General features: G+C 42.0%; 1 protein-coding gene across 2 annotated transcripts; it reads right to left on the reverse strand.

Annotated features, from left to right (window-relative positions):
- Nucleotides 1-967: 967 nt before the first annotated feature.
- Nucleotides 968-45,989, reverse strand: LOC117263190 (hippocalcin-like protein 4). Of its 2 annotated transcripts, none has more exons than XM_033636380.2 (4): nucleotides 45,768-45,989; nucleotides 15,777-15,952; nucleotides 12,829-13,044; nucleotides 968-12,736 (listed from the first exon to the last, which is right to left on the reverse strand). In XM_033636380.2, the coding sequence occupies exons 2-4, from the start codon at nucleotides 15,936-15,938 to the stop codon at nucleotides 12,539-12,541; spliced, it is 576 nt and encodes a 191-aa protein (XP_033492271.1). In that variant the 5' UTR covers nucleotides 15,939-15,952; nucleotides 45,768-45,989; the 3' UTR covers nucleotides 968-12,538. The 2 variants fall into 2 exon arrangements, with proteins under 2 accessions (XP_033492271.1, XP_033492270.1); XM_033636379.2 differs by having other exon boundaries at nucleotides 45,637-45,986.
- Between the last annotated feature and the right edge of the window lie 9,495 nt (nucleotides 45,990-55,484).

The following is a 55,484-nucleotide window of genomic DNA, read 5'->3' on the forward strand; positions in this document are numbered from 1 at the left end:
CCCCAGATTGTGATGCAGTAAGAGAAAGCTCTTACACCTTTCCAGCCTTAGCTCAAGTGGAAATAACCCTGATGATGTCATCAAGGTTTTTTCTCAGACTTTAGAAAATACTCTCAGGACGTGTGCAAGAAATGAATGGACTGGTGGATGTGATCTTAGCATTGCATACAGGTCATTTCACTTGATATATCTGGGCCGATTAACAAACTCAGATTGTGTTTGATTCAGAAAGTTTGGGGCTTTTAAATAATTTGATACCTCTGACTCTCACAATGAGTAGGCAGCGGAGTAGAAGTAGTAGGACGAGGGTAATGCTAGCAGCACTAGCATTTGTGGTAATAGCTGTAGTGGGACTTTTTGTCTGTCCTCTGCCCATTCATTAGTCTCCACTCGTCTACACAGGGACAGCTGGACATTTGGAGATATTGCTGTCTGGTCATGGGCCAGTGTGATGTGACTCAGTGAGGGTACATGTGTTGTTTTGCAATCGAATGCCAGTGTCATTTAAGATTTTTCCACGTATGTCTTTTCCTTTCCTCTCTCTCTGCTGTCTTTCACTGGACACATGGTGTTGTAAGGGCACAAAACAGCTGACATGTTCACAGTCTTTGCAGAGCCTGTCAGTGACATGATGTTAGAGTGTGGCCGAGCTTACAGCCCCATCCTGTGGCCACTCTGTGAACTGCACCTTTTCTGCTTGACCTCTATTGCTGCAGTGTGATTCACTGTGCCTCTGCTGCTCAGTCTCTGTGTGCGCATTTGTGATGTTTGGTTTTCCACTGAGCTGAAGCCTGATGCAGCGAAGCTCAGAATAGGTTTATATTGATCCGTGATGGATGGACGGATGGATGGAGAGGGGGGAAACAATGGTATAGCCAGCACAGTTTAAACAGAGGAATGGACTGAAACTAGAAAGCAAAGACTCAAAATTGATTTGTAAATATAAAATATGGATTCATTCATATAATCTTTAATCGTGTCTTTATTCACATTGTCTTACTGTAATCTTTTGTCACACCAGGAAAACACATGAACTCAAACGATAGCTTAAATTGAGCAGTATTCTTCTTTAACATTTGAAAAACAGAAGATATATTTGATTTTTCAGAACAGAAAGTCTCTGTAAGTTTTTCCGGCTCTCGTGGGTGGTAAATGTCCATATTAATTCATAAAGCCAAAGCTTAATCTTCATGAGTCACTTCATTGTGTTCAATTATTTCTTCATTGCAGATACCAGAGGGAGGATTAATTTCCGCAGTCATTAAATTTCACTGTTAAATCACGACTCTATGTGTGTGTGTGTGCATGTTTCCGTATAAACATGTGTAGTGATACAGGCATGAGATTTTGTGTTTATGTGCTCGTCTCCCTGCCTCGTGGCCTCAGCATGGTTACCATGAGAACCGAATGGTGACATCATTGCAGCAGTGTGACATCATTGCTTGACGGTGACTCATACTCTTGGCTCAATGTTGTGTGTGTGTGTGTGTTTAAATGTGTGAAGATGCAATGGGAGGAAACACACAGGCCGAGGCAAGACGACAACAACTCTCGACATCCATGTGTTTTATTCTATGTAACAAAAATAATTACATTGTCTTTGTTCTAGGAGCCTAACAATATTGAAAACAAAAAGAAAAAAAGAAAATCATCAGACAGGACAGATTGACATTTACAGAAACATCATAGAGAAATGTTTAAGAATAGAATTATATTGCACAACCGAGCACAAATGATCCCCTGTCAAAGTAAAAGTAGAATATCCGCGTTCATTTTCACGTCACACAGCTCAGTGCATCCGTCCACAGCTCTCTGAGAACTGATGAGCTGCATCACATGTAGCATCACTTCATGTTAAACTCCACCTGATGCAACCACTATAATATTTCAGTTCCCTCTCGCAACATCATCCCCCTCTTTGGCACATAAAATCTACAGAGTAAATATTGAATTTTGTCAAAGTAGTTTTGATTCAGACGAACATCAGATGGCAATCAAAGCAGCAAAACAAAACTCATTTGTGTCTGCGATCTTAGGGGAGGAAAGTCAAAGTGTCTCTCTCGCTCTAACCCGCTGCTAATTAGGATGGACAGAATCTAATCAGCGGAGGAGTGCAGAGATCAACACATTGTGGAGCCACTTTGTTAGCCAATCTTCTAATCAAAGTGTTTTACTGCATACCGCTCAATGTAAAATAGGATGATTAATCAAGCCTTTGACGGTAATACAGTGAGTCAAAACAAGACACATGAGGCTGCATGGGTGACTGTCTGTACACTGCAAACAATTTGCAAGACCTTCATTCAGGTTATGTCGACCGTAAACTTGTTTTTCTTGAAATAGGCGCCCAACATCTGCCAGTGGAATGCAATAATCTAACGTGAACAAAGTGACAATGTAAGCAAAGCCCAAGCTGCATTAATACTTTTTTATTTTGGGGTCTGCAGAAAAAAACAAAAATAAGTTTTGGCTTTTATCACATTCTACATTTTTTTATGGTGAATAGAATTGTAGATTCACTTCTCACCCTTCAACAAATGTAATCAAATTTGACTCTCCTTTTACCTCTGTTTTGGTCTCCACCAAGTCTTGAGGGCATTCAGGGCTCTTCAGCTGCTAAATTCTCCACTACGTTGAGTACCTAGCTGCCACCATTGTGCATCTGGCAGGTAGTGGGTTTATTACAGCTTTCCCACTGACAGCAGTCTGTTGTGGCTGGAAGAAGAAGCTGAGAAGAACTGCAAGGTTGGGTGATAATTCTATGCAGCTTTCTCACATATAGTCATTTGATGAATTGTTACTATGAAAGATATTATTAGTGCAGCTTTAAATATCAGGATTCACCCAATAACATAGTAAAATCTGCACGAAACAGTTTGCTGTAAGTGACTAAGACCCCATTTACACCTTGGATTAAAATGTGTTTGGGTGATGTGGAAAGTGGAAATGCAACCGTAACACACAGAGGGCAGATTGTGATCCGATCAGAAACTACGTCTACAGGTGCTCAGAGACGCACTGTGACCAAATTGAACACAAGTGTAACTGCAGATGTAACTTATAACTTTGTGGGCTGGGGTGCGTAATCGTGCCAGACTGTTTCAAATCAACGAGCTAGAAGCAGCCATTATTAGTTTAGTCCAGTTTGGTCCTAGCAAAACTTGCCAATTCACACCGCATTTCCACTTACATATGTGACTGGTGTCCTTTGACCAGTAAATAAAAGGATAATGCCTCTAGTGTCCAACACAAGGAAGGGAATTTATTTACAGATGAATAGAAACCTGCTAGAAACTACCTGTAGCCATGGGAGAGAGGCTAATTAAAAAGACGTATGAGCGGCTGAACGAGTCATAATGACAATCAGATTGTGTATAATTTAAACCATATTTTAGCAGAGTAACGTTATTCAGATTCACAGTGTGTTCAATGAGTTCTTTTTAATCAAACAAACTCACTTCATGGTCAAAACAGGCAACTGAATTGAAAGAAATAGCCTGTTAGCTAGTTAGCAGCCTGTTAGCTAAGCTAGCACACTGTCATCTGGTCTCTCCAAAGTCCACCACAAAAGTAAAAATTTTTGAACGTGCTCGAGGCAAATTTCAGACTGAAATAGTACGGAGGGGAGGAGTTTCACAGATTCCCATAGGAATGAATGGACCTCTGGTTGACTCATCTCCCTGTTCACATATGTAAGTGGAAACGAGGCATCCGGCTGTTCTCATGCACTTAGTTAGTACATTTTCCTACCAACAGCAATGCACCCAAATTCGTAAATATCCCACATAATCACAAGCCAGTAATTTGTGTACATCCAAGTATTTGGGAAGGCTGGGATTACATGATCAATGCAGTGATGGAAGTGAAGAATGAAGTGCCCCCGTAAGGAGGCAGGTTGGGGTGGCAGATGGTCACAAAACATAGGACTTTGCCCAGGAGACAGGTGTTGGGAACCGTGTCAACCTTCTGTGAACTTTAAGTCATTCTAAACTGCGTCCTCGCCATGTTTCTTTCTCTAAATCTATGCTCCGTAACTTTGCGTTAAATACATAACTTTATTATATGGCTGTCACGTCATTCGCGGGGTGCTAATTCGTAGGATATCACACAAACTGTTGTATTAGGATACACTGGACAATTCATATCCCAACTGAGCCCTTTATAAAGTGATGGCTAAGCAAATAATGGAGAACAGCTTCAACCATTTGGTTGTTTGAGCTGGACAGAGTGATCAGATCTCAATGTGGACACTGGAGACACATATTAATACCATATGTAAACGGGTTAAATCATATGTGGGTGAAATGGATCTAGATCTGGATACTAACTGTATTTTAATGCTAGATGTAAAGGGGGTCCAAGATGTCAAACACACTGGTGCCTTTTGTTTTTTACTTCCACACTTTTCTTTGCTTAATTGTACTTTCACATAAGAGATCTTTATCACATAAATTCAATTAAATTTCTGAAAAGGCTAAGCCTCTTTCATTTATATTGGGTTATAATTTAAAAAATCCAATCAGATTTACCCTGAAAAAAGGTGACATTATCTAACTTCACCCACAGATGTGTGCACTTGTGACTGTAACACTGAACAAGGACTCATCAAGTTGTTTGCATCATATAATGTTGTCAGCTATAATGTCAGAATAAACAAAGCTGTACAGTTGCTGAGTTGTTGTGAGGCGTGACATTATACCTCCAACCACTGGGTGACACTGTGACACAGGACAGTTTTTTATTTATCACTGGCACCCCTCTCCGCACACCTCAGGCTTCCCCTGCCAACAGCCCCCCTCCCCTTCCTGTCATCTCAGTCATATGGTTAAACCTAATATCTATGAGAGTATTACTTGAACTGCAACAGTAGGCTACAGCAAACGAAACGACACGTCCCATATTGGAGACAGTACAAACCGTATACCAGCGGAGCACAAAAGCAAGTGTAGGTGTGGGCAATAATACTCAGTGCTTCAGTGTGGGGGTTTACACTCAGGTCTTTACAAAGTTCAACTAGACTGAGGCATCTCGTTACACAAATGATACAAATACAAAACACATGCAAACACTCGCAAAAGTGTCCCGACATACAGCGCACACTGAGCTTTCACAAGCACTCACGGTTATTACTCATACTCACTTTATCACACACTCTCTCTCATACACACAGACACACACACACTCACACACAGTAGCTGTGTCATATGAAATTAGGTCTAAGCTAGTGGTACATTTACATTTACATATTATACTTGTTTATATTCATAAATACGATTACAGTCGTATCTTAATGTACATGTAGTTTATCATTACATTATCGCACAAAGGAGGCTCACTCTTTAGCTTGAGGGAGGGAGCATGTTCATTGGCTGGGTGAGAAGGAGGAGATTAATCTGATTTGCTAACAAAAGGGAAGTCAATTTTTTTTTGCTGCAATGCAGAGATGTCAGAAAGTCAAGATATTTTTAACTGATCCACAAGAAAAAAATGACCCAAGAGTCAGAGTTGTTAATACGGGACTTGTGATATACATGAAAAAGTGTTTTTTAAAGTTGAGTAGTTCTTTACTGAGTTAACTCACCTTAAAGTATGAAATAATCTATTGACTTCTCTAAATGCTGACAGAGGTGCTAAATGCTTATGCACAAGAAAGGTGCTTCACTGCCTCATTCCAGTTTCCAACACAGTCACCATAAGAAATGTTGGCATTGTAAAAGTTATCTGCAAACCACACATACGTTACATTTGTACGTTTGGGGGTTGAGGGGATGGTGGATGGCATGACACCTCAGCGAGATGCCTGCCAAGGTGCAGACCACTGTTCCAGCCCAACAACAAAACTGGCTGTTGTACTATGAGACACTGCTGCATTTCAAACAGAAATTGTGCGACCAAAACCAGCTATTTCTTAGCCAGACACCACTGCATTTAAAAAAGAAATTGTGACTCCAAACCAGCTGTTTTTATTAAGACACCACCGCCTTTCAGGTGGCGACTTTGCCACCAAAATCAGTTTTCTTTTTAGCGAGATACCACTGCATTTCAAGCAGTGATCATGCCACAAAAAAATTGCTTTTTAACCTGACATTAGCAGCATTTCCAGCAGCGACTGTGCCACTAAAACAGCCTTTTATTTTTAGCAAAACATGGTTGCATTTCAAGCCGCATTTGTCCCATAACACAGGCTGTTTTTAATGAGTCTTTGCCGCATTTCCAGCTGCGTTAGTGCCACCAAAATTGGTTGTTTTGTAGTGAGACATCGCTGCATTTCCAGCGTGACTGTGGCAACAAAACCAGCTGTTTTCAGTGAGACACCGCTGCATTTCACGCTGTGATTGTGTCACAAAAAAAAAACAGCTTTTTAGCCAGATATCAGCAGCATTTCCAGCAGCGACTATGCCACTGAAGCAGCCTTTTATTTTTAGCATGGTTGCATTTCAAGCCATGTTGGTCCCACCACAATCAGGTGTTTTATCAGTAAGTCGCTGCATTTCAAGGCATTTGTCCCACAACACAGGCTGTTTTTAATGAGTCATTGCCGCATTTCCAGCCGAAAGTGGGTGCATTTCCAGCGTGACTGTGGCAACAAAACCGGGTATTTCAAGTCAAAACATGATCTTTTCCCAAACATAACCAAGTGTTTTTTTTATGCCTAAACACAACCATGTAACCACTGCATAACATCATACAAATGTTACATATCCATGATTTGGAGAAATGTACAATACCAGTATTCATTCTGGTGAATGGGTTGTAGTGTCCCTGCTTGCATGTTGCCCTCTTTCAGTCTTTGTGCTAAGCTAACAGTCTCCTGGCTGGAGCTCCATATTCAACAGACGGATACCAGAGTGGTCTCTCATCCAACTCTAAAGATGACATAAAATTAGCATCTAAACAAAGGGCAATATTTTAATAATCCGTTTAGAGAAATCCTGTGGCTGACCCCATGTTTGCCCCGATGTTTTAAAATAATCCAATGGAATACATGATTACAAACTGCAAGCTGGTAATTACTGACAGCATTACATTTTCCAGTTATCTGCCATCATTAACATTCACAAACAGGTAAGCACGTGTACACACACACACAATCACGTGCACACACACACAGCATCCAGGCCTCCTCGTCAACCTTTTGCTCTTTTTCAAATTGATTTTAGATCTGAGCTGAGTTCAGCAAAGTTCCTCTCCCTCCACCTATAATCAAAGCACTTCCTCTCTGACATTTAGGGAGGAAGAAGACAAAAAGGGGGGAGAGCAGGACAGTGGGAGAGGAAGAGGAGAGATGGCTATTTCAGCTTTTCATGTGAAACAACAATGAATCACAGAGGCAGGTTTGGCCTTTCTGAGAAATACCGTTTGTGTCATACGGTCTGCAATTACTGTCCTGATTATGCCCACTCCACACTGTTCTAGTGGCTCCTTCTGGAGCTCAAATTGCTGGTCTTAGAGGAGCGAGATCATGTTTAAAATTATTCTGCATGTTTTCCCTATTTCTGGTTCTGTGTAAAGTGTTAGACTGTTGACATGATTTCCAGAGTTAGCTGGTAAACACAAAGCTGATTATTCTTTTTTAGGTGCAGACACAGTTTAAATTTATCCAATGCACAAATAGCAACTGTAATAACGTAGCAATGTAAGATCTTAAAGTCTCCACTATAATTAAACCTGTTAATGAAATAATTACTTAAAATAGCATAAGTGTTTTTTTTTATTAATTACCTATGATCTATTACAGCTAATGAACTTAATCTAATAATTACTACTGATCAAACAACTCCTAAGAATAAGTTACTGCATTGTTATCAAATCATATTGGTGATATTTAATTACACAGGTTACTTCTCTAAAACATTGAAGGCATTGAAAACCTACCAAGTTACAAAAGTTTGTTATTTCTACTGAGAGATTTCTGTCTGTGCTGTTTTCATAATGCTCTCCTCAGTGTTTTGGAGTGGGCAGCTCACTGTTTGAAAAAGGTGAAGTCTCTTCTGTACGCCAATAACAGATTAGCAACATTTGAATCAGAATATGGTGACAGTTGTGGGTGTTGTTTTCTTATCTTGCCAGGTCACTGTCTGTCAAATTTGATCAAATCACACCCACACACTCCTGATGAAGCAGGATGTTTCAGAGTTTGGATGCTAAAGTCTTCAGAAAACGTAAGGATGTTATTTTCTAAACTTCAACACTGGCTTATTTTGTCATGAAAATCAACTGAGCTTATATAAAGAAGTTCTTAAATGTCCCCTCAAGACACGTTTTAAAACATATAAACTCAAATGTTAGGGTAATATAACAATGGCTTGGTTTTACATGGGACGTAGGTTAGTAAGTACATAAGTCATAGGTGGCGTAATTTAAGGTCCCGTTTATACGATTTCAACTGAAAATGGTAAACTTTAGTTGCATTTTGGCCGATCGTTTACACGGCAGCAGCGTTTTGGGCAACGCAACGTTTTGAAAACGGGTTCCAGAGTGAAATTCTTTTGGAAATGGCACCGTCTCCGTTGTCATGTAAACTTGCAATATGCAGTTCCTCTGAAAACGGAGATTTTTTGCACGTGCGCATTACGCTTCCAGTCACCAAAGTCGACCATCACAACAACAATGGCGGACTCTGGAGCTCTGCTTGTGCTGCTCACCCTATTGAATTTATCAACACTTCCCATCATAGTGTAGATTTACTGTAGCAACTCCATCTCGTCGTCCGTCCAGACAAACGTTCCTGCGGTTGCCATTTTGTTTGTTTATACATCACCGCTCTGTAGATGAAAGTGTAAGTGCCACACCACCAACTACTGGCCTGGCATGTGTACTGCAGCATTTTTGCAGACCCATGTGCACGGCGATTGTTATCAAAATGTTGTCGTCTAAACGCGGAACTTTTTTCAAAACGAAAATGCAAAACGATTCTGTTTCCCGTGGATCGTTTTCGTGTAAACATGGCCTAAGTTAGAACATTGTGGAATTGTGGTCTCTGAGTGTAAAGTGTTGCCACGTGTCTGGTGGCCTGGTGTGTCTCTTAAAAATGCTAAAGGTTGCCTTTGGCGTCAATATCACACACCGATGTCGATGGGTGTGACAAAGAGCGGGCATTTGACACCCTAGAAATAAGAACAGGCTTTCCATTCACAATGGCTAGCGTTAGTGTTGGGGAAACATCAGACAGATTCAACCATACATGTTCAAGCCTCAGTCAGACCCAGATGAAGAGTCTGCTGTGCAAGAAAATCTACGATGAGCAGATGCACTAGATTGGGAAGTATAGTTAGCAACTTTTACCTGTTTGTTGTTTGTTAGCTTGTAGGCTAACTGGCAGTGTTCACATTGATCCGGTTAGCATCCAGAAACTGCACCCTCTATAATGTTTGCTGTCAAAACAAACTTGCCGGTGTTGTGTCAAAGTCTGTTCCCCATCGATATATGTTTCTCGTATTAGGCAGCGACTGGCTTTTGTATTAGTGAGGTACCTAATCTAGTTAGCATATGTGTGAATCTTAGATTTTTGGGAAGTGCACAGACAGTAGAGGAATGTGGATCTAACTAACTTTGCACAGATCAGGCTGTTCTCATAAACTGTTTGAAAGTTCTCCTATGATAAGTAATGCACCCACATTAGTACAGTCCGACGTTATCATGAGCCAGTTATTCGTGCATAACTGCTGTATTTTGGAAGGCTGTGATCACGTGACCAACGCACTGACAGGAGTTAAGGAGGAAGATGTTGCTTGTAAGACAATAGGTTGGGGTGGTGGATGGGTCACAAAACACAGGACTTTCCCCAGGAGATGGGTGTTCAGAACTCTGAGTCATTTTAAGGTACGTCCTTAGTATGTTTATTCCATAACTTTATGTTAAGAATGTAAAGTCATTCATGGGGCGCTGATTTATAGGATGTCAGACGAACCGTTCTATGAGGATACGCTGCACAGATAAAGGTCAACATAGGCAAGATCAGGCATTTTAGGGGACATTAACGTCTGAAAAACACGTTTGAGAGCGGGGGGACTTTTAGATTTGAAACCAAGTTTCAACCACAGTGTGTTAAATTTAACACAAATTTTCAACTTTTGTGCCCTCAGGTGTTACAAAAGAAACACAGGGAGAGCACTGCATTGCACTGAAAACAACACAGATCAGAAGATACTGTAATTACATAAAGAAAATTACTCACAGTGACTTTAATCATAACAAGCTGACGTCAAGCTGATATTTTATAAGTAAAGTGAAGTTGAATGTCAAATGTTAATTTCCTGTTGCCTCAGCACACTGGAACTATAGCTGACATTCAAATAAAGAGAACACGTTCACTGCTGGACAAAGCCCAGATTAGATTATGTGGAGGACAAGGCTTAATTCTAACCTAATTACATGTCCTTTTAATAAAACACATGTAATCATTTTGATAAAATATTGATTTTGTCGGTGCGTGTGGAAAAGCTTTAGGCGCAGCCAGAAGTCACTGAGCAGCACATCAGTATGCCTCGCCATGCTGCTGGAGGCAGCCGTCTGAGACATTCATCACCTGTCTGCCTCACACTCAGAGGGCAAAGCGTGCGGACACCATGCTGTAATCTATCGGGAAATACTTTTCTTCAAGTGCCATCCAACTGGCTGTGGATTTGGCTGCTGAAGAACAAATGAATGCAACAGCACACACACACAAACACAAGCGGAGGGGGCAGTTTGATCTGGGCTCGTGAAGTGTACTTTGCTCCTAAAATATCCACACACACACATTCTCACTTGTTTACACACATATGAACACCATAACACAAACTCATGCACAGCTCACGGTATTGTTCATTTACATAATTCTCCCTCTATCAGCAGAACGTTTGCTTTTGTCTTGTGGCTCTTGATGGGCCGAACAACAGGCCCTTTGTTGTTCTAATGCCATTCCTTTCTTTCAAACTATTCCATGGTGCACAGCACCCAACACTGGCTGTGCAGTGTGACACTGGCATTATGAGTGCTGGAATTCACACTTGTCTGACATTTCAGGAAATATGTTTGTTTGCTTTCCTGACAAGAATTAGATGAGTAGTTCACTCTCATGTCTGTGTGGTAAGTATAAAGCTGGAACCAGGAGATGATTAGCTTAGCATAGCATCAAGACTGGAAAAGAGGAAACCGCCAGCCTAGCTCTGTCCAGAAGTTAAGCAAAAATCTGAAGCGTAAAAGCAACAAGTTGCAGCTATACCAGGGGCTAAACAACTCGTTCTCATTCCCAGAATGTCAAATTAAGATGGTTTGCCCCTCAGCGTCTCATACGGACGCACAGCGAAAACACATTGTTAACACGTGGTTAATGTGAAACAGTCGTATTTAGGCTCAGGCAAAAACTATTTTTTGATAGATTTAGAAGAAAGATCATGTCTTGGCTTGAATAAGTATGTTTGTTACATAAAGCAACACCTTAAAAAATACTTAACATCGACTTTCCTCCCTCTTGCCTGACACTGACTTTCTCGTTCTTTATACTACATCAGTTTCTCTCTGTCTCAGGTATCATCACAGATGGGTTTACATTGGAGTTAGTTAAAAGCCCAGTGAGTCTCATAAAGACGCTAAAGGGTGCTTAAATGGTCAACGTTATCACACACAGAGGGGTGTGACAAAGTGTCCGTATTTGACCGCCTGGGGAAGAGAACGAACTGGTTGTAAGTCAGACTGTTTCTTGGCCGTAAGCACTGACTTTCCAAAGTCCAGATGTCATCGTGGCTTTGCCGGAAACCAGCAAGGACTCCACAAAACCTCCAGGAACAATATATAACACGTTAGTGGCGTTTCAAGATGTTTATGGGCAGACTTCTTTACTCCTGAACAGAACTGGGATAACTGGCTTCCCTGTTTTCTTAATGCTAAGCCAAGCTAATCGTCTCGTGACTGTAGCTTTGCATTTTACAAATATGATAGCGGTATTAATCGTCTTATCTAACCCAGACAGAAAACAAATGAGCATATTTTTTCATGGCCATTTAAATCCATGTTCATTTACATAATTCGAAAACAAACTGCTTTGTTATTATATCTTTGGCGTTTAAGACTTTGATAAGGTTGGGCAAGCTATTCACTATCATACAAAGGAAAAAGTTGGTAGAAATAGGACAAAGGTGCAAGCTAACCTCTGCACTTAAATCACCCCGCAGTATATCAGGCTGCAGGGTGCTGGGGGAATTTCCTCTTTTCAAAAATCATCAGAGTGGATTTGTAAGGACACCCAGCTAGACTGAGGCACAAGTGCTGCAGGAGTGCACTGCACAGCAGGACAGCCTGGAAGAAGAGAATGGCATCAATCAGGGGTCCACTGTGTTCCAAACATGGCTCCCTGCCCGTCATCACTGCCTCAAAAAAAGGAATAAAGCTACCCTACCTCCTCCTCCTCCTCCTCCTCCTCCTCCCCCCCAAACTGCATCCCTCCCTGTCTCCCCCAGCCTCTCTCTTCTCTCATCCTCCTTCCCTCTCTTGTTTCAGTTCAGCTCTTCTCCCATCCCTCCCCTCCCTCCCTCTGTTTCTCCACTCATCCCTCTCTCTACTTCTGCATGTCACACTGCAGCAGTAGCACGATGGAGGGGTCAGACTTGGCGGCCTCTTTAAACTCTTCCAGGGTGATCTCGTCATTGTGGTCCTTGTCCATCTTGGAGAAGATCTTGTCCACGCGCTGCTGCGGGGTCAGCCCGTCCTCATTCATACGCATCATGATTACAGTGCCGACCATCTTGTAGATGGCCTGAAAGGAGGAGAGGAAGACAATCAGACATTTTGTCAAGAAATGATTTCTTGTACAGGAACCAGTAAACCCTCCCCCTCACAAACACATACCTCAATGATCTCCAACATCTCCATGCGTGTGATCTTTCCATCCCCGTCCAGATCATACATGTTGAAGGCCCAGTTGAGTTTCTGCTCGAAGCTGCCCCTGGAGGTGATGGACAGGGCGCAGATGAACTCCCTGAAGTCGATGGTCCCGTCACCATTCTTATCAAACGTCCGAAATGCGTGCTGAGCAAACTTTGAGGCATCACCGTAAGGGAAGAACTAGGGAGGGAAAAGTAAGACAAACAAGGTGACAGTTACATTGTGCAATGCTTCAGGACAAACCCTGCTGAGGTGCATTATGGGCAATGTAGGATCCAGTGTTTCTGGAGCTTGACCTCTGCAAGGGACTAAAGGTCAGGATAGCTCAACCTCTGTTTCATCGATCTTAATCCGTCTCCTGTGACTTTACTAAAGGGCAATACTACAGGATTGACCCAAGTCCCAAGTTAAGTCCCAGATCAAGAGTGACAAGTCCCAAGTCCTAAACTTTCATTTTCAAGTCCTAAACCAGTCACAATGTGCTCTTCACCAAATGTAATGCCATTTTAACAACAGAGTAGTTATATATTAAATTCACAAAAACCATGAATGCTTTCTAAAATTTGTATTTATTTGTTAGAACAAACTCACATGTTTTGTATACTCTACATGTTTTTTGTATGTGAATGAAATCATACTTACATACCTGCCAACACTCCCGATTTATGCCGGAGTCTCCCTATTTTTAACCCTTTCTCCTCCCCTGCTACCGATCGGTAATTTCTCCTGCTTTCTCCCGATTTCATAGTGGTATGAGTCAACTGGTGTTTTATATGTCGTTTTATATGACAACCCAACCCTAACGGCCCCGCCCGAAGTGCTGTGCGTGACTTCGCACGTTAAAGCTCACGTCCATGCCCCAGCTTGAGGCGGAACATTACTAAACTGAAAATGAATGAAACAGCTCCCACTAATGAAGAAGTATGCGTCGAAATTTCCTTCCCTTTTCTAGTCACTAGCCATGTCAGCAAGTACTACGCGTTTTGCAAGCTATGTCAGGCAGACCTTAGTGTGGAACACGGCGGGAAAAACGACGTTAGCAAACACGCTAACTGCAGCAAACACACACAGACAGTGGAGGCACAGAGAGGAACTGCTAACATCGGCTCGTTCTTGCTGAGAGGTGTGTCGGAGGCTGATAAAGTTATGAAGGCAGAGGTACAAATGGCAATGCTGGTCGCGAAGAGCAACATCTCATTTTCATTGTGTGATGACTTCAGCAAAAGTGTTGCAGACATGTTTCCTGACTCTGCAATTGCTTGGAAATATGCGTCAGGGAGAACCAAGACTACAGAGCTCGTGAAAGGTAAGATCTGTGATTTTTTATTTTGACTTCATCATTGAGGGGGTACCTATATTGATTAAACGCAATTGCTTTACAGGGTGGAAATGGCTAGTTTGAATTTTTAAAAAATATCTCAGAAAATCTCCCTTTTTTTTACAGCCCAGTGTTGGCAGGTATGTCCTTGGTAAAAAAAAAATCCAACTGGTGCTCAGTAACATGCCTTAGGTTTCATGGTTTCTCCTGTAACTTGATTGGATGCTGTGAGATCAGTTCAAACTACATGGATTTGGGGAATTAACTGTTGAGTTGCTGGGAATGAAAAGTGGTGACACTAGGTGAGTCAGGAAATAAAGTGATTTGTGGCATACATTTTAAATGGGCTAATAATTTTTTAATCTTTGGGCTTGAGAAAAGGTATCAAGTATTTTCAAGTCAAAAGGCTCAAGTCCAAGTGAAGTCACAAGTCAGTAGCTATGTTTCCAACCAAAAGTGATTTGAATCATTGGGATATAAGCATTAATGCAGACTTTGGTGAAAACTACGAACTCGCGCGAGATTTCCGCAGAACCAGAAACAAAACAAGTCTCACAAGTCATTCTTCTTCTTCTTCTTCTTCTACGTTTTCTGGCGCTTGTAAATGCATTACCTCCTTCCCGACCCGGAGTGTGGATATCACCATGGAGAGAGGTGCGCTACATCAGACTTAATTTGAACATAACTGTTTCCATCCCCCGTTTTGCGAATCAACATTTTTTCAAATCAACCAAAACCCGGCTAAATTGTATTTTAGTTTGTGTGAATCAGGGGATTTTAATTCCAATTTTGGCGTTTCCATCATAATTTTCCGATGCGATACTTCTAGATGCGCATCTAAACAGGCTGATGGAAACATGGCTATTGGTGTTTAAGTCCAACTCAAGTTGCAAGTGATTTTTGATTTTGTCAAGTCGAGTTTAAAGTCATCAAATTTGATAGTGTGAGTCCAACTCATCTTAATCAAGTCCACACGTTGTTTGTTGAAAGACACATTTTAGAGTTAAAGTTTGATAATTCTTGTTTAAAACATGCAACTGACTCCTAATGCAGGTGGAATTTTAATCCTTTTTCTACCACGTATCTGTGGCCAGGTACGTTTACAGCCTGATACTAGGATACAAAATCGCATCTTTTAGTTCCTCGTTCACAGTGACAGATTGCTTCCTGCAGTCGGTTTCTTTGCAAGTGAATAAGAGGATAAGGAAAACTGATTTAAAAATATCTTTAACCCCTGTGCATCTATGAAAAACAGTCAGCGTCTATATGGTGCTGTGTCATCTCAGATGCGCCAGAATGTTCTGAGAATGTTTAAGGCATCAACAGAGTCACAGGCTGTATTAGAGGCTCCGCCCCCTCTCTATGCCCCAAACACAGGACGATTAGTCAGGCATGGTAATGTAAGCTTTCTATGTAACAAGCCAACGATGCTCCGAGTAACTTTTTTCATTTTATATAACTATGGGGACAATTTTAACTGCAGGCTATAACTTTGAAAAAAGACCCTAACCCTATTTATTGCTACATGATCAACTGCCATGATGTAAACGTCTTTTGCTTCATGCTTCTTTTCATGCGTCCCCTTCACCCTCACCTTAACATAGAGCTGCTGAAACTCCTCCAGGTTGAGGATGCCAGAGGGACAGTCTTTGAGGAAGCCTTTGTACCACTGCTTGAGCTCTGCCTCGTTGAATTCGGTGTTCTTGGTCAGGTCATCCAGAACCTCCGGAGCCAGCTTACTGTTGTGTTTCCCCATGATGCTTCACCTCTCTGGAGGGAGGGGGGGTCACAGAGACAGAGAGAGAGAGAGACAGGGTGAGCACGCAGGTGAGGAGGTGCTAGACAGAGCACAGCAACAGCAGTAATGCTCCTGTTGTTGCAACAGCACAGGTCTCAGAGGACGGATGCATCAGCTGTCTCATGCTCCGAGTCCCACAGGTTTATTCTGAACGTGGAAAATCTGCCTTTAGTCTTTGTGCGGCAAACACTTGGAATTATCTGTGACGCACTCTCACTACCCCGGGACAACTCAAGATAATATCTCAAACCCCTCCACCTCTGTGTGCAATTGTTTTCACTCGGGATTGTCCTCTGTGATTTGTTTAACTGCGTATTTTTCTGTATCTTTGCATCATTCCAAATGAGAGGGACCTCAATGATTTTGGAAGCTTAAATAAAAGCTGAAATGTATATACGAATGGAAAACAAGGGATTGCAGACGAGTGACAAATTAAAGGACAACCTGAATAAATAGACAGAGAAACATATTAGTTGCAGATGCTTCCACACCGGTGCACTGCATGGGAAAATGAAGCGATTAAAATCTAATCATGCTCTGTGACATCTATAACAATGATTTGTCGCCAGATCTCAAGACAACTGAACACCTACGGTAGATTTTGAATTGAAATAATTTGTGTGAATTAATTGCATGTCAGTTTGAAGATAAGAATCCATTTATCTCTATGAGCCTATCCACACTAAATCCAAATCTAGTCTCTCCAAAGCAAGAGAGACTACTATAGCATATAGCATGTAGCATACTCACTTGGGATTTTAAGGGCTGCAACAATTTCTCATTTTTGAACCCAACAATCTTGCAAATAGTGAGCTCACATCCCCAGTCTTTGAGAAATCTTATAGTCAGCATTGTTTTTAGATGTGAGAAGGGGTCAAACTTTAAAAACCCTTTCAAAGTATTTTAGTGTATGGGGGCATTACATAATAATCCCTTATGATGCAGCATAGATTTTTTTGAATTAAATTTTACTCACGACAGGTGAGACCAACTCATTGTTTTGCAAGTCACTAGTAAGTTTCAAGACTTTGCGCTTAAGCCCCAACATAAGACAGGTACATGCCAAGTTTCAAGTCCTAAACTTTGGGTTTTGAGTCTGTGACGCCTCCACTCCACTAGGTTTGCCTGTTCCCTGGCTGTTCTTTCTCTTACAGGATACAAGTCAAGGCAGAGGCTCATCATCACCCTCATGAGCAACACCTGGGCCAGAGTGCTTCATGATATAAAGCTCACTACCTTCCAGCTGCTGTTCTTTTGGTTTTTCCACAGACATTTCCACACACTCATACACGCAGACACAACTGATTAATGGCTTTCACTTTTATTTGGGTTATTTATTGTTATTTTGTAAATGTCATCTCATCTCCTCACATTCTTGCAGCCTAAAAGCCGAGTTGTAACAAGTCATAACAAATCATACGCTCTTCACCAAATGTACTGCCATTTTAGCAAGAGTAAGACTAATATGACACATTTACAAAAATCAAGAACATTATTTTTTAACATTTGTAAAAAAAAAAAAAAAAAAAATTGTTAAAAGAAGTTTGTTGTAAGTTGCTGCTTCTCTGTCTGTAAATTTTTACATTTAACGTTCTGCAATTTTTTTTTTTTTTTTCTCAACGAAAATATCTTTGGGATCATTTTTTCCAACTGGCGCTCGGTAACGTATCATCAGCTCTTTGATGTTCTCTTTCGCAACTTAATTGGATGCTGTCAGATTGACTCATTCAAAGTGGATCTGGAGAATTAAGTGTCGACTTGCTGGGAATTAGGTTTCAGTAGCTTTGTTTCAATCCAAAAGTGATTCGAATCACTGGGAAATGCGCATTAAAAGAAATACGAATCCTGTGTGTTTCCATTAAATGTACAGACTTTGGCGAAAACTACGAACTCGCGCGAGTTTTCCGCAGAACTGGAAACAAAACAAGTCTCGCATTCTTCTTCTTCTACGTTTTCTGGCAACCAGCTTGTAAATGCATTACTGCCTTCCTGGCCCGGAGTGTGGATATCACCATGAAGAGAGGTGCGCTACGTCAGACTTAATTCAAACATAACTGTTTCCATCCCCCGTTTTGCGAATCAACATTTTTTCGAATCAACCAAAACCCAGCTAAAGTGAGCGTGTTTTAGTTTGTGCGAATCAGGGGATTTTAATTCGAATTTTGGCGTTTCCATCATAATTTTCCGATGCGATACTTCTAGATGCGCATCTAAACAGGCTGATGGAAACATGGCTAATGTTAGCTGATTCTGGAAATAAAGAGAAATTAATTGATTTGTGGCAAGTCACATACTTAGAACATACATAGAAGGGGTAGGATTAAATAAGCTTAAGCTTCTTCAGTGAAGGAGGATTTATGCCTGGTACACACTACACAACTTTTCTGTCCACTCTGAAAGTCACTATGTCACATTACACGATTGTGGAGTCATAAAATCATGCCGTGATTTGGCGGCAGACATGACACACTACGCGATGGTCCACACCAATTATCCTGGGTCGTCTTTCACGACGTGTGTGATGTTATCAGGTTATTCTTGTCTTATTTTTATTACTTTTACTATTATTTCAGTCACTGTGTCTGTTCATGTGCCAGCTGAAATGCTGTTGTAGTAAAGTAAAAAGCGGCAGCAGATGGCAGGAGCCACATTTGAAGTACTGTACGCAAACATACAAGCTACTGAATCCTCCACAACAAGTTTCTACAAATGTTTCACAATAAAAGCCTATTTAGAAAATGGAGGGATTCTCTGCCGAGGTTATAAGGGGCTTTTAATTTGAAATAAATTCAGGAAGTGTTGAGTTTGAAATGACGGCATGATGCATTAACTTTATGAAGCCAACGGGAGCGGATATAAAGTAAAAATATAAAGATACAGAGGGATTAATAAATAACGGACCATCTATAATGTAGTCTGTTTCAAATGAAGCTGAATGAATTTGTATTGTGAAGTCAAAATGGAACTATTATTTCTTGTTGAACAAATGTTTATTACTAGGGGTACTGGTAAGGGTAAAAACTCCCCCTTTTGTAAGTCAGTAAAAAAAAAGGTGAGCTTCTCTGTCCAGCTGCATTTTTTTTTTTTAATATCGTCAATAAGTAAATCATAGTGAATGCATTACGATGTACTATAAATGCCCTCATAATGCTTTATAGATGTGGTCTTCATAGTAAGTGTTTGGGCTGTGTGCTGCTGTCCCTTTTCCCTCCACTGCAGATCTGCCCAGGTGTGCTGCATTAGTTAACGAGGTGCAGCACACCTGGCTTGGAGGAGGTGCTTCAGAGGAGAGATGCTGCCTCTCAGACTGGGACTTCTGTTGTCTTGTTTGCTTGTTTTCAATCTAATAAATCCCATGGGTTTGAGTCTTTTAAAGGTGTTCATGAGGTTATTTTGGGTCAGTGTTGGAGTAAGTATTACCACAAACACCTTTAACAAGTAAATCTGTGTTGGACAGTTTAATATCATGTGTTTAAATGATTTGTTGAAATCATTTTAGCAGTTCACGTACAAAACAGGAAAAAAAGGTCTTCATATTTCCAGACAGGACCGCTGCTATTTTAGCCATAAAATGGCCCATTACCCCGGCTCCTCACCACACACTTCTACACATAGCTGAGGCTCACTGCAGTGCTGTCATGACGCCATCTCTGACTCATGGCCCTGTCTGATGGTTTTCGCACTTTGACACCAGGACGCAGCCGAGCCAAGCTGCCACAAATCCTCCTCTAAATTGCAGAAAGAGTGCGGGGACAGTTTATAGGCTGAAATATCATCCTGTTGTGCTTTATGCCGAGTGAGTCATGTAGACACAGGCAACTAAACCCCACAGTCACCCAACACAGGCGCACAAATATTTTGGACTTTGTATTCCTGTGACAAGTGGGAGGCACTGCAGGATAGAGAGGAGCTTAGAGGGAGAGCAATAAAGGATATCAATAGGAGACAGGACGCTCTGGCTTTAACTTGTTTTGAAAAGGTCACCTGTGATCTTATCAAATTGAAACAGGGAAAAAGGATGTTTCTTTCTTCTCTAGTCCTGTCTACACTTGTACATATTCTTTTACAGGGACTCTACGTTTTGGCCTCTTGTCCATACAAAGGTCACTAAAACTGCCATTTTTGAAAACGCCTTCTAAGTTGTAGATTTTTCCAAACACCAGTTAGTGTTTATCTGTGTGGACGTGTGAAACGGAGCATTTGGGAAACAATGACATCAATGTGAGCATACACTAGAAACAACAACTACTGGTATGCAAACATTACTAGCACTGCTTGGTCCAATGACTACTTTACACATAGACTCTATTTTGCTGCACCACTTTACCGATGGCATCTGCTCCACCCAGTGTGTGCAGTTTCAGGTCTGCCAGAAATGTTTTGCATCAGAGCCAGTTGAAGCAGCAGATGGTGGGACACTTTTCAGAGTGGGATTGCTGTCGATGAGGAATGGGAGGGAAACTTAAAGCATATCCAGAGCATCACTTTTATATGTGATTAAGCCCCTTCATCCTTATATTGAATGGGAGTCTATGGTGATGATGTCTCCAGTAAGTGTTTTTAAAAAGTTAATGTTAGCCTGCACACTGTACTAACTTGGAGGATCTCTGAAGACACAGTGAAAACAGACAAAAACATAGCAAACTTTGCATTCTTGTGTGGACGGAGATATTTTGTAAAATGAAGGCTGGGTGGGCAAAATTATTTTTGAATACAGAGGGAGAAAATATTAGTTTTCAAAAATATCTGTAAATGTGCAGACAGGGCCGCAGAGAATCCTCTTACAGTTGTTAAATTGTACATTATGCAGAAATTGTTGGTGACTGTTTGCAAACATCTCAGTCGAAAGTGAAAGCCAACCCCAGACTCACTCTTGTTTTGGACTGAGCTCTGTCTTCTTGGCGTTTTGCCTCACTACATTTGTATTTTTCAGGCGCTGTGTCTGCGATTTTCCCAGCTTCCTCTTGAACACTTGTTGCTTGTGGTCTGGCACCTGGTTGCTACCTTTTTATAAAGTCCTGACCTCACCTGTGTGCTATGTCCAGAACCGTCCTAGCCACAGCAAAATACAAAGAAAACTAGAATTATTTATTTTTATTGTGCGCCTCCACAGACCAGTAAGTTGCACTTACAGTTTACGAACATGTCTGTGTCCCAGCATGTCCCAGCAGCACAGTTTCAAAATGGACACCCAAGATTTGTGTCACCAAATCAGAATCACCAATCATGTCTCCCCTTCTGTTCCTGAGATATAACGTTGATAAATGGCCAGGAAAAAGTTTTTGCAGAATATTATGACGTCACAGTGAAGTTGACCTTTGACCTTTTGGACATAAAGTGTAATCACATATCCTATCAGACATTTGTGTGAAATTTTGCCATAATTACCATATGAAATCTTGACTACCAGATTCTAAACAGTTCATTGATGAGTCCAAGTGGACATTTGTGCCAAATTTGAGGACACTCCCTCAAGGCACTCTAGAGATACGCAATCACAAGAATGAGACTCACGCAAGGTCAAAGTGACTTTGACCTTTGCCCACCAAATTCTAATCAGTTCATAGCTGAATCCAAATTTAGGCAACATTTGAAGAAATTCCCCAAAGGGATATCACGTTCAAGAAAATGGGACAGACGGACAACCCACAAACATAAAGCCACGACTATCGCAGGTGCAGAGGGCAGAGTGTCTGCAGATAAACACACTGCCACACAATTCTAGTTGCTCATAAGTGATGATTGAGAGAAATTACTTTTGTTTTTTGGAAAACACTGATTATATACCTTTAAGAAACGGACAGAAAAGACTGCAGCTTAAAAAGCAAATGAAAAGAAAATGTGCCTATAAACTGGATGATAAAAATAAAAGCAGGTGCAATCAAAGCCTGATCACTGCGTGGGTCAGCTGGGTATCCATCTGTTCGCTGCAGCCCTGCACATTTCAAGCATCTTCAACTTTTTCAGTCACTGCCAGAAGACAGCTTCCACTTTTAGTGTGTTTATAACAGAGCCCAGCGTGTCAGCCATTAAAGAGCAATTGTAAGAGTTGCGCTCTCACAAAGGACTCTGTGTTTAAATTGTGCACTGACACAAATGAATCCTGTCAGAGATGACTCAGGATTTTTTTAGGTGCGGAAAATTTCAGCAGCCATTTTCCTTAAATGAACAAGCATTCGTCTTTGATCAGACACATGCACACACACAGTTTGACAAGGTTAACTGCTGCAGGACGGATGCTGACAGATGTTTCTGCAGCAGGAGAAGGGTCACATAAAGGTGTTGATGTTGTGGCAGCATCACCTGTAGTGCCATTTTCCCCTAAGAGACAAGAGGTCACTTTGGATAGGCCGTCTTTAAACTCCAGGCATTCAACTCCTCTCACTCTCTGACATGTGTATGACTCTCTGCCTCAAGCAGCAGACACTCAGAATGAAAGTTTAACTCTCCCTAAATCATTGATGGGGTCCTGTCAAGTAGTTCTGTAAATCACTGACTGCATCAACAACACACACACACACACACACCACAAGGATACCGACCTGTGCCACAAGCGGTGGGTTCATTTTGGCTTGTACCCTCCTGGGCACACACACACACACACACACACACACACACGCGCGCACACACACACACACACACACACACACACACACACACACACACACACACACACACACACACACACGCTCCACACAGTTGCCACGTTGTGTCTTGCCTCTGACTGAGGCAGATGAGATTTTATCCCTCTGTTAGGGAAGCAAATGTAGCAGATAATGGAGTTTCCTGTGGAAGCTAGCGAGAGGCGTGACCAGCCAGGCGAGCAAACACATTGCAAACTTATCCCATCTGAAAGAATCAAAATAAACACTGCTCACGCCAGCAAAACAGGCAACCCGTAGGTTCATTCTAATCATTCCCAGGTCGGACGCTGTCTTCCAGTCAGGCGCTCGGGTCTCTGCCAGCTCATCTTACCGAGGCAGAAATCTATTGTGGGAGACTGCCGAGGTGTTGGAGGTTGTCTGGAGATAACCTTGGGTGTTTCTTTTTCTTGGTTTAGCAAATAACTCAAATCTCTGGGGCGTCAACGAGATGCAGTCAGAATACAGATGAACTGCTTTCTGTGCCTTTTGCTCTTTTTCCTGCTCTGGACAGAGTGAGTGCATTAACTTATGCATATAGGGGTGCACATGCCCGTTAAAGTAGGGTAGGCGTGTGTTGCAATAAAGATGTGCTTATTGTGCTGAGAGAAACAAAGAAAGGTGAACACATAAAATATGGACACTTGCTCCTGTTCATGTAGCCTGGCTCCAGGACTCTGAATTGCTGCTCGTATCTCAGGTCTGGGTGATAAAATGACAACAGTAATTATCTCAATATAATTTCCCTTGATAGAGATATAATAAATGTTGGTTGATATTTTAAATCCCCCCTACGTCCCCCTGGAGAGGGACAGTAATGCACCTTGCTACCCGCCATTTAAGAGAAGAAGAAGGAGAAATAGTAGAAGACGACACGAAGTGTCATTTTCCATAACCGCTTATCCTGTTGGAGGTTGTGGGGGGTGGAGCCTATCCCAGCTGACACTGGGCGAGAGGCAGGGTACACCTTGGACAGGTCACCAGACTACATTAACCTGCATGTTAGTACCTGACCCGGGGAGAACATGCAAACACCATACAGGAGGGCTCCCCCACCCCGGATTTGAACCAGGAACCCTCTTGCTGTGAGGCAACAATGTAAGTTAGTCAGTTAACTTGAGTGACTGCCAGCTATTTTAACAGAATGAAATGACATAACATCACTAAACCACAGACTGTATAAAATACTGGGCATAGCTACTGTGATGTCACCCATTGGTTTGTGGACTCCTGTTTTAAAGCCTCGAGTTCGGCATTACAGCCGTCGCCATCTTTGGTTTTTTGAAGCCAGAAGTGATCACATTTGGGTGACAGGCTGAGAGGTGGATCTGACTGAGAAGTCGAGGCCACTATCAGCAGACAGCCTGTCTCTCAAAGTGTCACAGTGTCACCCTAATTATGCGTAACTTTAAGCCTTAATAAAATGTAAATTGGTGAGTTATACAAAAATTCACTTCCTGTACAGTTGTCAAAATGTTGAAATTAGCTACAGAGCCAAAAAACATTTTTGTACCAGGCTGTTAACATGTTTATTTCTGCTGTAAAGTTGGGCATTCAATTTTGGGGGTTGATGGGAATTACACAGCTTCTGGAGCCAGCCTCAAGTGGCCATTAGAGGAACTGCAGTTTTTGGTACTTCCATGTTGGTTTCATTTTTCAGCTTCAGAGGTTTAAACTTGAAAAAAAGTAATGATTATCAGTATTTATGGATATAAAAATTATTATTGTGATAACATTTTTAGCCATATCACCCAGCCCCACAACATCTACAGTATTTTTAAAGGTGCTGTATGCAACATTCAGAGCATCACTGGTATCGGCTGATGTTGGCTTTAAAATGACCTACTAGAATCGGCCAACATGCTTTTTCTTACTTTGCACAATAAATAAATATTACATACAGTTAAAAGTATTGTATTTCATGTCCCCATCTGCTGCTGGGCCGTCACAATAAGAGCATGCATGTTTAATATGATGTTAATTCCACTACAGAAGAGATCTGATGATCGGTAAACTTAGGAGGAGGGAAAAGGGGATACATATTGGCTATATTGGTTATCAGCCAAATGAGCTGTTATATATTGACATATCGGATATCGGCAAAAAATCCAATATGGTATTAATTAATATAGCAGCAAACCACTATTTGCTATATAAAGATATAGTTGAGTAATGGCGTCCAAGCAGAGAATATAGTAACACTTACTCTGTGTGTGTGTGTGTGTGTGTGTGTGTGTTGTAACCAGAGCTCCTCTGTGGTTTGCTGTGGTAAACTTGTCTCCACACAAGTGCATGTTAGTGCGTGTGTGCATCCCACTGGCTAGCTCATTGCCACCACTTTGCACTGAGCTTATTCGACATTTATTATTATGCTGATAATGTTTAAAGAGTAAGCACCGTAGGCTGCTAGCCAGCTAAGCTACCTGTGGAGAACCGCTTCAAGGCAACTCTTACTCTCTGGATCTCACATAAAGCCTCTTTAATCATCTTACTACATAATGACGAAAACTCTGTCTGTGTGTGTGTCTGTTCCACGTTTTTCTCCTCACTGACTTGGTCAATCCATGTGAAATTTGGCACAGTGGTAGAGGGTCATGGGAGGATGCCAATGAAGCAATATTACATCAATTGGCCAAAGGGGGGCGCTATAGCAACCCATTGAAATGTCAAACTTTGAATGGGCATATCTCATGCCCCGTATGTGGTAGAGACATGAAACTTTGCACAGAGATGCCTCTCCTCATGAGGAACACATTTGCCTCAAGAACCCATAACTTCCGCTTATATAGATTTTCTGCCATTTTGAATTTTTTGAAAAACACTTCAAATGGATCTCTTCCTAGGAAGTTTGAGCGATCTGCATGAAACTGGGTGAACATAATCTAGGGACCAATATCTAAAGTTCCCTCTTGGCAAAAGTTGGAAAACTTACTAAAACTGAGCTTCTATAAGGCAATGAATATTGCGGAGGGCGTGGCTCATCACATAAAGGTGTATAACATCTCAAGGGTTTCACCCATCACCACGCAACTTTGTAGGCATATGACCACACATAATCTGAGGGGACCCCTCCATTATTGACCCCATCAAACAAAATGGGGGCGCTAGAGAGCTCATTTCTTATCTAGGCCTAACCGCCATATGGATTTTTACTAAACTTGGTAGATATGTATAACAGGACGCCTCAAGGTGACTGGAGAAATTTAACTCTAATTGGCAACTGGGTGGCGCTATAACAACAGAAAAATGCTTCAAAATGGCTAAAATGCGACCGATCGCTGTGGCTCCCCCTGTGGACCAATGTTTTTACCTCAACTACTAATGTACAGTTTTAGCCCACTAACTATCCCACTATTGGCAATGGTACTACTGTACTTTCAATAAAGCAATCGTACTATCAAATTCACAACAACTCTGTCTGAATACATTGCTCTTCTTAATGGGTTCAGTTGACTATTTAATCTGCAATTTCCTATGACCTGTATCCCAAACACACACCATGTGAAACTGTACGTGGGCAACTGTGCACTCAATGGGTATGGACTAGTTATTATCATCATTATTATCATTATTATCAGGCTACCTGTTTTTGCAGATCTCAGGATGAACTCTGGCGCCCACAGGAAATCAGTTTGGAATAAAAAGAAGAATCAGGAGGTTAAGCATAAGCAGTAATCATCTGGCATCTTTCAACTATCAACAGCTTTAGTGCAAAATTACCACTTCAGTTTTGGCTCTGATAAAGCTATAACAAATCCCAGGGGAAATTTGTTTATGCTCTCTCATGCCAGTGCATTCAAAGTCACTTGCTTTGCTGCAAATAAAAAATAGCTTTATCCCCTAAATGCTGCCATTTCCCCAAACATATCGCTCAGCCTTGAGCGTCTGCTCTGCACACCCCACCAAATGGATCAATTGGCCTGGCGACGTGCTGTTGTTATGCACGATGACGTCTTTGACAATCCATTCACGTCAGCACACAAGGGAGGCCTGGGCACACACACACGCACACACACACACACACACACACACACACACACACACACACAAACATGCCAGCTTCAACCAGGACATCAGTTCCATCACACACAGGCAACCTCTTAAATTCTCACACATGTACAAACTCATACAGTAACATATAGAAAATAGAATGACACAGGAGGAGAGAGCAAGACAAGATGAAGAGGCTGTGTGTGGAAAAAAAAATATGACAGGGAGGATGACTCAATCTGGATTCACACCTCTGAGGGAGAAGACAAATCGACAGACAGGGAGAGAGACAGGGAGTGAAAGGCGATGAAGATGGAAGGACGGAGAAAGATGGGAGGCGGCAGGCAGATAAGCAAAGCTGGTAGAAAATTGTCCCAACAGGCGTTTGATGGAGAAAGACATGTATCTCATTGAGTCTGAAGGGGCCTTAACGCATGTTCATTGCAGCTGTCAGACTGAGAGTAAACACAAAGTCTAATCTGAGTTGTAAATGCATGGAAGACTGTGTGTGTGTGTGTGTGTGTGTGTGTGTGCTTGGTGGCCATCTAGCCGATTGCTAGTTAAACATGTTTGTGTGCCAGAGTCAGCAGTAATAAACATTCTGATGGCAGCTTTCTCAAACCTAAGGTACTTGATGTTAGGCTGATGTATGCCATGAGTGCTACACACTGGCAACTGAGGAATACCAAGCTGAGAGGAGGAATCACTGATTTCACTCTTGAAATTAACAGATTATTAGAGGTGGGAATCACCAGTGGACTCACGATATATTATCACAATACTTGCCGTATCAGTTTTACCCCATAAGATAAAGTTCTCTGTCTGTTCATCTGACTTTATTCATCTTTATTGCAGCAAAATGTGATGCAAAGCCGACAGGCAGACCAACGCCGTCATAAAACCTGTAAGAAATGCTGCATGTACCTGACAGCGGTCGCCCATTCTTGTGCTGCATTCTGCAGGAGGTCTGCAGTGTTTGCTCCTGAGTGACTTCCGTGTACTGCTTTAGTTTGAAACACATGACACAGCAGTCGCCAGTTCTCTGTGAGATAATGTGCCGTTATAGTCACATATGAATCCACTGAAGTTAACGCCACCCTTCCTGCTGTACTCAAAGATTCCTCAGCTTTATGCTTCACTTCTCTGTAGAGCTTGGGTACAGCTGTGTCAGTGGAAAACTGTCTGGACAGAGTCACATGCCTGGGTTCACGTGTTTTTAGCATGTAACAAAAGCCTTCATTTCAACAGCGCTGTATGGACGCAGATCTTTGCACATGAAGTATGTGATGGACTGTGTCACTTTCCTTTAAAGATCCTAGAAAAACTGTATTCAAACAATTAATAACTCATCTATCAGTCAATAACTTATTTGAAAAATTCCAATCCGGTTTTCGATCACTTCATAGCACAGAATCAGCTTTCCTTAAAGTTTGCACTGATCTCCTGTTGGCTGAAGATGCCGGCGAGTGTTCCATTTTAGTTCTCTTGGACCTTATCACTGACGTGGCCCTGAATTGGTTCAGGTCCTACCTTTTTAACAGATACTCGTCCGTATCTATAGCTGGCTGTGTTTCTTCCCCCACTAACGTCTCCTATGGTGTCCCCCAGGGGTCAATCCTGGGCCCTATTCTCTTTTCCATTTACATGCTCCCTCTAGGTTACATCATTCGTAAATACAACATCCATTTTCACTGGATGTCAGACAATTTTCTCCAACTCAGTCGGTCAAAATCCAATGTCATTGTTCAGGTCCATCCACAAAACGATGTCTCTGGATGGTGGCGTGTGACACTGCTTGCACATTACTAATTAATTATGTATCATATTTAAGTCCTCCTTCCCTTCTGTTTTAAAAAAGTACAGATGTTTGATTTAAATGCCAGTAGTGCATTTCTGATTTCTTTCTCTGGTGCCTCCTTCTTCGTTTTGACGAACTTCCTGCCAAATGCTGCTGACTGAGACCTCTGCTGAGCTCACCAGGAAAAACATTTTATTTCAAATTCATTATTCTAGCACCAAAAGTTGTATTTAAATGTGTATTTGCAAACATTGATAATGTGAATACTAAAAGATTGATACTTAGTGTCTGTGTATTGATTGCCTGTGTATTGATGCTGTATGGATTTTTTCCCCGACCCCTACAGGATATGTTTATGTATATGACAGAGCAGTCATTCTGTATAGTTATTAATGGTAGATTTGTTAGTTAAACTTTATGTGCTCAGCTCTCACTGAGATGAAAATCACTTTCACAACAAAGACCTACACATAAACATCACAAGAAGATAATTTAGTCACACACTTCAAACAAACCGACACACTAATTAAAACCATCACAAGGATCAGTGAGAGTAACTGAAGGCCCCCTGAATGCCTCGTCTTTGCTGACTTCCTTTTGCAGTGACAATAAACCATATATTGAAACCTTAGTTCGATCGTAAAGCTGTGTCAGTGTGTGGTTGCACCATGGAGACGTGAGGTTCATCTTAGCTACCCTGGTGTAAATTCCACACTAACCAAAATATTGCTGCAGAAAATGAAAATGTCTCCTGTCCCAATTTTCTTTAAACACTTTGCTATGACCTTAACTCAGATCACACTGGAATTATTCTACATTTCTCCTGACGGGACATTCACAGGAAGAAACACAAGGAACAAAACAAGGTTGAAAAGCAGTGGGCTTACACTGTCATTATTATGAGGCTCAGCCACTCTTTAACTGAACCAAGCCTGGAGGGGAAAATGTGTTGGTGTCCCTGTGACTGAAAATGATTAGCTGGCAAAAGCTGTAATTGAGTTGGAAAGAGAGCAAAAAAGGGGAGCTGGGCCATACAATAGTCATTTCCTGTATGTGTGTGTTGGGGTGTGTGTGTGGATGGATGTGTGTGTGTTGTGTGTCTGCAGTGGCAATAACCTTTGTGAGAATGGAAAAAGTACAATGGACTGTAGCAGCAATAGGAGAACAATCAATAGGATACCAGTCCAATACCAGCCCTGGCCATGAGCTACACTAGGAAGCACGTGTGTGTGTGTGTGTGTGTGTGTGTGTGTGTGTGCGTGTAGAGCGAGTGTGCGTATGAGAAAGAAAAATAATCGAGTATAGAAATCTGATGAGAGGTGGATGGACAGCGCGCTGATATGTGGATGATGAAACATGCTCTGGATGGTCTTCGTGGCAGCTCACCAAACCATCGAAAGTGAAACAGAACAATTTGTTGTCTTGACAACAGTTGCCAGGCTCACTGCCAAACAGCCGTCCGGCAGCGGATGATGCCTATGGCCAATCGAAACAGTCCATCTGCCAACTGGACCTGACTGGCTCACTGATATCTGAGCTTGATGTGGGGGTTTATTGAAAATCTAAGTATTGGCCAGTGTCTTCCACATCCCACATGATGCCCTGTCTTTGATATTTATTGTGAAATTGAACAGTATAGTTGTTTACTAGAAGCAACCTGATTTAATTCAGATGCAGTTCATGTATACATAATTATAGATACATGTCTTTAATCAGTGCTATAGCAGCAAGACGATATGATCATATTGTGCAGACATTTCAGATAAGCCTACTGTCCAAGTTTAAGATTCAAATTAAAGATAAGAAATACGACAATTAGTTTTTAGAAGTTAATTATCTTTTAAATCTTCCACAATATATAATCCTGATTTTGCCACACCTTGTCTACCTCAGTTACATTTCTCTGTATTACCAAAGCTTCTCTTCAGTCTCTTTAAAGACGTCAGTGGAGTGACGCCACAACCAGGAAACAAGACAGGACTCCTGTTGAGGCTATGCTTACTTCTTGTTTTGCTTTTTTGATGAAAGTCAAATGTCAAACCCTTGTTTGTAACCTGCTGAAACACAGTGTAGGCTAACAGTGGGACAACAGAGCAGATGTAAAGTCAGTGAATAGAATCAGTAATATGTGTTATCAGTGTCTACGGAGGCTGAGTAGCTACAGCAGCATGTGTGCAGAGCAGCAGCAGCCTGTCTCTGTTAACAGAGGATGCATTGCAGGCTCAGTAGTGAGTGTAGGTCACCCAAGTTTTGACCGTGCTCAGAGTCCAACACAAAATCACTGTGCTTGTGCATCAAAAAAAGAATAAAATAGACCAGAGTCAAGTGTGGGCCTGTGCGTGACCTGTGTGGACAGTTGGGTTGATAAAGTAAGAGTGTATATGTTTCATCAGACATGCAAGACAGACTGAAAAAGTAGACAAGGGTTGGGTCCAGGTCTCTGCATTTCTAAGACTGTGTCCCTCCAAGTTGCTGTGAGCTGTAAATTCACCACTTCCAAGCAGAAGAGAGAAGATAATGTTATTTGGAGCCTCGCAGTACAAAGTCTCTCCCCCTCTGTGCTGCGGCATCTTGTCTGCAGCTGACTGTACCAAAGAATGGCATGAAAGTGAAGAGTGCCCACTCTGCAGCAAAACCTGAGGACCAAAACGTCCCCAGAAGCACTGACTGGCAAAAAAACCCACTGTTGGACAATCTCAGTCAACTGAGGGGTCTCAGACTGACAATTTGAATCTCCAACTTTCAAGGGGCAGCCCTAGAAGCGCGACCCCTGGCTTGGCACACCACTCAAAATTGCCACTAAGCTCAAACTCTGATCTCGATTGCCACTGACCTTTCAAAGTACAACCAATAAGACTATAGTTGCATGTGGCAGAGGGAGAAAAACATATGCAAGCATGGGAAGTAGAGAAAAACTCGCACTCTTTGATTCAGAGCTCCAACACAACACACAGCAGTAAACACATATACGAACGCATGGTGAAATGTCAGCACTCAGATGGGGCTACCAGGGTTTGCCTGCACTATGCTCCGTGCCCTGCTTTGCCTGCAGCTTGTTCAAGTCACAGAGTCGGGGCAACAGCAAGATGAAAGTGGTCACAAGTGTGGTTACACCTTTCAAAACTCAGCAACACTTGCTGCAATATTTGTGATGTGAAATGCAAAGCTGTCCAAGGTAACATGTCCCGAGTCGAGACCATAAGTGTGTCAGGTGAGGTTTTACTCAACACCTCACTAAACAGATATGCTCTCAGCTAAATCAGCTGTCTGCCCCAGCTCCTTACAGGCTCACCTCTCAGCTGCATCTCACTGCAGTCTGAGGCATTTATAGTCGCTTCAAGTCTATTTTTTTCTTTTTTAATTCACGCATAAGCACAAGGTTGGTCCCCAATGAAATGCTACTACTTACTACATTGCTATAGTTAACTGTGACAAAACACAACAGTGTTTTCACACTACGCCCTGGTGTCAGACTGACAGAGAGAGATAAAGAGGGCCTCTATTTTTTGTGGCGTGTAAAATGTTCTTAATAAAAAACAAAATGTCGCAAAAAAAATGACAATGACATAGAGAAGTTTGGACTTATTTTTTCAACTGAAATTACATTTTCATTCTTGCAGAAAGAGTAAAGTACCAAAACAAGTTCTGTTGGGTACCTGTACTGATGTTCAGATGTGAACAGCACCCAACACTTGTGTGGTAACAATGGCCACCATACGCTACTTGAGACAAGGGATGTCCTGGTCAAGTTTTTTTTGCTTCTGATTTATTATGTCATTTAATATTGAGTATCTGCTGATTCCAAGTACCCATAATAATACTCATTGACAAAACAGCAGCACAGTGCACACTTCAAATATGTTCAATATCAAAATTAATCCAATGTATGTGTGTGTTGACAACTGAGTAGCTCTGCAATGTGTTTGAGTGTTTAAGTTTGTCATCTGTGCACCTTTTCTGTGGATAACATTAACAGATTAGCCTACTCTCATTGGTCGTTTGCTCACAGGTATTTTGCTGCACTTGCAGTCATCATGAGTGTCCACTGTGAAACACCTCGCACCATAGATGACAAACAAGCAACACACAAGATACTCTCTCACACTAAGTCTCATGACGAGTCAGACAGACAGCAGAGAGTTGGAGAGTTGACAGCAGCTGCACTGGTTGCACTGCTGTGCATGAAAGCTTCAAGAAAAAAACACCTGTGTGACAGCTGACGTAAAACACAGGACTGGATCAGGCTCTGTAGCTTCATATAGCTGATCCCTATCAGATGAAAAGGCCTTGATCAGCTCCAATACCCCAAAAATACTCAGAAACTTCGTCTAGTTGTATTTGGGGCCATGTCCACCAGAGCTTTTTTGTCTGCGGCTATCATAGTTTCAATTCTTTCCGATGGGAGCGCCTCATATTTACGCTGCCCTACAAATGCCTGCAATGTGATGAGGTCCTGGGCTTGAATTCTGTGCTGACAGTTGGGCGTATTTTTTCTGAACGTCCAGAGTTGAGCAGGGGACGGGCAAATACTGCAAAGACAAACCATTGTTACGTGTAGAAGTGCTGAACAATGACAACAGTGGAGGAGAAATCTCATAATATACCGTATATGTATATGTGTTTCCTCTCATGAACCCACACAGCACAGCGGGTCCATCCTCTCTCCCTGCATGCTTCAGCCTTCCTCTCATTCAAAAGCAAGTACTCTCCCTCGTGTCGACGTGTTTACTTCATATCATAGCAACCAGATACAACCAAAGCGTCTCAGCTGAAGAAAACGCAACATCTCCGAAGCGCTCTCGAACACTCCCAGCTGAGTGTTTCCTGAGGAGCGCCTGCCATTTTTAGCTGGCACAAGCGGCCTTGAGCCTTCAGGGGGCAAAACTAAAAATCAGTGAGCAGTTCTGCTTCACAGCAATTTTTGGATTTCATTCACTGGATTGACCAAAAACTGTCAATCTCACCTGTTGGTTTATCTAAAAACTGTTTCTTCAGTAGATTTTCAGGAAATGTCGGCTACTAAATCACAATATATACCAATGCCACAATTTAAAGCTACATTTACTGTCATAAAACATAGCAATATATATTTAATATCTTGATACTGATTTCCGTTCTTCCAAAAAGCAATGCCAGTGTGCATCTTTCTTTTTATCGCCAAGCCCTCAGTGAAAGCCTTGTTAATATCGATTGGAAATGGATGGTTATATACGATGATTTCAGAGCTATGACAGCACATGTTGGCACCGAGGTGTTGCTTCCTATCAGGGTGATCTCCATATTATTCTCATCTACATACACCTCTCTGGTGACTGGAGCAGGAAGGATGCATCGCTATAGAAACGCAGCTCACCTCAGTGCAGTTCAAACTCTAATTTAAGACCAGGCAGCATGTCGAGCCTGGGGAGAAACACGGGGGACAAAACGGCTGTGTGTGTGTGTGCCCTTATGAGTCAGCCTCTCATCTAACCTTTATCTCCCATATCTCCAAAACATCATTTATTCACCTCAGTATGTATTCATTGCCACAACGGTTACACATTTACTGCAGTCTGGGTGACTCATGTCTGAGTGCTGCTCTAATTGTCACCTATTGTTTCTGTCTGTGTTCTATCCAACCTGCGCAGCCTTGTAAAATGTGGACATTAATATTCCAGCTACACCTTTAAACTTATGAGGAAGTGGAAAGATGGCATTATGTGCACACACACACACACACACACACACACACACACACACACGCTCATATGTGCAAACACACAAACAGACACTTTCCTATATTACATAAGCCCTGGTGGAGAGTTGTTTGGTTGTAAGGCTCAGGTGTTCCAGCGCCAGACACAAACAGGCTGCAGAACAAATGTCCCATAAGCACACACACACTTGCACACACACACACACACACACACACACACACACGTGCATACAGTAGCACCGTGTTTACTGTGTAGTGTTGTTGACAGCATTGTAAGAGACCAGGGGAGCATGGGACAAACGCCTGCAGCTCTTAGCCCTGCTCCTGTGCCGAACACTTTCCTCTCATCATCTCTATCTCCTGCTGACATGAACATTGAATGTGTCCTCAAACAAAAACTTGTGAAAGTTGGCCAATCAACATCTGACATCCTACAGGAGAATGTCAGAACACTGCATTCAAAGCTGCCATGTGTGACGCATCTTAACTTAAATGAACCACTTGGATTTCAGACGCTCTGCAGTACGTGCAAAATATACATTGGGATTGTATATGGAATACAAAGCACTAAAGGACATGGTTTCATACTCTAGTAGAAAGATTCAGTACATTGCTGTAGACCTATTAATATGTAGAGTAAACTATGTCCTGAAGAGAGACTCTTTATTACACAAAAAAGCCTAAAGTAAACTGTGTATGCTGAACAGATTGGCCTTAAGTGGTTGAATGTTACTTTCATAAGGAGAAAAGTGCAACATCAACAGCTTTCCAGGATTAATCCATTATTTCCTGCGGTGGGGGGACAGGCTAAGTTACCTGTGAAAATGTTGACAGAAAGTTGAACTCGCCCACCCTCATGGTCAGTGTCACAGTGACGCAGACTTCCTGTCTGTCTCTGTAAGCTGAAACCATTTCCCTCAGTGGAAACGAAGCTTGTATTTACTTGTATTTCACAGATAAGAAACAATAAATTGTGAAGACAATAAAGCCTCCACTAAAATAGCATTTTAAGTCTTGTGTGTGATTTATCCTGGCTTCATATGAGCAGAGGAAATGTCAGCTCGTCGCAAGGCTAATTTATACAATGTAAAATGCCATAGGCTGGTGCTAATAACGTTAGCATGTTGTATTTGTTTGGAAAGTGTGTTTAGTATAACACAGTTGTTTTGTCAGTGAACCTTGTGAGCTGTAATGAAGCCAAATTGTGTGCCGTTACCTTTGTTACATGTTGCTGTTGTCCCTGGTTTTATATGAGACAAGGGAATGATTGCTAGTTGCTAGGCTAATTCATACATTGTAAAATGCCATAGACGGGCGCTAATAACATTAGCATGTTGTATTTGTGGGGAAAATGTGTCCAGATAAAGACAAGTGTTTGTCTGTGAATGCTGCGAGTAATAGTGAAGCTGATTTGTGTACTTGTGTTTGAAATTGTCTCTATTAATGTGTGTTTAATGTGTGTTTTGAATCTAAACTTTACAGCACTTAACAGAGTCCTCCACCACCAACTAGTGTTTTGGAGGTGTAACTGCAGAGTGACACAGACACCACCGCAGAAGTAAAAATAATGTGCAGATTTTTTTTACGACCAATCGATTAGTTGAAGATTATGTGCGACTTCAGTCGACCAAGATTGTCTTTGGTTGACTACAGCCCTAGAAAAAACTTTGGCCCTGAGTCATTCGAATTTCTTTCTTTAGTACAAAAAATTCCATCAGAAACACCGATTAGCACAATTCCAAACATATGTTAAAACCCTCAGTTAAGTGCACAGTGTCTACCTCTGTTAAATACTAGAAAGCTGTGTCTGTGAAGCAGCTGTTCAGTTTACATTAGGAACAGACAAACTTTGCAAACACACTAGTGTGCAGGCGCCTGCTTTCAGACAACTGCTTATTCGTCATGTTTATGTTCCTTTAGTTTTTACCCCCCTTCAGCTGTGGCATTCAGACAAACACCGAGAAACATCTACTGAATTACATATTGCAAGTGCAACAATCCCTGTTCAATTTATTCCGACTGCATATCTGTGTAAGTGACTGTATGAAGGCGTTATATCGTCCATTGATCCAACAATTCTTCCAAAGTGCTCACCCTGCTCAGAGGAGACTGCAGTCTATCCCAGCATGCATCAGGCTGAAGGCAGGGTGTACCGTGACAGCTTGTCAGTCTATCACAAGGCTGACTCATACAGTATAGACAGACTGATGCATTCACACCCACACTCACACCTACAGGCAATTTTAGTATCATCAGTTCACTTTAGACTGTGGGAGGAAACCAGAGCACTCAGACACAGATTTGAACCCATGACCGTCTCGCTGTAAGGCAACACTTTTAACCACTGTGCGGTATTTTAATGTATTAAGGTAAAAAAAAAAGTGCTGCATAATTCGGCTTGATGTGTTTCTCCATCCAGTCTTCCTTATAAATGTCTCATGAAGCCGAAATAGGGCTTGGCGATGCGGCGAAATCACCTACCTTGATATTTTTGACCAAATACCTCAATATTGATAATGCTAAAAAGCAGGGCTCAAGACTAATGGCCAAAAACCTACATTAATGAGCAGGTACAAGATGAATAAAATGACTGTTTGGCAAATGGGTTCTATGATCTCACTGTTGTGTGACAACATGGCTAATATCAGCTGGCGTCCTGTCATCCTGGGGGCAATAAAAAATGAACAGAGATCTTCCCCAGGACGCCTTTGGGATGAAAAGATGCAGAAACTCAGTATCATCACGTCAGAGGAAGCAGGACTGATCATGCTACAATGTGAGCAACCAATCCGTGTTAAAATCTGCAGGAGGAGAGCTAGTTAATGTTAGCTCTAAGTAGCTGCTGCTCTTTTCAGTAAAAATGAGTATTGGGCGAAGGTAACGTTCTCCTGATGTGTTCAATGTAATCTTGAAAAATCTAGCTATTGGGAAGAAACTTGACAAAATACAGCTGTTTAAACGACACATTTGTTGATGTTTTCACAGCAATTTAAATTAGACACTAGAAAAGGAATTATGATACATTGTATATAGTAAAAAAAATTTTGAAGCTGTTTCTTAAAGACTTTTTTCATGTAAAAGGTATATTAAAGGTTGTTTCATGAATGAGTATGACTAAATTTGTGTTCATACAAAGTTAGTGTAATAAGGGGTTTAATTACTTTACAACAGTTCAGTTTTTGTACTGTAGATTTCTTTGTTTCCCTGGCACAACAGGGAGAATGAATAACAACAAAAACAAAATAAAAAAAACATTATAAAAACACTGGTATCACTGATAGGCCAGTTGTTATTTTAAACATTGGTATCAATATGGACCCAGAATTTCAAAATCTGTAGCCCTTTTTAAACAGGAATTGTGCAAATTTGCAGAAAAGCCCAATCAGTCTTCTTTCAGCATTGGCAGTATAAAAACAAAATCGGGGAGTGCAGCAAAATGCCGCCTACCTACTTTTGTTTATACAGAATGTGCCTTTTTCGGGGCAATGGGGGGCGTGAGCAAGTAACAAAACATGTAGCTCAGCGTGTGACGTAAACAGTGACGTGGGAGGGAAGCCGCAGCTGGTCAGTCCTTCGGCGATTCTCTCGTAAGTCGGCCTGTTCTTCATCGTCCCCGTCATCTGACGGTTAATGGCCTCTTCGTTTGCGAGGGCAAAGAGGGCGCACAATTCCTTGTCTCCCCAGTTGCTCATCTTTACAGTGTCTGTCAGGTTTGTGTTTCCCTCTTGCTATTAGCTGCTCGCTAATTCCTGCTATCAGCTGTTTCCTGTTTATCCACCGCCAGTGGGTCGCACGTACAGCGTCATCAACAGCTCCTCCCACAAGTCTTCAACAGCCGCCTCGGTCTGTTTAAACTAAAAGGGTTCCGCCAATATGTCTACCCTACGAGGCGGAAAATTGGGCACCTCGGATGAACTCGCCAATCCGGCTCTGTTTGTCTAAACGCTTGCAGCTTGCTGGCAAAACGGCCAAACATTCGTGGAAAATCTGGCAGTGTAAAAGGGGCTAGTGTATTCCTAATTGAAACATAAGTTTACAAACTCTCACAAAACTCATGCAGTATAATCCAAGTCTCATTTATCCAGTCAAATGCTGAGAACTTCCCAGACACGTGCATTTTCACTCAAATGTTATGATTTATAACACATCAGTACGGTCTAATGCTTGGACAAGTAGAGTGCCTGGGCACACTCAGGTGTGCTACTTGTAGGTGGAAGGGTTTAAAACTGTAATGTTTTAATGAAAACGCAAATGTTTGGAAAGTACTGAGCATACGACTGGATAAGTGAGACTTGGATTGTACTGCAAGAGTTGTTTAAGAGTTTAGTTGTTTGTAAATGGATTTTCTTAATATATTTTTGCTGATGGCACGTGAGAGACGTTTTCATCACCAATTCACAGTAATACGCAAACCAGTCTCACTCCGAAGCTGTCGAAATCTGGCGCTTGGGCAGTGACTTCCAGCATTAGACACCAACAAACAAAGCCGTCCTTTATCATCAGCTGATATACGGCTGTTTACCAGTGTATCATTGGTGATGACCGGTTTAACAGTTCATCGCCAAGCCTACACAGACCACCTCCAACAGTACAAAGCCGCCTTCAATACTGCCCGCTCTACCTACTACTCCAACCTCATTCACACCGGCTCCAATAACCAAAAGGCTCTTTTTTCCACCGTAAACAAACTCCTTAATCCCAGTGACAATATTTCAAACTCATTCACCGTTGGAAAATGCAATTCCTTCTTCTCATTTTTCCAAACCAAAATTGACACCATCCACAGTTCTCTAACCACCCCCCACACCCCCCATCTTATCAACCTGCCCCTCTCCAAATTCACACCTGTCTCCCCAGCTGAGCTGTCTAAAATCATTTCAACCATGAAAACTTCCTCCTGCATGCTAGATCCCATCCCATCCGCCATTGTTAAGCACTGCTTCCGCACCATCTCCCCGCTTGTCTCCAAAATTGTCAACTCCTCCCTCAGCTCTGCCTCTGCCCCTCCTTCTCTCAAACTGGCTGCAGTCACCCCCATCATTAAAAAACCTGGTCTCAACCCTGACATCATGAGCAATTTCCGGCCCATTTCCAACCTCCCATTCGTCTCAAAAATCCTTGAACGTGTCGTCGCCTCACAAATCAAATCCCACCTCAACAATAATGACCTCTTCGAACAATTTCAATCTGGATTCCGCACACAACACAGCACAGAAACTGCCCTCCTTAAAGTCACAAACGACCTCCTCCTCTCCTCAGACTCCGGCCTACTCTCCATCCTTATCCTCCTTGATCTCATCGCCACCTTTGACACCATCAACCACTCCATCCTACTCTCCCGCCTGCAAACCCTCCTCAACATCACTGACAATGTCCTCACCTGGGTACATTCCTATCTCACTGACAGAAAACAATTCATCTTCATCAACAACTGCTCCTCCTCAACTGCCCCTCTGTCCCAAGGCGTCCCCCAGGGTTCGGTGCTTGGTCCTCTCCTCTTCATCCTCTACCTCCTCCCCCTTGGTCAAATCATCCGTCGTCATGGTCTTCACTGCTACGCTGACGATATCCAGCTATACATCTCCACTAAATCCATCACCCATTCAACCCACTCCACCCTGTCAAACTGTCTCTCCAAAATTAAATCCTGGATGCAAGCAAACTTTCTTAAACTCAACTGTGACAAATCAGACATGATCCTAATTGGTCCAAATTCCCTCACCCAAACAGCCAAAGACTTCCACCTCACCATTGACAACTCCACCCTGTCCCCCTCCCCTCACCGCAACCTTGGTATCATCTTCGACAGCAACCTCTCCTTCGACCAACACATCAAACAAGTCACTAAAACAGCCTTCTTTCACCTTAAAAACATTTCTCGCCTCCGCCCCTCACTCTCTCGCAATGCTGCCGAAGTCCTGATCCACGCCTTCATTACATCCCGCCTTGACTACTGCAATAGCATCCTTTATGGCACAACCTCCAAACTCCTCAATAAACTCCAATATATCCAAAACTCTGCTGCCCGCCTCCTCACTCACACCCACTCCCACGACCACATCACCCCTGTCCTTCAGAACCTCCACTGGCTCCCTGTTCCACAACGCATCCACTTCAAACTCCTCCTACTCACCCATAAAGCTCTCCACAACCAGGCCCCCTCTTACCTCACAGACCTGCTCCACCCTTACACCCCTTCCTGCAGCCTCCGCTCTTCCAATGCCAACCTTCTCACCGTCCCCAAGACCAAGCACAGAACCTGGGGGACAGAGCCTTCTCCGTTGCTGCCCCCACCCTCTGGAACTCCCTCCCAAAACACATCCGTGACTGCACTGACCTCCCATCATTCAAATCACTACTCAAAACTCACCTGTTCCGTTCTGCTTTTAATGTTTAGCTACTTTTATTCATTTACTTATTTACTTGTTTTTTCACTCCCATTACTATTCCTCTTTGTATTCGATGTCTTTGCTGAAAATTGTTGTTTTATTTGATGTGTTTGAACTGTTTCTGTAAAGTGACTTTGAGAACTTTGAAAAGCACTTTTTAAATAAAATGTATTATTATTATTATTATCATTATTATTATTATTATTATTATTAAAGGCAGCCAGTGTTATGAGGAAGAAATACAGCAGGACATGAACAAAACTTAAGGTGGCGTATTCGTTAAATATTTTTCTTAGATCAGCTCCTCTCCACAGTTCCTGGCGTGCGTTACCTTTCCATTTCTATACATTGTTTCTGTGAAGCGACTGGAGGACACTCTGTCAATGGTGTCCGCTGATAACTGTGGGTGTTCATTAGTTATCCGCCACTGATGCCAAACTCCTTCACTCAACATTCCTTTGTTGTTGCTCAACAACCACTATCAGCTGGTCCATGGGCTCACAGGAGCACACACAACCACACACACACATACACACACACACATCCTTATATTCCAACATCTGTCTCCCTGGGTAATAAAAGCATGTGGCAGGAATGGATGAATCAATCAGTCAAGGGACACACACACATGCAGCAGCTCACACACAATGAGCCGGTGATGCATGAGACAGATGCATAGTACACCTGGACACAGGCTTACGACAAAATGGAAGTGATACAAAGGGAGGGAAAGAAAGAGATGCTGGCCGCGGGTGTCATTGCATCATTCATCTCCTGCTGTGAACAGAAAACAGAGACTGGAAAAACAAACGACACACACATGCACGGACACACACATCGAACTGTAGAATAACATGTTGCTCCAAGCTGATATCAGTGTACTCTACAAAATATGGATCAATAGGTCTTTCGAGAGCAGAGGAAGTGCTATAATCATGTGTTTCCTCATCCAGTGATGTGTCAGTCAGCTGTTATGTGTACCTGTAGCTTCTCCCCCCCTCTGATTGTTAATAACAGTTACTGCAAAGACCAGACAATCAACTTCATCTTCACAATATACTTCAGCAAATAGCCTGTTGCTCATCTTGTGTGTCGAGAGCACAGACACCAAAATGGTCCGTGTGTCTCTGTGTTGCATTGCTGTAGAGGCTCTAAAGCTAAACAATATACACGACTGTAGCGCTTTGTAAATCCTGGTCGGATTAATTGAGAATGTACAATAACAATTTATTGTTTTGAGATACCATGAAGGAGAAAATAGCAATGGAAGCTTTTGTTTACGTGAAGTATATGTGAATAAGGAACGTATTAGTGAAAGCTGTGTGCTCTTTATTTGGATTATCGCTCAGCGGAGTGGACTTAAGAGTTTTAGCGTGGAGCACTGGAGCTAACAAACCAGGCATGACTCTGCAGTTTGTGCTCTAAAAAGTTCGAGGTACAGTCCATGATTTAAATATAAAGGAAGGGGAGCTAAACCAGCGATATTTAAAACACAAAACTGGAGCATGATGTCACACCAAAGTGATCGACAGGCTTTTAAATACACTGACTAATACGAAACAACGACAAAGTCATGCTGAGAAACAGAATGTATATTTGATATCTCCTCCTCGACTCTACACAGTATGTGCAGTGTTTCCCACAGAATAACAATTCATGTATGGTTGTAGACGACTGCTTTTTGTGTTTGTGTCCCTTTGTATCATTCTGTGGAAGTTTTTGCAGGTCCGTGAATGCAGCACTTCTTTTTCCTCTGCAGCAGTTTTTGGAGTTTGAGGTGGATACTCGATGAGTCCTGATCAAAGCTGATCAGATCAGATCAATGGTGAAGAGGAACAGCTGCTACAGAGTAGTGTTGCACGGTATACTGGTACCAACGGTAGACCGCGGTACTAAAACACCACGGTACATATGATACCATAATGTTGGAGTACCGTAGTACTACAGTACCTCACGGTACCACTACTGTGGGATAAGTTCAAAGTCCAATTGCAAGAGGGTGAGTGTCCATGCGCCATCCAATAACGGCACACGCTGGCCACCTGGCACTCAATATGCTGCTGCAGTGGTTTGTCTTCCAGTGACATGTCAGCTATTAGCTGATCTATTGAGTATCTTTAAGCAGTGAAAGTTATTATTTATTTCTTTTTACTTGTAGGTTAGATTTGTTTATATATGCTACAGTGATTTGTTTTCCACAGAGCTCTACGGTGCGAGCATTTTACTCACATTTGCGACTAAAAATAGTTTTGTGCAAGCAAAAGAAATCATTCAGGAGCACGCTGTGTGAGTACAGATTTCAACCAGCAGCAGAAATGAAAGGCGAATCCTGCCGGTTGTGGGTTGAACGGGGGTCACAGACACAGACAGGAATACGGCGGAGCGCTATGGCCACCGCAAGATAACACGGTTTACCAGCAACCGAGAAGCCCGGCTCCAGGTCCAATAATTTCCTCTTCTTGGTGTCATGACTACCCAGAAGTATCTGAACAGCGGAGCCGTGGCGGCACACAGGTATGTGTTGTGTCAGAGGAGAAAACGAGTTCACATTACTCTTTGTGGCAGGTAACGGTCCACAAACCTCACCGCATTGAAGGGACTGTTCTTTACTTGTCAGGGGAGGAGGGTGGCTGGTTGATTCTTATTTTATTTATTTATTTTATTTTGATCCCCCCTATGTTAATCACTGACTGATGCTGTTTTTGAAGTATGAATAACTCAATAAGTAATTTATTCCATTGAAATATCATTGATGTATTATAGAAAAATGATTTATCTTTTTATAAATGACAAAAGGCACATCTGCCTCATTTTTGTTGTGGTATCGTGATACTGCTCATAACCATGATACTTTCACTGGTATCATACCGTGGGTCCCAATTTTGGTACCGTGACAACACTACTACAGAGGGGAACTTTTACACCCAGTACAATGAATGGTTAAGTTCCATTGTCACTGCACCTGCCGTTCTGCTCCTCCGTCTGTGCCCAATAGGGCTGCGACAATTAGTCGAGTAATCGATGACTAACCAACTATTAAAATAATCGGTGACTATTTTAGTAGTCGACTAATCAGTTCGAGTCATTTTTCATCAAAAATACTGGCAGTTTTACACACTCTCCCATGACAGTGAACTAAAACCCTTTGGTGTGAGTATGAAACAAGACATTAGATTACATCATTTTGGGGTTTGGGAGAGACAGACTGACATTTAACAACATTTTAACACATTTTTTGGTAAAATGATTAGTTGACTAATCTAAGAAATAATAGACAGATTAGTCGACGATGACAATAATCGTCAGTTGCAGCCCTAGTGCCCAGAGTACGCTCTGAGATCTGAGAGCGTCATGCAATGAGTAACCGCACAGTATTAATCTAATAGTGCTCCCAAAAGCTCCGAAAGTAAAAGTCAATAAGTGGCGGCAGATGTTGATATCATGGCGGCCCACCACAAATAAATCAATGTGCAGTCCTGCAGTTTATATGCAGGAAACAATTATTAGTTGGAGATTTAAAGATATTAAACGGAGCACATTTAAATAGAGCAGATTAGAATGTGATCATGGTTATTTTGGAGGAGGAGGTGGTACTTAACAAGATTGTAATTGTGCCACTGTAGTAGCTCCCTAATGGGATTCTCAGCACCACTTAAGACAGCCTGAATCTCAAGAACTATACACTGTCTGCTCAGAGTGTAAAAGTAGGTTGCAGTAGAAGCAAAGCAGAACAAAACCAACTCTGTTTTTGGCTTAATTAACAGCTAAGACTACAAACAATCATACTTCTGCAACACTGTTTTCATTGATAGACGGTATCACCTAAAATTAACACAGATAGCGCGACAGAGCAGCGAAAAGTGTGTCCAGAGGCACAGAGAGCCATCACGCACTAAAGATCTAAAGGCTGGCAGCTAAACTGAAAACAGCTGTCTGTCACAGATGTGCCCATCACTGGTGTGTTTGTGCATTTGTATCTTTCCACCATCATGGAACATTGCTTTGCATTACATATGAACACAATCAATGCACATTATGTATAGACCCACCAGGGCGCACACACATACGCAGACACACACACACACACACACACACACACACACAGCCAGTCGCTATGATGCAATAACTCATCTGGTATGACCCTTTGATGCACAGCCGCCTGAAGGCCACCAGTAATGTGGGCAGCCTCACACACAGCACACACTGGAGGCTGGCGCTATTGATTGTGCAGGACCTGGCGTCACTCACAGAGGACTGGATCCTGCAGATAGAACTCAACCACTTGTTCAGCCTGCTGCATCTCTCCGCCTGTCTCTCCTTCTCTCTTTATTCCCACAACTCATAATGACTTTGAAGGCTTGTGCAGGTACAAGCTCCTTTTGCCAACATGTTCACTACTTCCTCCTCTGTATGCACTTATGACAGGTAGCGCAGCAGAGAGCACTCTCACCCTGCAGCTTCAGATTCTTCAAACACACATTTGATCCAATTTACATCTTATATAGGCTTATATATGTGCAGAACAGACAGTGAGAGTCCACTCTCAGTGGTGCGACACACAGGTAGCCTTATTTTATCGGTGCATTGATTGCTCCCAGAGTATGAAGGACACTGGCACTGGCTTCCCTGGCTGCATTTTCACATCAGTGCAGAAGCAGTTAATGCATCCATCCAACATGTATCAAGCATTCTCTAAAACATTACCCACACACCAGCCAACACAAGCATGACAATGTTGCAGCTACTATGGCTGTTTTAGTCAACAAAGTGCCCCTCTTTTCTTTAAACTGGGAGTTCAGGGTCTCAGGTTCAACTGTACAGCCCTGCGTGTCCTTGACCAAGACACTGAGCGTCCTGACTGCTCTCTGAGGTGCTCCAGTGGAGCTGAAACCTTGACTCCACTCATGGCAGTGCTAAATAAGTGTAACGCACCAACACTGACAGGGTTAAGGGTTCCTTCCTGGTGAGACACCTTTGATAACACAGCAGTAACACAATGTCCGGGACTTCCTTTCTCATCACTTATTGCTGCTCTGAGTTAGGAATTAAGGGCAAGTGATTCTGACCACACTTGTACACATTAACATGACGCTACAAAGACACCATTTATGAATTAATTATAATAAATAAATCCTCCTCTTACCCTGTAATGTGTGCAGGAAGAATAAGCTCCTAAACCAAAAGCCTCTTCTTTGACTTTCAGCTATTGCCGCGGCAGTGTTTGGGTCCCGAGCAGTTCCTCCCTCATGTACAATAACCTTCGCGTTAACTCACCTCTCTCTCTGGAAGAAGATGAATGAACCGCTGCGTCTCCCCTGCCAACACATTAGCATACAGGCCGCCTCCCGCGCGCCACAATTAGCTGGGCTGCGGTTTCAAGGCGGTTCCCTTTGATGTGATTCGACGGAGCGACGTGTCAGTAAAAGGGCTCGAGCTGCGACCGCGCGCGCCTGTGCCCTCGCGTCCTCTCTGTGGCGCTGCCGACCGCGCGCGCCAGACGGGGGGAGTGAGTGGGAGGGAAATGTTTGTTGTGTTGGGAAAACAAACAGGAAATACAAATAAGAGCAGTCACAACAGGGGAACACACGTGATAATTACTGTAAGAGTTAATTCTCTCACAGTGAGTCACACCTCCTTCAAATTCACCTGATTTATTTGTCTCTGATTAAATTAATTGAGCTCTAAACTGTAATATGAATGGCCGATTTAACCTGCTAGGTGCCCTTCGGGTGCTGCTTGGCCCCTATTAACCCCTCTTTTATGTGTAATAGTCAGTATTAATTAAAAAGTATGAATTTCCACAAAACTGAAACAGTGCAGGGGACAGTGGGGCACATTTTAATTTGGGCTTAATTTTATTAAAACTGCTTGAGATTGATTTCTTTATTTTTTCTGCCTGAGAAGGACTAAATGCACAAACCCACCATTTATTAATAGAAAGAGACTCTCACTGCAGCTTGTTCTATTTTGTTCTGAAAATGCCGGTGTGGACGATAAATGAGGAGCAGTGAGTGACAACAATCCAGCCCAAGTTTAAGAGTACTGTATGCGGTGGAAACACTAGGGTCTGGGTACCAAGTCTGAAGGGTTACTGTTGGTTCCAAAGGTATTATACCAAGAGGGTTTGGTGGAAAAGGGGCTTAAAAGTCTGAGTATTTTAGTCTTACCTTACTTACCATATTACAGTCAGCACCACCAGAACAACAGGCACGTGTATCGCGCTCTGTGCTTTGGGCACCAGTGCCGGAGGGGGCACCAAAACAGCCTAATGTGATCATCCTCAATCATAATTATGCATATTGCATTAAGGCCCTCTCAGACACAATGCAGTTTGAGCTGTACTGCCACTGGATCAGTGAACACAGCTGCAGCGAAAAGTTTTTCTAATCCAAACCTCATTAAAACATACCTGCGTCCAACAATGGGACAGGAACATCTGGTTCTCTCTCTGTCACCAGTATCAATGCAGAACCCGCTCAGAAGCTGTCATATAATGAGCTATAAGTAATGTCCTCTTAACTAGGTAATGCAGACATGTGTTTGTTTTTAGAGCCTTTTGCAACTGCTGAAAAATGCCTGTTCTATTCTGTAGTGGAGCATATACTGTATGCAGAGTTTGTAAAGTTTTGTGACTTGTCTCCTGTTATGTGTGAGCATAGCGACAAAGCAAGTACACTTAGGCACCTAAATGGGCAGCAGGGACCCTGACATAGTCAAACTGTTATAGTATATTTTATAGTCATTTTTTTTTAACATGTCAGTTTAGTCGAGCCAAAACCAATGATTATGCCGTAAAACTTATTTAATATCTGATTTTATCATTGTGTGATTAAAACACAGGTTGAATGACTAAATTATTTTGGGGGTTTAATTGGTGTCCTACTTTGAAGAGAGCAATACTTTCCTGAGACCACAGCTTTTGTTTGGTGTGCATTTTTAATTGTAGGACCTGATAAGTATGAAAACCTAAGCACCATCTTTGTGCAGTAAGTGTAAGTAATTTTTGGAGAAAGAAGATGTCCTCATCTGGGGACATTGGTTCATTTTTAATAGTCACAAGTGTGCAATAAACTATAAAACTGTTTATTTCAATTCCTGAACCTTGTTGTGCAAAAACAAAATTACAAACAATTTAACAATTGTTTAATGTGTTGTAACTGTAAAGGTTAGAGGTCACTGTTCAAGTCTGCTCAAGGTCCTGTTTGTACTACAACAATTTCAGCCGAAAACTGTAAGGTTAAGTTGTGTTTTGGCTGATCGTTTACACGACAATGGCATTTTGAGTGCCTGAAAATGCAACGTTTGGTTCCAGAACGCATTTTTTTGGCTACAGCACTGTCTCCGTTATCATGTAAACTTGCAGTTCCTCTGAGAACGGAGACTTTTCGCACATGCTCATTACGGTTCCAGTCACTAGGCATGTGCGAGAAAGTGTAGATTTACTGTAGCCGTTGTGTGTTTATACATCACCGCTATGTAGAAGGAAGCGCTGGTGTTGTTTCATTTCAAAGACTGGCATGTATACTAGTCATTTTTGCAGATCGGCGTGCACGGGGGATTGTTATCAAAACATTGCTGTCTGAACGCAGAACTTTTTTCAAAATGAAAATGACAAACAATTCCATTTTCAGTTGTTTTTGTGTAAACATGGCCCAAATCTGTTCATATCAATGCCTGCACATGGCTGTGCAAAAACAAAACTGCAAATAATGCAACAATTATTTATTAAATGTATTAATGTATTAATTTTCCCTGCTCTGTACTCCAGTCTCCGAATGTTGTTTTTGTCAGTAGGAACACTCTGTCACACCTAATTGGCCTGTATGAAATGCTGGGATAATACAAGAAAAAAGTACAAGTGTTCTCAGATGAGGACTTCCTAATTAACAGCATTTTAGCTCGTTACTGTTGCTGAAATTGGTCAAATTTGTTTGCCATGTCAAACTACAGACGCTGCTTAGCACAAATAAACAAGTTTCAACCATAAAATTTTAATAGGTTTTGTGCCTTGTCCACTTTTGTGTCAGGATCAGCTGCAGAATGGGCATAAAAGCATCCACAAACAAGGACAACAGGTTGAAGTTAAGCAGAATGAAGTAAAAGGTGCAGGACACCAAAAATGTAATGTTCAGTTCCCTGTTGGAAATCGCTGTCTGACAGAAAGGGTAAAGTGGTGACAATATTCTCAATATAGCATACACCTAATCTGATACTGATTTGTTTGTAGGTGACTAAAATATGTTTTGTTGCTGATCCCCTCACAACAGTATATCGCTTAGCCTCTGTGTTGGACTTCAGCCTGTTTCTCTAAACTGAGGGTGACATCTCCTGTAGGTAAAACACTGACTGTCTTCAAAAGATCCAAGCTGTCCCTTTAAATAACAGGGTGGGATTATTTGTTAATCTGCCTTCTCCTAAATTGAGCTCACATTTAGTTGAAGTGAAATCTGCTTTTTTGCTATCATATCGTGTATGAACTCAGATAAAATGATAATGGATGTTATAATCAATGGATTTTGCAAATAACAACAACAGAGTGTAAAACCATGTCAGCACAAAAGAAATCAATACCTGCACTACAGTTGAAATCATTATGTAACCGCTCAGGTCATTATTGGAGGCTCTGCCCTCATGGGATAAGACAAAAGGTACAATAACTCTGCAGTCACAATGTCTCCCTTACACAAGTGCCAGTAAGAGACAGGGTAGAGACAGTGTCCTTTGTCTTTCAGTGACACCTGGAGCTTTCTCTCAGCCTGTCAACCTCGCATGCATTTTTCGTAGGATGTCATATTCTCAGTATAGCATACACTGAAACTTATAGAGATTTTTTTAGTTGGGACTTTTTGAATGTGGCTGTAGGTGTGCTGCTGACCCTTCCTCAGCGGTACATTGTTTAGTCGACACATTCTTACTCCAGCCTCATCACATATAGATGTTTGGTCATGGTGACATGATCCTGGTTTTGATTATATTCTGATATCCTGTGGACTTTGTTTTGGAGTTTTGTGCTTCATGTTATTCAGTCACGTTTAATCTGCTTCCTGTTTTATTTTGTAGCTTCTCTCCTCATGTGACATGTCTGGTTTTACTTCCTGTCTCTGTGTGTTTTCCCGCCTGTTTTCTGTCACATCTGTCTCATTAGTCCTTCCCTGTTCTCAGAGTCTTCCCTTCACACCTGTTCTGTATTAGTCGTTAGCCAGTCTTCTAAATCCTCCTTTTGCCCATGTCTTCCTCCTCCAGCTGTGTCTCGTTCTTGTGATTAGTTTTCTGTCTATATATACCTGTGTGTTTCCCTTTGTCCTTTGTCAGTTCCACCTGTGTTCATCCTGCATCCATCTCTGTTTATTGTGTTTTCAGTTTGGTTTTTATTCTGCTCTCATTCAGACTTATGCTGAGTCTCAAATCGCGTACTTCTGCACTTACACTTACTGTTTTGAGTGCATATGTGCGTTCACACTGAGAAGTATGGAAAAATGCAGAGCACTATGAGTACCCGGATGGTGCATTCAAAACAAAACTATGGACACTTCTCGCCCTCATTGGTCGCCATCTTGGCTACGTAGCGGAAGGGGAGGGACGACATTTCAAACTGGAAATAGCAGCTGAGGACAGTGCGACCGTGAACGTCGCTGCATTGTACAAATACATGTGTTTTTTGCACTAAGCACCACTATGCTGTTGTCGGGTATAAGCCAGCAGTATGTTTATTGGGTTAATTTAGCAGTCTGTAATGATTTGGTACCGCGAACGATGACATGAATGCTAATGCTAGTTTGCTAACTAGCTAATTTGCGGTTGTCATTTCTGGTGAGTGCACAACGGCTGTGTTTGGTTTGAGACAACACTACCCTGTTGAAATTCGCACACTATGCCAATAAGTACATAGTGCACATAGTATACTACATGGAAGTGTACTAACAGAAGTGTGTGATTTGAGACACACCAATGGACTTTCCACGTTGACATGATGTCCAAGGTACCCTGGGTGTCTAGTTGTTGATGCTCTGGGACTGTGTCAACTTCAGCCTGTTACATTTATTTTCTGTTTTCAATATACACTTCAGTTTTTACAGGAAATGAACAGTTTGTATACAGTCTCTTTAAATATAAATGCACTATGTCTGTACAATCTGAATGCCCTACAACCCAAGTTAAAAAAAAACCAAATGATCCCTTTAAAGCGTGCTCAAATTTCAACCATGATGTTTGAGATAACACTGTTTACGTGTGCCTGACAGCTGAAATAATCTCAGCTAGTTATAACTTCACTGTTGTGTCTGGGTGTGGGAGAGGGTGAGTGGGCAGACATGTATATTGCTGATTGTATTAACGATTGCATTATTTTGGTATTTCCTCTCCATTTATGTGCTGTCAATCAACCATTCCTGCTCATAAGCAACACTGAGATAACAAAACAGTTTCATTATTGTTTATTAAACAATTTATAGTCAAGTTAATGAGTAAAACACATCCTGACACTTTTTAATCAGACAGAAAAACAAAAATCCTGCCGTGTGATCGTATCTGTGTCTGCAGCAGTCACAGGACGATGTGTGTGTACCTGATCCTAGAGCCTTCATAAGGGTGTTCAGGTAAAGACGGAAAAAGTGGAAAGGCTGAGTTATAACAGACTGGGGGGGAAATATGTTACACTCTGTTTAACCAAGGTCAGCCGGAGCCCCTCGTTGGGAGTGGCACAATCTCTAGCACAAGGTAAACATCATTCACTCTGCAGATCCACTGCAACACACGTTTATTATGATATATTGTGTCCTTCAATCCAAGGCAACCATCACTCACTGTGAAAGAGCCTCAGATAACCATGTAACATAACCAGTTCCAGCCTGAATGTTTAAAACCACACAGCGATGAGAGGCAGAGGTTGAAACCATGCAGGATACAATGACCACAACTTGTTCTATAATCTTAGAGAAATGATTTGGCATTTTGAGAAATTGACTCATTATATGAGAAGATTGATACCACTCTCATGTTTGTAGGATGGGTATAAAGCTAGCTGGCGTTAGCTTTGCTCAAAGGATGGATCACATGACCAATGCATTGATGGCAGTAAACAAGTACTACTACTACTGTGAGGAGGCAGACTTTCGGCCAGGACCTTACCCTGGAGTCACATGTTTGGATCCATGTGAACTTTGAATCATTTTAAGGTGCGTCCTCACCGTGTTTCCTTTCCTAAACCTAACCTCCATAACTTTACATTAATTACATAGCTGTATGTTAAGGACTTAACATCATTTGTCAGGCGCAAATTTGTGGGATATGAAACGAACTGTTGTGCATGCATTTTTCATAGGATGTCATATGAACTGTTCTATTGAAAGACTTGAAAAAAAGATGAGTTTGTGGTTTTGATTGTGTGAAGGTCTTTTGTTATCTCTGGACAGAGCCAGGCTAGCTGTTTCAGTGTTTCCTGTCTGTGCTATGCTCAATCACTGAACCCCCGTAAGTATTGTCTGATGCCATTGCCTCTGGGGTTAGCGACCAATACTTCGGGGGTTCCAATAGCCAACATATATCCGTGCCAAGATTTCCTGTTCCATGCAATGGTGAGTATTTACAGTTAAATTAGCACCTCGAGAAAGTCCAGACAACATGTCGGCTAATCTCTAAACAGATTTCTGGTGGTTGTGGCTCAGAGGTAAAGCGGGTCGTCCACCAATCGGAAGATCGGCGGCCCAATCCCCGGCTCCTCCAGTCTGCATGTTAGAGTATCCTTGCTCCCGATGATGCTTCCATGTGTGTGAGTGAGTTAAGAACTGAGTAGCAGGTGGCACCTTGTATGGTCACCTCGGCCACCAGTGTGTGAATGGGTGAATGTGACGAATATGACTAGAAAGGCACTATAGAGCTCGTAAGTATATATAAATATGAGTGGGAGTCAATGGAGAGAAAATTATTATTTTCTGATCCCAGTCATTAAATGCCTTGGATTACACAAATGTTTTGTGTGGGTCTAAATAATATTTTTTCATGTTAAGAGTTTGACAGTTTATTATATGATTCTTCAGTTAAAGGCTGTGGAAACAACGTAATGAGAAAGACTACATGTCGCCTATGTGATGTCACGTCATCACACTTTCCCTCCACTTCTCAACAGTGCAGCTGCTGCATCTTCTGCCATGATCTACGGAGCCATCAGATCAAGATGCCGGTGTGTTTCGTACCCGAATGTCACTATTCCAACAAGAACAGCTGTTCTTTCTTCCGATTTTCTTTCGAGGCGGTGAAGTGCACCAGAGACACAGCCATGTTCCGAGTGCGAGTGGTGACGTATATCATACACGTCGAAGGCAGCGAAGAGCTGTAGTCCACAACGTGCTCTCACACAAAACCTAACAGTATCAAACTTCTTCCTGCTAAATTGTAGCCTTCTTTGCACGAAAAAATATATTAAAAATTCACAAACAACATATGTAAAATTCATGGCACAATTCAAACAGGACCAGAAAATAATTTTCATCTAGCCATTGAAATATATTATGAGAAATCGATTTTTAAGGTCCCATGTACCGGAAACGGAAACACAGAACTTACGAGCTCTATACAAATGCAGGTCCATTTACCATATTAACGCAGATACATTTTTTTTTAACATTTTTACTAGCAACTCATCAAACACTGATGCTTGGTCAGTGGCCTTACACGTCAAACTATGACACTCCAGGTACCCCTTCTGCATCAGTTTTGGACAGTCAGGGTTGGTATGTCAGGTTTGGTTACTTGTATTGTGTCTCTTTCAAATAAACTTCCCTTTTCACAGCTAATGCACAGTGAGAAAAAAACATCATAATTTGGCTTGAAATAAGTACAGTTGTTACTAATGAAATGTAACATCACGTAATATACATTTCATATGTCAGTGGCGTAGTATGCTATACACACTAACACACTACGTTATTTAAATAACTCGACTGACATTTGGTTTCACGTGGGACCCAAACAGCTTTCTGATGAACCCATCCCTCCCCCTGCTGCCTGCCTGATGTGGACTTTCTTGCTCTTTATACTAGTGCAGTTGCTCAGACCATCAAAAAATGCTGTTGCCCGATACGTCTCATTCTGTCACCAAAGGGTTCCCCAATGGGTCTGTAGCTGACACCAAGGGCCACTGACCAAGCATCAGTGTTCTATGAGTTAGTGGTGGGAACCAAAGCCAGCTCACATATGACTGGTCAATACTTCTTAGACTACAAACCAAAACCCAAACACTTCCCATACCGGTATCTTACCTTGTTGCCAACAGATTCTGCATACAGACGTCTGTTTGCAGAGATTATGCTACGCTAAGCTAACCAACTGCTGACTGTAGCTCCATGTTTACCATCATGACACAACAATACTATCAACCTTCTCGTCTAACTCTTGGCAAGAAAGCACATGTTCCCAAAATGTCAAACTATTCCTTTAAGTATTATCGCAAATTCTCCTCCTCCTCTCTCCAATCTGTCTTTCTGCCTCTCCCTCCATCCTCCTCCCTCTAATTCAGATATGTATAATTGAAAGCACATTACTTGATATAAAATGAATCTCTCACCCTCTAATTGAAATATGCTTCATTGGAAATGGCATGAATATAGCATGAAGCTCTGTCCCCTTTACTGTGCTGAATATTCATGGGTGTGTGTGTGCGTGTGTGTCCATCTGCAACAGAGGGTTGCCACGGGAGACAACCCATCGAGCCTGTCCTCATCCTCTCATCCCTCTCTTCTCTCTTTCATCTCTCCTGTCCTCTGTCACCATGCTGCCATTAATCCCCACACTTTGGCACTGTTCGCTGTTGTACTTTCCGCCACTCCTCTTTTAACTTCTTCTATTGATGCTGCTGTTTATTTATGTTGTGTCTTATCATCTGATTTAAAATTACTCCCAAATAAATTGATCCTCCACAGGAGACCAGTGAAATAATCACGTCACAGGCTGATTTTTTTTATCCACAGTGAAGAAAACTGACTTCTGAATATGGATTTCTTTTTACAGTGTGCTGTTAGAATAGAAAGGGCAGACCTGGAGGATACTGTATGTGTGGATCACAGCACGTAGCTGTGATCTCAGGCCTTTTCCCTCAGCGAGAGGTGATACAATCTTATTCATGCTAATTGATGGGTGAGTTAGCAGCCTGATAATGAAATTCAAACCTCCATTCATGTCTCAGTGTGCATCTGAGGTTGCGTGCGTGTGGTGTATAATTCTGTGCGATGGCGGCCTGTAAACTGCCTAATTGACCTTTCCACACTCTACAAAGGACGCCTCCTCCACCCGCCTCCGTTCGCCCGCTATTCCCTCCCTTCTCCCCTTCTCCTCTTTCTCCCATCCTCCTTTTCCATTCTCCCTCGACACTTCCGCTCCTGGTGTCCTCTGGTTTCTCCTCTCCATTTTTACCCTTTGTCAACATTATTCATTCCTTGATACATATATTACGTCTGGCTTCGCTGATGTGAACTTTAAAAACATTGCCACAGTAACTATGGCACGGGAGTGTGTGCGTCTTTTTAAGACACCCTACATCATACTACACATCTCGACGCAGATGTATTGCATTAAAAAACCTAAGCAAAATCTTCATGAGTCCACTGATCAGATTCTGATGAAACACTCAATCCATTGTCTTGATGACAGTTTTTAATTTTCATAACAAATTAACAGTTGAATAGCTCTCTGCTCCACTGCAGGATGTTTTGTTGTTTTTGTTTTTTTGCTTCCAAGGAACGCCGAGGTCAGGACATTTGAGATGCTACAATTACACATAAAAAAAGGATTATGTGTTACTGATCAGCCCACAGATACTGTCCTCATCAGAATACAATGAAACAACCTATGTTTATGTCTCCCTTACAAGAACCTCTAGTGGCTGTGCAAAAAACTGAGTGAGGCAAAGGCAAAAGTAGCCAAAGCAAACATACTAGCTGTGGAGTACCCTGACAGAAACTGGGATACTGTTGCATGTTAACACCGTATCCTTGTTGT

Source organism: Epinephelus lanceolatus, chromosome 16 (assembly GCF_041903045.1).
Source record: "Epinephelus lanceolatus isolate andai-2023 chromosome 16, ASM4190304v1, whole genome shotgun sequence".
Classification (NCBI taxonomy): Eukaryota; Metazoa; Chordata; class Actinopteri; order Perciformes; family Serranidae; genus Epinephelus; species Epinephelus lanceolatus.

Excerpts from the sequence above, each read along its gene's own strand:
- LOC117263190 (XM_033636380.2), bottom strand. The coding sequence starts at position 15,938 with ATGGGGAAACACAACAGTAAGCTGGCTCCGGAGGTTCTGGATGACCTG. Across the intron at positions 13,045-15,776 it reads TTCAGCAGCTCTATGTTAAG|TTCTTCCCTTACGGTGATGC; the intron begins GTGAGGGTGAAG and ends TTCCCTCCCTAG. Across the intron at positions 12,737-12,828 it reads AGATGTTGGAGATCATTGAG|GCCATCTACAAGATGGTCGG; the intron begins GTATGTGTTTGT and ends TCCTCCTTTCAG.